The following is a 72,089-nucleotide window of genomic DNA, read 5'->3' as shown; positions in this document are numbered from 1 at the left end:
GAATTCCACATGAGGCAGGTGAGGTGAGAGGCTCGACTTCGAGACGCGGAGCGACAGGTGGCTCGCATTAAGGGAGCATCTACTTCCTCAGCACCACCCCCTCGTACATCCCACCATGACTAGGACCAACCGTATCTATCTTTAGTACTATGTCTATGTGATCTATGCTATGTACTATCGACTCTATGTTTAAGTGACCACACTACTCATAGGGTCGTTATGCTGCCGGATTTTATATTTCCCCCATGTACTGCATGACTTCTGGAAAATTTTCATGTATCAAAACTATTAATATTAATGAAAATGCTTTATGTTTTATCATGATGTTGTCTTCTGCTATGTGTTTTATTTTCCTTGTTTTATGTTAATGCATGAAACTACTTAAATACACACACTATACGCCTAGTCTATGGGATCCCAAACTCGCAAAACAATAGGCACTCAACATCTTTCCATTCCATGGCAGAAAGATGCCTCAAAGAGCCAATCGTGGAAACAACGTAACGCCGACCCCACCTGAGATAAACTCGGTTGCATTCCAGGCAGCAGTGTCCGCTGCGGTCACTGCAGCACTTGCGCAGATTCGCAATGGAAACAACGAAGAAGGCAATGGGCAGGGAGTCGGAAGCACAAATCAAGGGATGATCAACGGAGCCGCTCGAACATGCACCTACAAGGACTTTACCAATGGCAAACCTCGGACCTTTAATGGGACAGGAGGCATAATAGCCCTTAAGCGATAGGTCGAGAAAGTAGAATCCGTTTTCGAAATCTGCGGGTGTCCGGATGAGTGTAAGGTCAAGTTCGCAGCCTGCACTTTCATTGACCAAGCCCTCTCCTGGTGGAATGGCCACATAGACGCCATGACGCTCCCGGTGGCGAACGCGATGCCCTGGGAAGAACTTACGAAAATGATGCTGGCTGAATACTGTCCAAGAGGCGAAATCCAGAAGATGGAACAAGAGTTGTGGAACCTCACGGTTTAAAACTCTGACATCGACGCATACACATCCAGGTTTAGTGAGCTATCTTTTCTGTGTCCTGGAATGATCACCTCAAAAGGGAAAAAGGTTGAGAGGTTTATCTGGGGATTGACTACACCTATACAAGGGAATGTCATTGAGGCAAGCCCTGAGACGTTTAACAGCGCCAAGAAACTGGCCAAGAAATTGTATGATCATGGCAACAAGAAGGGTGCCAAAACAGCAGAAGCGGAGGTCAAGAAAGAAGGTGACAACAAGAAGGGGAAAAACAACAAGCGAAAGGGAAAGAAAAACTAGGAATCGTCTAAGAAGCAACAAACGGTGTCCGTCCATGCTGCAACACAAGCTACCACCACACCACATGCTCCAGCCTCATCCACGCCAAGTACTCCAAAGCAGTATTCAGGAAATCTTCCCAAGTGTAACAAATGCAACTTCCACCATCATGGGGAGTGCAGAGAGATGAATTGCACAAGGTGCAACCAGAAGGGCCATACAGAAAAGTATTGTAGGGCTCAACTTCAACAGAACCAGATGACAAACAACAACAACAACAACAAAAACAACAACAATAACAACAACACCAATGCTGGAGCCAGTTATACCTGTTACGGATGTGGGAAAACCGGGCATTTCAGGCGAAACTGACCCAACGTGAACAATCAGGGGGCAGGAGCAGCAGGGAGAGTGCTGACAATGGGTCAGGATGAAGCAGTGCAGGACCCAGCCGTTGTCACTGGTACGTTCCTACTTAACAACTCGTATGCATGCATCTTATTTGATAGTGGGGTGGAACGAAGTTTTGTTAGTAATAAATTCAAACACTTGCTAAATCAACAACCCCAGAAGCTCAACGAAGCCTTTAAGGTGGAAATGGCTAATAGGAAAATGGAAACAACCAAAGATATCTATACAGGATGTACGTTAACACTAAACAACCACTCCTTCCAAATAAATTTGATGCCAATAAATATTAGGAGTTTTGATGCGATCATCGACATGGATTGGTTAAGCCCCCATTATGCCGATATTATGTGTCACGAGAAGGCCGTTCGCCTTCATCTTCCTAATCATGAAACCCTAATAATCTACGGAGATAAACCCGGCGCAAACCTTCGCCTTATCTCAAGTATCAAGGCACAAAAGTGTCTACAAAAGAAGAACTACGCATTCCTTGCTCATGTGGTGGATAAAACCAAAGAGGAAGCGAGCATTCACAACATCCCAGTGGCGTGTGACTTCCCGGATGTGTTTCCAGAAGATCTTCCGGGAATACCCCGAGAACGACAAATCAAATTCCGAATCGACCTAGTGCTTGGAGCCACTCCAATCGCCAAATCACCCTATAGGTTGGCTCCTGCTGAAATGAAAGAATTATCAAGCCAACTAAGCGAACTCCTGAATAAAGGATTCATCAGACCCAACTTCTCGCCATGGGGAGCTCCGGTTCTTTTCGTTAAAAAGAAAGATGGATCCTTCAGGATGTGCATCGACTATAGGGAATTAAACAAACTCACCATCAAAAACCGGTATCCACTCCCACGAATCGATGATCTATTTGACTAGCTTCAAGGAGCTAGTTACTTTTCAAAGATAGATCTGAGATCCGGTTATCATCAAATCAAAGTACGAGATGAGGACATTCCTAAGACTGCTTTCCGAACTCGTTATGGTCATTACGAATTCTTCGTAATGCCCTTCGGTCTAACAAATGCCCCCGCTGCATTTATGGACCTCATGAATCGAGTCTGCCACCCATTCCTTGATAAATTCATAATTGTTTTCATCGATGATATTCTCATGTACTATCGAAGCGAAGAAGATTATAGCCAACACCTCCAACATATTTTAGAAACCCTGCGGATTGAAAAGTTGTATGCGAAACTCTCCAAGTGCGAGTTCTGGCTCCGCAGTGTAAACTTTCTGGGCCATGTAGTCAGTCAGAAAGGAATACATGTGGACCGCTCTAAGATCAAAGCAATCGAAAACTGGGCAATTCCGGCACCGCCAACAGAAATTCGCCAATTCTTAGGTCTTGTAGGCTACTACCAAAGATTCATTCAGAACTTCTCCAAGATAGCCAAACCCCTCACCACATTGACGCAGAAAGGCGTACCCTTCAACTGGACCGAGGAGCAAGAGCTTGCCTTCCAAGCCTTGAAGCAAGCCCTCTGTAGAGCTCCAGTGCTATCTTTACCGGAGGGAACTGAAGAGTTCATAGTTTACGGTGATGCTTCAAATCAAGGTTTAGGTTGTGTCCTCATTCAACGAGAGAAGATAATTGCTTATGCATCCAGACAACTGAAAACTCATGAAGTAAATTACACCACGCATGATCTCAAACTGGGGGCAGTGGTCTTCGCCTTGAAAATTTGGAGGCACTACCTATATGGTACCAAGTGCACCATCTTTACGGACCACAAGAGCCTCCAGCACATTCTAAATCAGAAGGAACTAAACATGAGGCAGCGAAGATGGGTTGAGCTGTTAAATGATTATGAGTGTGAGATCAGATATCATCCAGGCAAGGCTAATGTGGTAGCCGATGCCCTGAGCCGAAAGGAGTATTCAAGTCGTCGTGTGAAGACTCTGTCAATCACCATTCAATCTCATCTAGCCTCACAAATCAAAGAAGCCCAACTGGACTCTTTGAAGCCGGAGAATGTCGCTAGTGAATCACTGCGAGGAATGGAGAAGGAGCTCGAACTTAAGGACGACGAAACCCACTACTTCATGAATAGAATCTGGGTTCCCAAATTGGGGGATTCAGAGAGAAAGTCATGCATGAAGCCCACAAGACGCGATATTCTATTCATCCGGGGTCAGATAAAATGTATTTGGATATCAAGCAGCAATATTGGTGGCCTAATATGAAGGCAAAGATAGCCACTTTCGTGGGCAAGTGTCTTACTTGCGCCAAAGTGAAAGTGGAATACCAAAAGCCCTCGGGACTATTGCAGCAACCAGTGATACCCGAGTGGAAATGGGAAAGGATTACTATGGACTTTGTGACCAAATTGCCAAAGACAGCAGACAGATTGGATGCTATCTGGGTAATCGTCGATAAAATAACAAAATCTGCTCATTTCCTGCCAATAAAAGAATCCTACAAGATGGAAAAGCTGACTCGAATCTACCTCAAGGAGGTTGTGAGACTCCATGGAGTGCCAGTATCCATTATCTCGGATCGAGATAACAGGTTCACTTCAAGATTATGGCAATCTCTTTAGAAGGCAATGGGAACGCAGCTAGATATGAGCACTGCCTACCACCCACAGACGGATGGTCAGAGTGAGCATACTATCCAGACACTCGACGATATGCTCCGAGCTTGCGTGATTGACTTCGGCAAGTCATGGGATACCTATTTGCCTCTGATCGAGTTCTCCTATAACCACAGTTATCACACAAGCATCAAGGTTGCTCCCTTCGAGGCTCTTTATGGTCGTAAGTGCAGATCGCGCCTATGTTGGGCTGAGGTGGGTGACACTCAACTAGCAAAAGGGAAATCGCCAGCCAGTGCTCTTACAAGACCCGAAATCATCCGTGAAACGACAGAAAGGATAGTCCAAATCAAAGCTCGACTACAAGCATCGCAAGACCGACAGAAGAGCTATGCTGACAAGCAGCGAAATCCATTAGAATTTAAAGTCGGGGATCGCGTGCTGTTAATGGTCTCTCCTAGGAAGGGAATGATTCGGTTTGGGAAATGAGGAAAACTGAACCTGCGATACATTGGACCGTTCGAGATTCTTGCCCGGATAGGTCCTGTGGCTTACAAGCTGCAGCTACCTGCTGAGCTCAGCAACGTACACCTAGTGTTCCACGTCTCAAATCTGAAAAAATGTCTATCAGATGAAACCCTTGTCGTTCCTTTGGAAGAGATTGAAGTAAAAGAGAATCGCCTGTTCGTCGAAGAACTAGTCGAGATTATGGATAGGGAGGAGAAGCGTACAAAGCAAAGTCGCATTCCGATTGTGAGGGTTCGATGGAGCGCTAAACGTGGACTTGAATTCACGTGGGAACGTGAAGACCAAATGAAGCAAAAGTACCCTCACTTATTCCCTCCTTCGTAAACCTAGTTTTCAAAAGAATTTCAGGACGAAATTCCCTCTAACGGGGGGATTATGTCACAACTAGCATTTTAGCTAGGAAATTCTATTCTCGGGTAATCATTCAACTATTGTAAGACATATACTCTAAGTAAATATCATCAAGTGGTCATTTGAATTCATCTCTCATGTTCAACAAAGAGTCTGAAAACCCTAAGAATCCCGGTTTAAGTCCATATTGGACTAGGATTTCCTTATTGGGCCTAATGGACCAATAAGCATTCAATTCAACTATTTTGGGCTTGGAAACCCTAATTGGATTCTAAATGGACCCAATTCACAAAATCTATAACATTTTGGACCATTTGGGCCTAGAATGATTCATTCTAACCCTAAAAGGCCTTATTGGGCCATAGCTAACCCAATTAACCTTAGTGAGCCATAAACCCATTCTTTTATCCTATTTGGGCTGTGAACTATCTAATGAGCCCATTGGGCCGAAAGGTAATCATTGGGCCTCATAATTTTGAGTAAAGGCAAGTCAAGGCCCAAACTACTCCACCCTTTCTCCTAGCCCAAAACTCTCGGCCCAACACATTAACAAAAAAAACAATGAAAAATGAAATGGAGGGGGGTTGACTTTGGAGGTGCCACCTCCATCTTGTTCACCATGTAACAATGTATAGCCTCCCATATTTCCATGCAAAGTCACCTCACCTTTCTCTCCCCTCTCTTCTTGATATCTCGGCCGAGAGCAAAGACACACACACACATACTTCATTTTCAAGACACTCTCCAAACACTCTCAAAGATTATCCTCCTTCCTCCAAGATCTCAAAAATTGCTAGAGTTCTAAGGATCTTTATCAAGTCATTCTAATCTTTGGTAAGTTTTTGCCAAACACAAGTATCTTCTTCCATCTTAACATGAAAAACTCCTTCTTACATAGTTTTATTCCATGATCACACCTTAGAAGCTTCATAATCTCGAGATCCACTTCAAGGTGTTGCTAGGACCAAAAATCCTTTCCATTATTTCTTCAAAAACCGAAACATCAAAGCAAAGGTGAGTTCATACCCCCTTGTTTTCGGTTTTACATGATTTTTGGGGGAGAATGCAAGTAAAATGTGTAGATCTATGTGTTATATGCATGTCTTGTGTGATTTCTTAGTTTATTTTGTAAAAATATGTTAGATCTTAGCAAATCACGACATCTTGAATAATATTGAGTCAAGATCCATGAACTAAGACACCTTATACATCATATTATCAAGTTAAAAGTGTTATATGCTCAAGATATAAAAATCTAAGGCAAAAACTTTGTTAAAGGTCAAAAATTGTCAAGAGAACAAAAGATAAGGGTAAAAAGCGACATTTATGTTTTTATAAGGATGAAACAGGTTCTACTTGTATAAAAATGGATTTTTATGAAAAACATGCTTTTCAAAGGGGCAAAAATGTAAATTTTAGCTTAATGGGGCAAACTTTTGGGCCTCACGGGTTTGGGTCCAAATTTGCGAAAAAGGGAAGGTTTTGGGACTAAAAATGTTATTTGAGCAAAATTTGAGTTATAAATGTAAATAAACCAAATTTAGGGCTGAAAATAACATTTATTTCCAAATTGGACGAAAAATGTAACTTTTAATAAAATTGGGCCGAAAGTGTAAATTTTTACAAACAATGGGCTGAAAATGCACTTTTCTGCAAAACTGGATCTTAAATGTCAAAATATATATTTTTGGACTAAAACCGTGAATTTCTAGACATTTGGGACAAAATTACAAAATTTTTATAAATTATGGACTAAAGTGTCATTTTACAAAACTTTGGGCCTTAATTGAAAATTTGAGGCTTATTGGCCAAGATCGTCGTTTTTACAAAAGAGAACTTTTATATTCAATTCGGTAAACCTCGAACTAAAATAATAAACGAAATAATAACAAATGGACGAAATACATCGATAACAATTTTATTGGGCCTAATATTCACGTTACATGGCCAATGGGCCTTAAGGGCCCATCCAAGTGTACATTGAGCCCAATATTTTTCATGACATGTTTATTGGGCCTTGCGACCCATTTACATGTTAATTTGGGCCTGAGTCATGGGTCACATGTTTGTTGGGCCTTTGTGGTTCATTTACATGTCTATTGGGCCGAAATTATCCACTTACATGCTATTGGGCCTTTGTGATCCACTTACATGCTAATTGGGCTTGGACTGAAATTCACATGCTTGGTAGATTGTAACTATACCTTTTCATAACTATTGAACTTCATATACCTATACATGTACCTTTGGATTAATAACCTACAACATGCACCTAAACATTAAACATAGTACGAAAGGTTGAGAATCTAGTGAGACGTGTCGGTTGGCACCTTTGAGTGTACAATCCTAGCTTGTAGTTATAATCAGAGTCTCCTGGAGGGAGAGCGAGAGTTTGTGTATAGATCTATACGGGGTGCCCCCCACGCCTTAGCTGTTCGCTACATCTAGACTAGGCCAGTCTAGGACGACAAAACCTTGAGCAAATACCGGCATTTGGAAAAATGCCAAGACAGGCAACCTAGTCATTATCATGCATGGTTATAACGGCTCATATAGAGATTCTAATACCAATTTAACATTTCGAAGATTAACCCTTCGATTGTGTCAATACAAAACAACTTAGTTAACGATACAAGAACCTCGACATTATAACAAATCAGAAAATATCGGATTTTCTGGGGAAATACTAATATTCAATTCTCACTTACTTACAATACAAAGAAATCTAAACTACATTCATATATGTTACTACTACGAAATTCACACATGCATTTATACTTGATTTTCACATCATTTTCAGTCACTTTACAGAAAATATCGGATTTTCTGGGTTTTTACAAAGGATACAAAGACTTTTATTCAAACATACTTATGAACTCACCAACATTATATATGTTGACCGTTTTCAAAATAACTTGTATTCTCAGGTAATCGTTAAGCACGAAGATTTTCAAGTATGCATGGTTTTATTTTATGTAACATCGCTCCTCGTACTATTAATACTTTGAACTTATGTAATTTATAACAATGTACTTGATGTGAACAATGTTGGTTGTAATATGAAATGTTGGTGATGAATGTGTTATGTTTCATGTGTATTCATTGTGATGATAATTCAATTGTTAGTCACACAGCCCCCAGACGTTTCCGCCGTCTGGTTCGGGGGTGTGACACATGTAGTCGAAAGTGTTGAGCCCTAGGATGTTGAAACTTAAATTCCTATTTCTTTTTAGGGTGGTCCAAAGAAGGTTGGAAAAGCATAATTTACCAGGAAGGGTGTTCTATTTCATGAAGTATCGGTTCCTGGATCACCGGTCTCCATGAAGCGTCGAGCAATTGATATGGCACAAAAGATAAACAAGAAGAAACATGAAGTTCAAGTACCACTTGAGAATCTGAAAGTCGAAAATGAGCATGACAGTAACAGTGAAAGCAAGACATTCGAGTCGAGGATTTTTATATTGGTTCTCCTCGAAGGGAATCTCCTATCAAGTCGAATTTTTAGTAGACATGGAATCCTTTTGTCAATGTAAACATATCTAATATAGATACAAACATAAATTCGAGTGATCAACAAAACACCAATATCCCTGAGAAGGCAATTGTCAAACCATCCTGCGTTTCGAATACCGATTCCGATCAGGAGGGGTCGAAACTCCATACATCACTCCAGACTTATCTAATAAGAGCAAAAATGTCAAAATGGATGAATGGATGCACAACATTGTATCAACTGTCACATCTACAGTCACAACTTCAACAACTATACCACCATATTCATCACCTATTCCCACTTCCGTTCCAGTTTTGATTATATCACCAACATTTTCTGGTATCATGCAAGAACCTATTTCCACTCTCTTTTCATCTCAATCCACTCAAAAGTCACAACACAAAAATGAAGATGATGATGAAGATGTCATGGTGTCTTTTGCTGATCTTCAGTTTGATCCAGAGGACGAGAATATTCCTGATGAAATGATCATGTCAGGAAAACAATTCAAAATATTATATTCCAAAATTAATTCGACATTACAGTTCTTGGCTGATACAGATAGCAAGTATTCTCTGAGTAGCGTCGAAGTCAAACATCATCTCAAAGCTCAAGAGTCTAGACTGATAGATCTAATCGATGATGTTGACAAACGAAATGATAAACGAGTTCTCAATCACTCTTGAAATCTTAATGGTGAAGTTTCTAAGCTTCATGATGTTTCAAAAGAATGTCATGAGCTTTTTGCAAAACAGCTTGAGGTAACAAAAGTCTGTTTATAGACTCAGATATCTGATATTTGAATGATGTTGGAATCTGAAGTTAAATTTTTTGCTGAAAGTTCTTCGACACTACATAAGAAGATGGATACGGTAGCTGAAGGGTCAACCCACTTTATTGAAGACATCACTTCTTTCAACAAAGATTACACGGTTGGTCTTCAAGACAATATGAAAGGGGATGCTCAATTATTTGCTAAAGTTGAAGAGTTATTAACTGAAATGAAAACCTTTCTTTGGGCACAATGGACGATTTCTCCAGAATACATTTCTCAAATAGTTTCTAATATCGAGACAATCATTAAGGGTGAACTGGATCCGATCAAGAGGTTAGTTCTTCGACTTCCAATAAATGCTCCCCATGCTATGCAAGTGTTAGAATGGGAAGAAAAAGGGGAAGGAGGTGTTAGTTCGTCAAAAAATACAGGTGATAATTCTGTAGTTGTGGTGGGAAAGGTGATAAGTACTCAAATCCCAACAACTATTTCAACGAAGCCCACAACTTCAACATCTACAACAACGACGATGATAACTTTAGCAAATGGAATCTCGATAAATGAAGGATCAGGAGGTTCGAGTTCAATCCCTAACAAATCAAATTCGAATTTTGATCCAAATGATAAAGGGAAATCAATCTCAATTATTCTATCAAAAGAAGAGAAGAAAAAGCAACAAGCCATCGATATCGAAATTCAGAGGCAGATAAATTGCATACTAAGGCGAAGAGCAACTGACCCACATGGCTTGAACAAGGGTGATCCCAACAAGAAGTGGTCTTATGAAACAATAGAAGATATTGTTGCTATTGGATTGAATGACGATTTTTGAAAAGTGCTAAAGAACAGCTACGACACAGAAAAATCTGATTTTAATCAGCTTGACTTTCCGATCAATCATATGTTGTTCACTTCTTCACAATTCAAGATTGTAGACAACTTCAAAGATAAGGAAGAATTTAGAAAATTGAAGATTCCCTTTTATGTAGTCTTGGGGAAGAATGAAGAAGAGGTGTGGTCTCTAGTGAAGATAAAAAAAGTGATGACCATTATTCGTGATAGCATATTTGAAGGTCTGCTAAAAAACTTTCGTTATATTGTTGTAAGAGAAAATAACATTGTTTTGAGTTCACAAAAGAAGATTTTCCATTGATTAACTTGAATGTTTGATTAGGGTCACAAAGATTTTGACAACTGTTGATGTGTTGAAGATAACAGAGACCAACAAGGATGATTTTGTTATTAGGTTTGCTCATATCAAAATCTTTCTTGATAACTACTATGACTATATGGCGATCACAGATATTGATCTTTCCATGGCTATTAAAAAGCCATCAAAAGTTCCTCAGACGCTTTTAAGGGGAAAGCTAAATATTGATGATTATGAAGATGGTGAAATTATTCATCAACCTCTTGGTGATGTGTTTCTTGGAAAGAACAAGAAAGCATGAATGACAAAGTTTTTGTTTCAAATTAGTAATAATGAGAGATACATAAAATCTCAGTATATTGATCTCCTTATTCGAATCACCAATTATAGGAAGAATGACAGTGAAGACAAAGCTAAGATTCGAAAAACCATTATATAGTATATGGATATTCGAAGAGAACTTCTACAGACTTTAAAGCTAATTGCTTAACTTTCGACTACTCGCACTAAGGGGGAGATTGTTGGGGTCCAATGTTTATAGCGAAGAGTCGAATATACTTTGAGTCTATAATGTGTCGAATGATGTATGACTTCAATGCTCTATCTATTTTAAAAGTCATAGTTGTTTCAATACTTTGATGTTTAGTCCTTGTAACTTTTTGTGTATATGATGTACCCTATAAAAAGGGTAGGTGCATAGAGTAGAGTAATGTGCGAACGCTAGCTGAATTCTCTCCTGTACTCTTGTACTCATTCAGACTAAATCAAGCGAAACAAATATTATTTACATATTTTGTTCGTTTACAGCTTTGATTGTCTTAATCGATCTATAACTCACTATAGTTATTTATATCCATGCATAGCTATCGAGGAGATCCACAAGTTTTGTTTAAACTATGTTGGCTAATTCTCATTTTATTTTCAAAGTTATATTTTTAACATGCTTAGATTGTTAAAGTCCGTGTAAACTCATAACTCTTCCGTATGGCATCCGTTCTCGACTGTCTTTAAATCAACGAAACTGTATCTACGAGATCTTCAACTCTCGCTTAGATTGTTTTGGCTAACAATCAACCGATTTCTATATTGGTTTCCATGTCATGCATTTTTGTGTTGGAACTTAGAAAAATCATAACTTCCTTATATGTAGTTAGATTTGGACGTTCTCTATATGCACACTCTCTGTTTAACGACTACTATGACTTTCATTTAGATTCTTTTCCCTAAATAATCTTCTATCAAATATTTATGTTTATCACCATCATGAATAATTATCCTATTATTCTTTAATCATCAAGCCCTATCTTGCGGGCGTTACAGTCTTGTGATAAATTTTGATAAACGTCTGCACCTTTGATCATATGTTTAAAAATATAGTTTGTACATATTTTTTAGTTTGATACTCTCCAATATATAACTCACAGTGAAACATATTTTTCAAACGTACCTAACGTGATTTGTATATGAGAAGTGGCCGACCGATGACAACTATATCAACCTCAATGATTATCTAAGGCTGAACGAGCGTGATCTCTTCTTCTGTAGTCCATAATTGGGGTTGAGTCAAATCAATAATTCATGTCAAGTCATATCCATCTTTCTTGTCATAGATTCCTGACATTTCAGACTCACAGACACATATTTCGGATACATAGTAGCACATATAAATTCTAGAGATATATTTCGGACAAAATGTGTAATGTCCCAAAAATTAAGACTAAAAGTTTCGATTTTTAAATTAATAAAACCATTATCCAAAACAATATCATAAAAACCATAGTGAATTAGAGTGTATCATACAAGTATATAAGAGTTTTATAAAATGTTGAACAATGTGGAGTGTGCACTGTAGTCATCCCGAGCTCTTCCCTTTCGAATAGAAGTACCTGAAACATAAACTGTAACTGTAATCACAAGCTTAGTGAGTTCCCTAAAAATATCACATACCATACGTATCGAACAAGTAATGGGCCGCACCCATCATCGGCCCCCATCCGGTATCGAGCCCCACTCGGTAAACAAATCTGTCAGTCATCAGGCCCCGCCTGGCATCGGGCCTTGCCCGGTATACATATAAACAAATAAACATATAATCGTATAAACACATGCAATAATCACAAAGATAAATATCATACATGATAGTCATCGGCCCCCGCCCGACATCGAGCCCCGCCCGGTAAACATATAACCATATATCACATGCAAGAGTCACGCATACAACTTGCATCTTATAAATAACAAACCATGGGCCGACATTGGTGCCTTAGACCCGCTAAACGCAGTGAGTAAAGTCACCTCACAGTCTGAAAGAATAGCTGCACCAATCACTACTCTAAAAGTTGTCTCTACCAGTCACCTATACAATTAATAGGAACCCAAGTCTCAGACTATAAATTAAATTACACAAAATGCCCTTAGGTCAAACTTGGTCAACCCTGGTTAAAGTCAAAATCAACAGTCAAGGTCCAAAAGTCAATATTTCTTCCCAGCGGAGTACGCCCTGCTTACCAATAGAGTACGCCCGACTTACACCGATGTTGACCAAAAGCGGGGTGCTGACCGCATACACACAGCGTACCCCCAGGTACGCCCAACGTATGCAGCCCATTCCCAAAACTCCATTAAGAGCTTATTTGATTAAGCCCTTACATCCAAAACTCAGATCTAAGCCCAAAATGACGTCATAAGTCATAAAGTTTCCAACTTTATAACTTTGCATGACTATAAAGTTTAATGTCCAAAACCCTAAGTTCTTAATCGAATAAGACATCACAACTCTTGTATAGAAGGGGTACAAGGGCCAAGATCACATTTATATTATTCATAATAGCTCCATAATGGATAAAGTTTCCAACTTTATCCATTCGAAAGTTCCCAACAAACAATATCTAAACTTTATGCACTTAAAGTGACCAAAAGCTCATAACACCCAAAACTAGCTAGATCTAACAATTCCACCATCAAGATTCAAACTTTATACCTCTAGAAGAAAGATCAAGGTGAACAAAGTCTGGATCTACAAGCTCCAATGTAACCAATACTTCTTCAATGGATTCCTTCTTCTCCAAGGTGCACCAAGAACACTCCAAATAACTTAAAACATCTTCTTTTTGCTCATAAGGCTCAATCTAGGGTTAGGGTTTCAAGAGAGGGTGTTGGAGAGGTGGAGGCTGAGAATAGAATGGGTTTGGGGAGTTAAGGAGCTTAAATAGGGCTCAAAACACGAAAATATGGTTTGAACACTGATCGCGTATGCCCAACGTACTCAATTTATGCCCATCGTACTAGGGATTCCCTAGTACGCCCAACGTACACGTTGAGTACGCCCAGCATACGCGGCTCAGCCCAAAACCGCCCTAACTTCAAACAGTCTTAATTTCTTTATTTCAACTCCGTTTTCGATGATCTTTATATCCACATAAAGGTATTGAGAAGCACTACAACTCTATCAACTCTACTTTGCCTTAAAATTCACATAACTTAAATCCAATATTCATAAAAGACTCGAACTATCACTTTACGGTTATACCCTTAGGCTCCAAAGCACCAACCGAATTCTGAGATCACCTAATCTAAATTACCCATACTCAAAGGGGGATCTAGGTCTCTTTCCCAAAGGCCCTAAGCCTTATGATAACCGGCCCTCGGGTCACAGACCCGAATTATGAAACAATTCGAAATAGGGTGTTATAACTCTCCCCTACTTACATTAGATTTCTTCCTTGAAATGATTCCTTACTACTTCCTTAGTCGCTAGGCGATCCTGTAAACTTCCTGAATTCTGATTAAGACAAAAAAAATCACCCCATACCGACGACTGCCTCCCATACCTGCCATCCATGCTTCATCTTGGCAGAAATTATGTAAACCTCCGGGTGAATGAACCTTAACATTCTGCCCTCATCCCAAAAGAAAGAAGCCCAACTGCCATGCCTGAGAGTTGAAACAACTACGTTACTCTTGTCAACTAGAAGACATCATAACACCGCGATAACCACTCAAAGCAGGAACTTCGTGAATACATGAACCCATCAATTTAAACCCCAAAAGATTATTCCCTAGGACTACTGACCATTCATTCGTGACACCCACCCCCTAGTCCTTGCCTAGGAATACCAGTCTACTATGCAGAAAGAATGCTCAAAATATACCGATAGTGAATTACACCAAATCCCCAATTTGGAGTTTACGCCTAACAACTTCAAATACGCGCTTGACTTCCTGACAAGTCATCACCAACCTGCTGATACCATGAGTATAAGGACTGTCAATCCAAAAATTCTCATGCTACATCCAGATCCCATGACAGCTCAGGTGTACCCCCACATGACGAATAGTTCGAGATATTCATATTGGACTTCATGGTTCGAGGTTCCATAACGGATGCCCAACATTGGTAACCGAACTTCTAATAGACATCCCTCAAGCAACCAAATTTCATAATGCAAACACTCTGCTAGCGGCTAATGGGGCACCGCTATCATTCCTAACAACCTTTAACTGCCCACATGATCCAAACCAGCTGGTCACCGAATCTCCCGACTCTCACAATGCACTAACACCCAAATAAGCCAAGAAAGCTAACGATCCTAGCAATCAATTCGCATCACTAAGAGTCCCACAAAGCACAAATCAAGCAACATTCAGACAATGAAAAATCTACCCAACATACACTAATCAAGCCATTCTATCCACTTATCAAATATACATACTAGCATGTGATACTAAAGCTCATACAATCAGGCATATAAAGGCATCTCTCTTATTATGAAATACTGAGCAGATCCTTAGCCCTAATCTAGCATGCAATTATCATAATCATAGCATATATCATAATAAACATGTATTGGTATTTTGGGAATCACTTACTTGAGCTCGGCTGATTGCACGCATCACACCCCTTCTTTGATTAGAAATTCCTTTTTAATTAAATGTTTATTTTATAAATTTTTTTACCAACCCTTAGTTTGAGTTCAGGCACAACCGAGAGCATGCCCGAATCCCTCAAATCAAGGCTCTGATACAAACTTGTAACATCCCAAAATCAAGGGTAAAAAATTCATTTTTATTATAATCAAAACACATATGTAACTTGATCCAAACAGTTAAAAGCATTTCTAAATAAAGTAATTATCAGAGTTAAATCCCAAAATCTCATAATGCGGAAAAACACGGGTGTGTGTGCTGCGATCAAGCCGAGCCCTTCCCTTTCGAACCGAAAGTACCTGAAACCAAAAACCACAAACTGTAAGCACAAAGCTTAGTGAGTTCCCCAAATATCACATACCGTACATAACATGCAATAATGAGATAAGGGCCCCGCCCACAATCAGATAACAGTAAGATACGGGCCCCGCCCAATAAGATACGGTCCCCGCCTACACTCGAATAATAATAAGATACAGGCCCCCCCACACTTAGATAATAATGAGATACGGGCCCCGCCCACACTCAGATAATAATGAGATACGTGCCCCGCCCACACTCGAATAATGGGGCTCGCCCAATGAGATACGTATACAAGTACATACAAGTATCACACAGACAACAAGTATAACAACATAACCATATAAGGGTCAGCCTTGGTGGCTTAGACCCGCTAAACCAATGCGGAAACTCACCTCGAATGCTGAAGCTCACTGAAAGAAATCCCTAGCTGTTGCCCTGACGACTCCCCGAGCTATCAATACCGAAATAGCACCCAATTAGCAATTAGGTTCCGACTATGATCCATAATCGATAATCGGGGGTAAAATGACCATTTTACCCCTGACCCAACATGAATCAAAACTGAGGCCCAAACCCAAAACATAAAAGGCCCATACCAAAAGATCCACAAAGGCCCACTAATGGTCTAATTTTCGAAATTAGACCTAACCCCATATGGGCCTTATCCTAAGCCTATAATTTCCTTAGTACAATTCAGATTACCTCAAGTACCCCTTGGGACAAACTTGGTCAAAGACAAAAGTTAAAAAGTCACGATCAACAATCCATGTTGATCCAACATGTCGTGTTGTCCCTTCAACACGCCGTGTTTCTCCATTAACTTTGAAAGGAGAAAAACCAACCCAACACGATGAATTGGCCTACAAACTCGTCGAGCTCGCCCAAGACCCAACAACTTAATACATTAAGCTGCCTTCGTCGAATCCAAGAGCTCAAAAGCTTAGATCTCGACCAAAATGAGATCTAGAAGGGTAAAGTTTCCAACTTTACCCCTAGAAACTACCGAAATGGATCCAAACCTAAACCCTAGACTTAAGAGATTGAGGGCTTAACCATTAAGCACTTAATCTTCAAAGACAAAGCCCCAAATTGTAGATCTGACACCCTAGAGCTGGAAGACCATGTAAAGTTGCCAACCTTACATTCATGCATGCCTAGGAGAAGCTCAAATGCTCAAGAAGGGCTTAATTAGGGACTTAATGAATGCATGAAGCCCTTAAATCCATAAAGTTGGCACCTTTATGCCAAAAGAGTCCATGAGAACCCCAAATCTAGAAGAACAAGGCTTTGGGACGTCCTAATCCCAACATCCATCCAATTCATGGCTAAAACATAACAATTTAACCCAAAAGAGAGATCTAAGCATCTAGCCATCAAGATAAGAACTTGATAACTCAAACTCCTTGCAAAATGGGTAGAGGTTCTAGATCCAAGACATCCTTCTCCAAGCTTAGAAACTTCAAGATCTCCTAACTCCTTCAAAATGCACAAAATAAACACCAAACTTTCTTCCAAGGCTCAAATGCGTGACAATGGAGGCTACAACTCGATTTAGGGTGTTGAAAACAATGGAGGCTGATAAGGAGGCCAAAAAGGGACTTAAGGCCTTTAAATAGGGTGCAACACCCTAAAAATTAGGGTTTCCTTCCCAGCTACCAACACGCTGAGTTGAGGTGTCACATCCCCAAACCAGAACGACAAAAATGTTCGGGGGTGGAGGACGTCATGTACAGTATCACAACAATTGTATAATAGTAATCAAAGCAAACATAACCATTACATTGATTGATTATAGTGTTTACATCTGTTCAATAGATGGTTTTTATGACATAAAAAATGTATAACAAAAGTATAAAAGACGCGACTCTAAAAGCTCCGTCTTCTCAAAACCTGCGGGTGTACCTGTCTACCGGTTCCCTGAGAATACAAGTGGTTTTGAAAGTGTATCAACATTTAAGTTAGTGAATTCATAAGTATGGTTTTGTAATGAAATCTTGTCTTTGAATCTGTGAAAATGTTTGTATGTTTCTCAAGAAAATCCAATATTTTCTTTAGTAGTGAAAAGTAGCGTTAGACCTTAAGACCAAAATGTATGTTTTTTACTGTATTATGTAATTGTATATGGATATATTTGTATGTATGCCTGGTTACCACCAGCTGTTTTGTATTGTTTTGTATGAAAACTCTTGTATGAAATCCCTGGATACCGCCAATAGTTATGTAAATTAAGGTACTGTATGAAAACCTTTGTATGAAATCCCTGGATACCACCAATAATGTATATTATTGTTCTGTATGAAAACCTGGATATCACCAGTAATGTATAGTAATGTTCTGTATGAAAATCCTGGATACCACCAGTAATGTATAGTAATGTTCTGTACGAAAACCCTGGATACCGCCAGTAATGTATAGTAATGTTTTGTATGAAAACCCTGGCTACCATGAGTAATGTATAATAGTTTTATTACTTAAATAAAACCAGGTGTTTGTATTCCCTGTAATCCTCCAGTTGTAGTGTATAGTAGTTCTATTACTTAAAATAAAACTAATTGAAGAGTTGAGTTCCCGTAAACTTATGGTTAGTTTATATTGTTGTGAGTTTCGTATAACCATGCTTGATATGACCTAGTGACCTGTACGACGTTCTTCAGGCGTCAGAAACGTTATCACATTTGTCACCCCATGCCTGCCGGCCTAACTGTAGCTAACAGTTCAGGTGTGGGATTGTTAGTCCCGTATAGATCTATACACAAATCTCACGCTCTCTCTATAGGAGACTCTGGTTATATTGTATAGGATTTAGTTCCATACCCTGATGGGTACAACTAATGTAGTAACCTCACAACCCTGTATTAACTAGTTTACGTGTAGTGTTGTAGTGTTCTCTTGTACTTGAAACTGTATGTATAATTTGTAGAGTAAAAATATTTATACTTAAATAATTATTTAGTATTGTACCCTTGTATTCGGAAAATAGTATTTTATACCATAAACTATATCTACCACAGTTTATATGTTCGTTTCTGTAGTATCAAAATAATTATACTTAAATAACCAGACGGCGGAAACGTTCAGGGGCTTGGTGTGACTTCATTTTTGTAGTATCATCACATAGTATAAAATTGAAACATAACATCATCATCATCACACATGTAATATTACAAATGTCATTGGTTTACATCAAGTATTGTATTTCAATATTACATGCCAAAATATGATGAAACAAAACATAACCAAATATCCATGAATTCTTTCTGCCCAACCTTCTCAACGGTTTCCTGAGAATACGAGTTAATTTAAAAAGGGCAACATAAAAATGTTGGTGAGTTCATAAGCATGTTTGAGAAAATGATTAGTATAACTTTATAACCACCAGAAAATCCTATATTTTCTGAAAACAGTTTAGTAAGTTTGCGTCCGATCTTGTATTAATGCCTGTGTGTTAATGTTTACTATAATGCAAAAAGAGAATGGTGAGAATGACGAAGAGAATGTAAAGAGAATGCCCCCAGACAACCCGATGTTGTCTGCGAAAGAGAATGCTGGTATTATCAACCCCCGAGGTTGAATACCAGCGTGAGTATGTTACCGAGTAATCCAAAGAGAAAAGAGAATGGTTTCCCGTAAATTTTATAATGTTAATTCCTCTAAGTGCGTTATAACTATACTAGATAATGACAATTTCGCCTGTCATGGCGTTGTTAGACGCCGACGGAATAGAATAAGGTTTTTGTCAGCCTAGACTGGTCTAGTCTAACTGTAGCGAACAGCTCAGGTGTGGGGTGTCACCCCCGTATAGATCTATATAGAAACCCCCGCTCTCCTTCCAAGAGACTCTGGTTATAAATACAGGCTACGATCGTACACTCAATAGGTGTCAACCGACACGTCTCACTAGATCCTTAATCAAAATTTACGCGAAGAGAAACATATAAGGTACATTCCAGGCCCAATGAACATGTAAGTGGAAAACTAAGGCCCACTATGCATGTAAATCATTTCTAGGATCGAAAGGAATGAGATTATATATATGCACGGGGCCCAATATATATGTAAAAGGACAACTAAGGCCCATTTAACATGTATATTATTTACAGGCCCAATATGCACGTAAAGAGAATCCAAGGTCCGTTGAGCATGTAAATGGGTTAACAAAGCCCAATAAACATGTAAAGAGTATACAAGACCTATCAAGCATATAAATGAGTCACTAAGGCCCAATAAACATGAGAATGACGTAATTAGCCCGTTTGTTATTATATTGCTTGTTTTAGCTCAATTATTTACCAAAATGACATAAAAGACCACTTTTTGTAATCATATATATTGATATATATATGAATGAACATAAGTTAACATGTCTAGATGTTTTAAAAGTATGCACAAGTCATATAAACTTGCATCTAACAAAAGTATAAGCACCTTTAGCATGATAAAAATAATTTCCTTGTTTTTGACCTTTCTGTCCATATTTTTAGAAAAATTATAGAAAAATCACCGTAAGTTAAAATTCGGATCCGTAAAATCTGAGAGTTTGGAAAATGAGTCTACTTTATTCATAATTTTTATTAAGATTTGTAATGGCATCAAACCAGTGTGGAAATGTTCATCTTCACAGACGGGTCCGAAATCATTACTGAAATGATAGGCAGTTTTATAAAAATCGCCACAAATTGTATTAAAATCGTATGAACGCGTGCGAGTAGTCATTTTAAAGGTATAAACCTAATCTTTTTGTATGTAAAACAGTTTTGAAAAATATGATAATTAAGGTGGTCAAAACAGCCCGTAATTAGTCCAAAACGTTTCTGTTAAAAGCTGATTTTTGAGTTTAGGTTATAGATGTTTGAACACAACACTTGTTTTTGCTATTTTGAGTGTAAAATCTCAGATCTACAAGTTTTCATGTAATATATAGGACAACACATGCTTTTCTGATGGTTTTTATGAAGATCTAAGTGATAAACTTCATGTTCAAGTAAAGATCGAAAAGTTAAACACATAACACAACATATAACATGAACACACATAATCATGCATATACACATAGATCTACACAAAACAACTTGTATTCTCCCCCAAAACATAGTAAAAACCGAAAATAGGGGGTATGAACTCACATTGCTTTGGATATTTCGGTTTTTGAAGAATATTTAAGTGGTTTTCGGCTTTAACAAGCTTCCTTGAGGAGTTTTTCGAGATCTATGAAGTTCTAAAAGCATAGATCATGACATGATGTGGGTTAAGAAGAGATTTCTATAGTAACTTAAATCAAAAGTTTTTGAGTTTCACAAGCACTTACCAAGGATGTATGAGCTTTGATAGAGAGTCCTTGATGTACTCTTGAATCTCACGAGAATTTGGAGGATGGAGAAGAGGGTTTCTTGTGCTAGAGAGAGTTTGAAGTAAGTGGAAGTGAAGAGAGGTGGGGAAAATGCTTCTTGGCCGTGAACAAGAAGAAGAGTTAGAGAAGAGAGTGAGAAGTAGGATGTGATGTGTATATAGATATGTGATTTCATGGATATTTGTTGTGTAATTTGCATGGATAACCACCATGAAAACTTAGGTGACACTTCTAATATCCCATTGTTTTTTTTTTTTTTTTTATATGTGTGGGCCGTGAATGAGGAGGAAAAGAAAAGAGAAGGAGAAGTTTGGGCTCTCATTGAACATTTTCGAGGTCATAGGCCCAATCATGAAGATTTTCGGCCCATTGGGCCCTTCTTTTGGGTTCACGGCCCAAAGGTATGAAAGGATGGGGTTTATGACCCAATCACCATGAGAAGATAGGTTTACAACCCATCATAGTTCAATAGGGTGGTTCATGGCCCATAAAGGCCCATGAGAATAAGTGAGTTATTTTAGGCCCAACATGGCCTAATTGCTATGGTTTGACGAATGTGGGTCCAACTAGAGCCCAAATGGCTTTCAATTTCCCAAAATCAGCAAATAGAAGGTTTACTGGCCCATTTGGCCCAATAAGAGGATCCTAGTCGATACTAGATTCGAACCGGGATATGTAGGGTTTCAGACCCATACCTAAGTATATGAGATGCATTGTATTAGGTTTTGAACTTCAGTCAGGAGTTTTGATTCAAATGGATGATTTTGATTGAGCATAGAGTATGATATCCACTTAGAGTACAAGTGTTCCAATAGTTGTTGTTTACATGAGGACACAATTTCCTAGCTAAAAATGTTAGTTGTGACATCATCCCCTCGTTAGAGGGAATTTCGTCCCGAAATTCTTTTGAAAGGTAGGATCATGAACTAGAGAATAAGTGAGGGTACTTCTGCTTTATCTGGTCCTCGCGTTCCCATGTTAATTCCGGTCCATGCTTAGCGTTTCATCGAACCTTCACAATTAGAATTGGACTCTGCTTCGTACGCTTCACTTCCCTATCCATTATCTCGACCGGTTCTTCGACGAATTGGAGATTCTCGTTTATTTTGATCTCTTCCAGAGGAATGACAAGGGTTTCATCTTTTAAGCACTTTTTCAAGTTCGAGACGTGGAACACAGGATGTATGTTGCTGAGCCCCGTAGGTAGCTGCAACTTATATGCCACCGGGCCAATTCGGGAATGAATCTCGAACGACCCGATGTATCGCGGATTTAGTTTTCCCCATTTCCCAAAACGGATAATCCCTTTGCAGGGAGAGACCTTTAATAGTACCCGATCTCCGACTTGGAATTCCATAGGGTTTCGTCGTTTGTCAGCGTAACTCTTTTGTCGGTCACGTGATGCTTGGAGTCGGGCCTTGATTTGAATTACCTTCTCTGTAGTTTCTCGAATGATTTCTGGTCCTGTAAGAGTACTGCTTAGTGATTGCCCTTTTGCCAGCTGGGTGTCACCCACCTCAGCCCAGCAGAGAGGCGATCTGCATTTGCGACCATATAAGGCCTCAAAAGGAGCAACCCTTATACTCGTGTGATAGCTGTTGTTGTACGAGAATTCAATCAAGGTAAAGTGGGTATCCCATGACTTGCCGAAATCGGTCACACAGGCTTGGAGAATGTCTTCGAGTGTTTGGATGGTTCGTGCGATCTTCCCATCGGTTATAGGGTGGTAAGAAGTGCTCATGTTTAGTCGTGTTCCCATTGCCTTCTAGAGTGACTGCCAAAATCGTGAAGTAAATCTACTATCACGATCCGAGCTAATTGATATTGGCACTCCATGAAGTCTCACGATCTCTTTTATATAGATTTGTGTTAATCTTTCCATCTCGTATGATTCTTTTATTGGCAGGAAATGGGCGGATTGGTCAATCTATCGACAATTCCCTAGATAGCATCCAATCCATCCGCTGTCTTAGGTAATTTGGTTACGAAGTCCATAGTAATCCTTCCCATTTCCATTTGGGTATCACTGGCTGTTGTAATAATCCCGAGGGATTTAGATACTCCACTTTCACTTTGGCACAAGTGACACACTTGCCCACGTAAGTGGGTATATCTGCCTTCATATTCGGCCACCAATAATGTTGCTTAATCTCCAGGAACATCTTATCCGAACCTGGATGAACGGAATATCATGTTCTATGAGCCCCGTTCATGAATATCTCTCTAAATCCCCCAAGTTTAGGAACCCAAATTCTATTTATGAAGTAGTAAGTTCTGTCCTCCTTGGCTTCAAGTTTTTTATCCATCCCACGCAGTGTCTCATTTGTGGCGTTCTCCGGCTTCAATGCATCTGATTGGGCTTCCTTGATCTGTGAGGTTAGGAGGGAGTGGATGGTTATCGATAGTGTCTTCACCCGGCGACCTGAGTATTATTTCCTACTCAGGGCATCGTCTACCACGTTAGTCTTTCCAGGGTGGTACTTGATCTCACATTCGTAATCATTCAGCAGCTCAACCCACCTTCACTGCCTCATGTTCAGCTCCTTTTGGTTTAGAATATGCTGGAGGCTTTTGTGATCAGTGAAGATGGTGCACTTCGTACCATAGAGGTAGTGCCTCCAAATCTTTAGGGCGAAGACCACAAATCACAGCTCGAGATCATGGGTGGTGTAATTTACTTCATGCGTCTTCAATTGCATGGATGCGTAAGCTATCACCTTTCTACGCTGCATAAGGACACAGCCTAAACCTTGGTTTGAAGCATCGCAGTAGACTACAAGGTCTTTGGTTCCCTCCGGTAAGGATAGCACTGGTGCACTATAGAGGGCTCGCTTCAAGGTTTGGAAGGCAGCTTCTTGGTTTTCCGTCTAGTTGAAAGATACACCTTTTTGTGTCAAGGTGGTGAGGGGTTTGGCTATCTTGGAAAAATTCTGGATAAACCTTCGGTAGTAGCCCGCGAGACCCAAGAATTGTTGAATTTCTGTGGGTGTCCTCGGAATCGCTCAGCCTTCAATGGCCTTGATTTTGGAAGGATCTACGTGAATCCCTCCCTCACTGACTACGTGACCCAAAAAGTTTACACTGCGAATCTAGAACTCGCATTTGGAGAGTTTTGCATATAATTGGTCAGCCCTTAGGGTTTCCAAGATTTGACGGAGATGTTGACCATGTTCCTTTTTGCTTCGGGAGTATATAAGGATATCGTCGATGAAGACGATCACGAAATTATCAAGAAAGGGGCGGCAGACTCGATTCATGAGGTCCATAAATGCTGCAGGGGCATTTGTTAGACCGAAGGGCATTACAACAAATTCGTAATGACCGTATCGAGTTTGGAAAGCAGTTTTTGGGATATCCTCTTCTCAGACTCGAAGTTGAGGATAACCGAATCTTAGATCTATTTTGGAGAAATAACTACCTCCTTGAAGCTGATCGAATAGATCGTCAATCCGAGGGAGTGGGTATCGGTTTTTGACAGTGAGCTTATTTAGTTCCCTATAATCGATGCACATCCTGAAGGATCCGTCCTTTTTCTTGACAAACAATACCGGAGCTCCCCAGGGTGAGAAGCTTGGTCTGATGAATCCTTTGCTCAATAATTGGCTTAGTTGACTGGATAACTCTTACATTTCGGCGGGAACTAACCTGTATGGTGATTTGGAAATTGATGTGGCTTCTGGTATGAGGTCGATTCAAAATTCAACCTGTCTTTCTGAGGGTATTCCTGGAAGGTCTTCTGGAAATACATCCGGGAAGTCGCATGCCACTGGGATGTCTTTAATGTTTACTTCTTCTTTGGCTTTATCCATAACGTGAGCGAGGAATGCGTAGTTTTTCTTGTGCAGGCACTTTTGTGCCTTGACGCACGAGATGAGATGAAGATTAGGGCCAGGTTTATCACCATAGATTATTAGGGTTTCATGATTGGGAAGGTGAAGGCGAACGACCTTCTTGTGGCACATAAAGTCAGCATGGTGGGGCTTAACCAATCCATGCCAATAAGCACATAAAAGCTCCTAATATCTACTGGCGTCAAATTGATTGAGGATGAATGATTATTTAACGTGAGAGTGCACCATATGTATATACCTCTTCTGTGGTTTTGGCTTTTCCATCATTATCGTGGGGGTAGGCAGGAGTGTAGTGTCTTTCGCCTAAATGTTAGCGTGCCTAGTTGTTAAAGAGTGTTCGAGGATTTATTGTTATGGTTGAAAGAGTTTTTATTCAGTTGAGATAACAATTTGGTGATTCTTAATTGATCTGGTAAGGTTTGATGCTTAACTATTGTTGTTCGAGAACGTACCAAAAATTTAGGTATGATTCCTTTTTGTTTCTTCACGTCCAATTGCTAAACTCCTCCTATTTCCATGTCATTACTCTTTGTTGGATACTGGCTTTATTCCAGATACAAAGGTTGGAGTGGTGCGCTGGGCTAGAGTCTTGCAGTAACGGGCGTTGTGTACTTTCTTGTTGCATCTATTGCAATACAGCTTCCAGCAGGCTCCTTTAGGATGGAAACTGCACTTGTTGCATTTCGAAAGGCTTCTGGCATATGGTCTTGCTGGTGTTGATGTAGTAGGTGTCATGGCCGCATGGACAACATCAACATATTATTTCTTCGAGGACCCTTGAGCTGGATTTCCCTGTATCTCACTTCCAGACTCTCTCTTCCTGCTTTTATATTTGGGGTTTGGAGTGCCTTGATAAGTTGTCACTCGTTGGTTTCCGTGGTTGTTACTTCGGTTGGAGTTGTCGCCGCCATTTCCACCTCTGTTGTTGTTGTTTGCGTTGAGTTGTGTCATAGCAGCGGTTACGACAGCTGTTACAACAGCTTGGAATGTAGCAGAGTCCATCTGCAGGATTGGTGTCTCACGGGTATGCTTGTTATCTCTGTGGGATGACATTTTCGGCTGCATGACGACAAGCAAGATCGTAAGTAACGATGGTCATTTCTGGTTGTACTCTATAAATTTCGCGTTTTGTTGTATGATTCACAATGTTTCAACCTACATCTCTTTCATGTATTTATGGTGGTAAGTAATCTTAGATTTTGCACGAATATTAAGTCTATCCATAGAGTACATAAATTATTTTGGTTTCGAGATCCTTGAGTATCTAGCAATTTCGGGGGTTCGGTTGTGCATATAAGTGAACTCATGCAATAACATGAAATAGGGAAAACACATAATTGTTTGTTCAGTAATTACCATCTTAGCACACGAAAGAGAATCATAACGAATAGTAGTGGGGGGGGGGGGGGGTGGAGCTGATCCTAATCGTAGGTGGATGCATTTGGTGGTGGTGCTCAGATGCTAAAATATTGCGTCACAAGGTCAGCCAATTCACTCATCTCTCGAGTGATCTCTTTATTCCTTTTCTCTACTTGCACTGCTCCACAAAGAGTGGCTACCTCTTCCTCTAAGAGGCGTAGTCGGTCGGTGAAATCCTCTGGTGCTGCGGGATGGTCCTGTATCATCTCTGAAGAGTGAGGCTCGCTAGGGACTTCCTCAATGTTCCCTTCTTCTTCTATCTCCTCATCGGATTTCTCGTACTCATAGTCTGTCTCCACATACTCCTCAGGTCCTAAACCTGGATCTGCCCCTTGAACCAAAACAGGTTCTCCTTCGATTAGCCTATTGGCTACCAGGGTCTGATAGTAAAGGACACCTTGTTAGAATTCTTCCATGATGATTTTCGCGAGAAACGGAGGGGTGAGAAGTGTGTGAGGAGAATGTATGTAGATAACATTCCAAATATTCCTATAGTATTTTAACTGTTTATGTTTGAGTTCCTTAAAGCTTCTTGGATACCAGGTAAGTTTCTAAATTCATTGACCACCATGATCACTCCCAAACATATGTTGGCCGTATTTTGAATAAATATAGTTGATCAGGCTCTATTTATCCCCAATACAACCACATAACTGTCCGGGTTTAACCACGATGTTCAATTTCCTCCAGAGACTTTTAGTGTTATTGTATTGATGTACACCTAGGTATGTATTTTATTTAGAGTGTTTTAGTCCCATTGTATTTATAGTTGCATATCTTGTATGATTAGATATGCCAGTTCACTATAAACAATGCTCTGATACCAATCTGTCACACCCCCGAACCAGACGGCGGAAACGTCCAGGGGCTTGGTGTGACTTCATTTTTGTAGTATCATCACATAGTATATAATTGAAACATAACATCATCATCATCACACATGTAATATCACAACTGTCATTGGTTTACATCAAGTATGGTATTTCAATATTACATGCCAAAATATGATGAAACAAAACATAACAAAATATCCATGAATTCTTTCTGCCCAACCTGCTCAACGGTTTCCTGAGAATACAAGTTAATTTAAGAAGGTCAACATAAAAATGTTGGTGAGTTCATAAGCATGTTTGAGAAAATGATTAGTATAACTTTGTAACCACCAAAAAATCCTATATTTTCTGAAAATAGTTTAGTATGTTTTTGTCCAATATTGTATTAATTCATGTGTGTTAATGTTTAATAGAATGCAAAAAGAGAATGGTGAGAATGACGAAGAGAATGTAAAGAGAATATAAAGAGAATGCCCCAAGACAACCCGATGTTGTCTGCGAAAGAGAATGCTGGTATTATCAACCCCCGAGGTTGAGTACCAGCGCGAGTATGTTACCGAGTAATCCAAAGAGAAAAGAGAATCGTTTCCCGTAAATTTTATAATGTTAATTCCTCTAAGTGCGTTATAACCATACTAGATAATGACAATTTCGCCTGTCATGGCGTTGTTAGACGCCGAAGGAATAGAATAAGGTTTTTGTCACCCTAGAATTGTCTAATCTAACTGTAGCGAACAGCTCAGGTGTGGGGCGTCACCCCCGTATAGATCTATACACAAACCCCCACTCTCCCTCCAAGAGACTATGGTTATAACTACAGGCTACGATCGTACGCTCAATAGGTGTCAACCGACACGTCTGACTAGATCCTTAATCAAAATTTACACGAAGAGAAACATATAAGGTACATTACAGGCCCAATGAACACGTAAGTGGACAAATAAGGCCCACTAAGCATGTAAATCATTTCTAGGCTCAAAAGGAGTGAGATTATATACATGCCCCGGACCCAATATATATGTAAAAGGACAACTAAGGCCCATTTAACATGGATATTATTTACAGGCCCAATAAGCACGTAAAGAGAAACCAAGGTACGTCGAACATGTAAACGGGTCAACAAAGCCCAATAAACATGTAAAGAGTAGACATGACCTATCAAGCATATAAATGGGTCACTAAGGCCCAATAAACATGAGAATGACGTAATTAGCCCGTTTGTTATTATATTGCTTGTTTTAGCTCATTTATTTATCAAAATGACATAAAAGACCACTTTTTGTAATCATATATATATTTATATATATATGAATACACATAAGTTAACATGTCTAGACATTTTAAAAGTATGCATAAGTCATATAAACTTGCTTCTAACAAAAGTATAAGCACCTTTAGCATGATGAAAATAATTTCCTTGTTTTTGACCTTTCTGTCCCTGTTTTTAGAAAAATTATAGAAAAATCGTCGTAGTTTGAAATTTGGATCCGTAAACTCTGAGAGTTTGAAAAGTGAGTCTAACTTATTCATAATTTTTATTAAGATTTGTAGTGGCCGCAAACCAGTGTGAAAATGTTCATCTTCACAGACTGGTCCGAAATCATTCCTGAAATGATAGGCAGTTTTGTAAAAATCGCAAAAAATTGTAGAAAAATCGTATGAACACGTACGAGTAGTCATTTTAAAGGTATTAACCTGAAATTGTTTCATGTAAAACAATTTTGAAAACTATTATAATTAAGGTGGTCAAAACAGTCCGTAATTAGTCCAAAACGTTTCTGTTAAAAGCTGATTTTTGAGTTTAGGTATTATAGATGTTTGAACACAACACTTGTTTTTGCTATTTTGAGTGTAAAATCTCAGATCTACAAGTTTAAATGAAATATATAAGACAACACATGCTTTTCTAATGGTTTTTATGAAGATCTAAGTGATAAACTTCATGTTCAAGTAAAGATCCAAAAGTTAAACACATAACACACCATATAACATGAAAAACACACATAATCATGCATATACATGAAGATCTGCACAAAACAACTTGTATTCTCCCCCAAAACATAGTAAAAACCGAAAATAGGGGGTATGAACGCACATTGCTTTGGAGATTTCGGTTTTTGATGAAGATTGAAGAGGTTTTCGGCTTTAACAAGCTTCTTTGAGGAGTTTTTCGAGATCTATGGAGTTCTAAGAGCATGGATCATGAAATGATGTGGGTTAAGAAGATATTTATGGAGTAACTTAAATCAAAAGTTTTTGACTTTCACAAGCACTTACCAAGGATATATGAGCTTTGATGGAGAGTCCTTGATGTACTCTTGAATCTCACGAGAATTTGGAGGATGGAAAAGAGGGTTCTTGTGCTAGAGAGTGTTTGAAGTAATTGGAAGTGAAGAGAGGTGGAGAAAATGCTTCTTGGCCGTGAATAAGAAGAAGAGGGAGAAAAGAGAGAGAGAAGTAGGATGTGATGTGTATAGAGATATGTGATTTCATGGATATTTGTTGTGTAATTTGCATGGATAACCACCATGCAAAACATAGGTGGCACTTCTAATATCCCATTGTTTTTTTATATATGTGGGCCGTGAATGAGGAGGAAAAGAAAAGAGAAAGAGAAGTTTGGGCCCTCATTGAACATTTTCGAGGTTATAGGCCCAATCATGAAGATTCTCGGCCCATTGGGCCCTTCTTATGGGTTCACGCCCCAAAGGTGGTGAAAGGATGGGGTTTACGGCCCAATCACCATGAGAAGATGGGTTTACGGCCCATCATAATTCAATAGGGTGGTTCACGGCCCATAAAGGCCCATGAGAATAAGTGAGTTATTTTAGGCCCAACATGGCCCAATTGCTATGGTTTGACGAACCTGGGTCCAACTAGAGCCCAAATGGGTTTCATTGGCCCAAAATCAGCAAATAGAAGGTTTACTGGCCCATTAGGTCCAATAAGAGGATCCTAGTCCATACTAGATTCGAACCAGGATATTTAGGGTTTCAGACCCATAGCTAAGTATATGAGATGCATTGTATTAGGTTTTGAACTTCACTCAGGAGTTTTGATTCAAATGGATGATTTCGATTGAGCATTGAGTATGATATCCACTTACAGTACAAGTCTTACAATAGTTGATGTTTACATGAGGACATAATTTCCTAGCTAAAAATACTAGTTGTGACATATGTTATGTATTGTACTGAAAACTTTGCAATTATGGTTGTATGTTGAAAATACCCTTATGCTCAGCATGCTACAAATGGGATAAAAATATCTGAATATTTTTATAAAATGTAGTGATTTCTCGGTTTGTATCAATTGCAATAGTTTTTAATCTGTTTGAAATCCTTTGTATAAAAACACAAAAATCCTTGTGTTTTACTTGAATTCCCCCCTGAAAACATTAAAAACAGTGAAAATGTAGGGGTATTAACTCACAGTTGTTTATGTGTACGTGCTGGACAGCGAGACTGGAAAGATGACCATCGAGTTGACGTACACGGAACTAACGGTATCCTAATAATATTTAAACATATAATTTTATTTAAATTAGCGAAACTATTATTTAAAGTGTTAGAAAACACTTGTTTTTGTTTTAGGATATTTACCGAAAATTGCACAAGTGTTGAAGGGTTTTCGGTTCCAAAGAGTTTTCGGCCGAAAACGGTTCTTGGCCGTAAACGGTTTGCGGTCCTGAGCTGTTTTCGGTCACTTGAAGACATGAAGGCTGTTCTTGGTGTTGTTGGTGAAAAATACAAAGATTCAAGGGATTGTTCTTGAATATGTGAACGTTCTTCGATGATACTTGAGAGCAAAATGAGAGTATTTTCGGGTGGAAATGTGAGAAAATGACTAAGTTTTCGAGTGAACAACTTATATACGGTTGGGTTTTCGGCCAGAAAAGGGGTTTTCGGCCGCAAAGAGAGTTTTGGGCCGCAAACAGGGTTTTCGGCCGCAAACAGTTTGCTGTCACGAGGCTTTGCGGTTTCAAGGGAAAAATCTAGGTTTTTCAAGTGTTTTTTATTCCGAAAACTTGTATAAACTTATATAAACTTTATTTATATAATTTAAATTATTTTCTAATCTTTATGAACTCAACGAAATATATAAAGACTCGAATTTTATTTATCGGATTTGACTTTTGTTGACTCGGAAAGTAACGGGTTGTTACATTATCCCCCCGTTAGAGGGAATTTCGTCCCGAAATTATTTCTATAGAGAGTACACTATGGACTAGGGAAAAAGATGTGGAGACTTTTGTTTCATTTGATTCTCTCGCTCCCAAGTGAATTCAGGTCCGCGCTTGGCATTCAGCGAACCTTCACTATTGGTATGCGACTTTGTTTCATTCGTTTGACTTCCCTATCCATGATTTCTACTGGTTGTTCCATGAAGTTAAGGCTCTCATTTATCTTGATTTCATCGAGTGGAATTACAAGAGTCTCGTCGGATATACAATTCTTTAAGTTTGACACGTGGAAGACGGAGTGCATGTTTTTAAGTTCTTGTGGTAGACGAAGTTTGTAAGCTACGAGGCCGATCCTAGCGAGGATCTCGAATGGCCCGATGTACCTTGGATTTAGCTTTCCACGCTTTCCGAAGGGTATCATGCCCTTCCAAGGTGAGACCTTCAACAGAACGCGGTCACCAACCTGGAATTCCGAAAGTTTTCGTCTCTGGTCTGCGTAGCTCTTTTGTCTATCTCTCGAGGCTTTAATTCGTTCTTGGATTTGTACAATCTTTTCTGTGGTTTCTCGAATGCTTTCCTGGCCAGTGAGAGTGCTATCAAGAACTTGCCCCTTAGCTAGCTACGTGTCACCCACGTCAGCCCAACATAGAGGTGATCTTCACTTACGGCTGTAGAGGGCTTCGAATGGAGTAGCCTTGATGCTAGTGTGATAGATGTTGTTATATGAAAAACTTGACTAGTGGAAAATGGGTGTCCCATGCTTTACCAAAGTCAATCACACATGCTCTCAGCATGTCCTCTAGGGTTTAAATGGTTCTCTTACTCTGCCCGTCAGTTTGAGGATGGTAAGCTGTGCTCATGTCCTACTTAGTTCCAAGAGCCTTCTGAATTGACTGCCAAAATCGTGAGGTGAATCTACTATCCCTATCCGAGATAATAGATATGGGCACACCGTGCAGTCGTAGTATCTCTCGGATGTAAGTTCGGGTCAGCTTCTCCATCTTGTCTGTTTCCTTGATTGGCAGGAAGTGGGAAGATTTGGTTAATCTATCGACGATTACCCAAATGGTATCATGACCACCTGACGTCTTGGGCAATTTGGTTATGAAGTCCATCATAATCCGCTCCCACTAACACTCATGTATTTCTGGATATTGAAGTAAACCTCAGGGCTTTTGGTATTCTACCTTAACTTTGGCATAAGTTAGACACTTGCCCACATAGGTAGCAATCTCTGCTTTCATGTTTGGCCACCAATACAGTTTCTTGAGATCCAGATACATCATATATGAACCTGGGTGAACGGAATATCGAGTCTTATGGGCTTCATTCATGACAACGTCTGTATAGCCACCAAATTTTGGTGTCCAGATCCGATTCATGAAGTAACGAACTCCGTCACCCTTGATTTTTAAGTTCTTCTCCATTCCTCTCAAGGCTTCGTATGCCACATTATTCAGTTTCAAGGCTTCTAACGGGGCCTCCTTGATCTGTGTGGACAGATGGGAATGGATTGTCATGGTTAGTGCCTTCACCCGACGACCTGAATACTCCTTTCGACTAAGGGCATCTGCTACTACATTGGCTTTACCGGGATGATAGCTAATTTTTCATTCGTAATCATTGAGTAGCTCTACCCATCGTCGTTGTCTCATGTTAAGTTCTTTCTGGTCAAAGATATGCTGAAGGCTTTTGTGGTCGGTGAAGATAGTGCACTTGGTACCATAAAGGTAATGTCTCCAGATTTTTAGTGCGAAGACCACTGCTCCCAACTCAAGATCGTGAGTAGTGTAGTTGACTTCGTGTGTCTTTAGCTGTCTCGAGGCATAGGCAATAACTTTTCGTCGCTGCATAAGTACACAACCTAACCCCTGATTGGATGCATCGCAGTAAACTACGAAGTCTTCTGTCCCTTCTGGAAGAGACAAGATAGGTGCGCTGCACAGGGCTTGCTTCAGAGTCTGGATCGCAGTGTCTTCTTGTTCTCCCCAACTAATGGTTACACCCTTCTAAGTCAGGGTAGTAAGAGGTTTAGAAATTTTGGAGAAATTCCGTATAAATCGGCGATAGTAGCCAACAAGACCAAGAATTGACGGATTTCTGTGGGTGTTCTCGGTGCTGACCAATTCTCGATTGCCTTTATTTTGGAAGGGTCCACGTATATGCCTTCTTCGCTAACCACGTGACCAAGGAAATTTACTTTCCTAATCCAAAACTCGCACTTTGAGAATTTAGCGTAAAGCTTCTCTGTCCGTAAAGTCTCTAGAACTTGTCTCAAGTGCTGACTATGTTCTTCCTCACTTCGTGAATAGATGAGTATATCATCTATCAATACTATCACAGACTTGTGTAGGAAAGGTCGGCACACCCGATTCATTAGATCCATGAATACTGCGGGTGCGCCGGTTAGACCAAAGGGCATTACTACAAACTCGTAGTGACCATAACGAGTTCGAAATACTATTTTGGGAACATCATTCTCCTGGACTCGTAATTGGTGATACCCCGATCTCAGGTCTATCTTCGAAAAGTAGATGGCTCCTTGGAGTTGATCGAAGAGGTCATCAATATACGGAAGAGGGTATCGGTTTTTAATAGTGAGCTTGTTTAGTTCGCGATAACCTATGCACATTCGGAAAGATCCATCCTTCTTCTTAACGAACAGGACCGGTTCTCCCCAGGGTGAGAAGCTTGGTCTAATGAATCCCTTACCAAGCAATTCATTTAGTTGACTGGACAATTCATGCATCTCCGCTGGAGCTAGACGATTCGGGGATTTGTCTACGGGGGTAGTTCCAGGGACTAAGTCGATTCGGAACTTGACTTGGCATTTAGGAGGAACTCCTGGAAGATCTTCGGGGAAGATATCAGGAAAGTTACAGACTTTGGGGATGCTCTCTAGGTCTTTAACTTCTTGTTTTTCGTTGACAACATCGACTAGGAATGTGTGACACTCTTTTCGCAAGTATTTTTGGGCTTTGATGCAAGATATGATGCGAAGGTTCGAACTGAGTTTGTCGCCATAGATAACAAGGGCTTCGCCATTTAGTAGATTAAGGCGAATGACTTTTTCGTAACAAAGAATATCAGCACGATTGGGGCTCAACCAATCCATGACGATGATGACATCAAAGCTTTTTATGGAGACCGGCATAAGGTCAATGGAAAATGAGTGGTCGTTTAGAGTAAGGGTACAGAATATGAATATGTCGTTAGTGCTCTCTTTCTTCGCGTTAGCCATCTCGACGATGAACGTTTCGTTTAATGATTGTGGTTTGTGTTTGAGTAGGTGTTTGAATTTGTGGCTAATGAAACTCCTCTCCTCACCACTATCAAAGAGTATGCATGCATAAGAGTTATCGAGTAGGAACGTACCCGTAACTACGGTCGGATCAGCCACTGCTTCCTCCTGCCCCATTGTCAGGACTCTCCCTATGTTGCCATCATTTCTTGCCTTCGGGCAATCCCTCTTGTAGTGCCCAGTTTCACCACATCTATAGCATTCTTGGCCTACTCCAGCTTCGGGGGTTTGGTTGGTTGGTTGTGCTGGTGTCTTGCAAAAACAGGCTGTGTGCCCCTTTTTGTTGCAATTATTGCACTGCATCTCATGGCAAGGCTCTTGATGATGTAAATTGCATTTATCACACCTCGGCAGATTCCCAGTGTATCGACTGGGAGGTGTTTGAGTAGTAGGAACGACAGTAGGAACGGTAGCAGCGTGGAGTCTTGGCTATCTCCATGGGCTGTTCAGGAAATGTCCGTCACGGTGTCTTGGCTATCTCCATGATCTATCAGTGTCTATGCCAGACGCTTGGCACTGTCGAAGGTAAGCGGTTTAGCAGCTAGACCATTCCCTTGGGTTGGGGGAGTTAGTTCCTGATTGTATCTTTCCACTTTCTTGCTCTCCGGGGTGACCATCCCGGGACAAAGCAGATCCAAGTCACTAAACCTTGCAGTGTAAGCAGCGATGTCGGAACCCTTCATCTTCAGGTTCCAGAGTTCCTGCTCCAGTTTCTGCATCTCACCCCTCGGGCAGTATTCAGCGAACATCAGTTCTTTCAAATCGTCCCAACTCATAGCGTTGGCTATCGGGAGAGTTAAGGATTTGAATTGCTGTTCCACCACGTTAGAGCTCTATCGGTCAAGGTGCATGCTGCAAATTTTACTTTGCTAGACTCGGGGCACGCACAGATCTCGAATATTGATTCGGTCTTCTCGAACCAACGAGTTAAGGAAACGACACCTCCAGTTCCATCGAATGCTTTGGGTTTAGCTGTTGTAAAATCCTTGTAGGAACACTCCTTCGTAAGTCCTTGACTACCTACGAGGTTAAGGGGATGGGTACCATGTCACACCCCCGAACCAGACGGCGGAAACGTCCGGGGGCTCGTGTGACTTAAATTGAAATATCATCACAATGCATATACATGAAACATAACATAAACATCGCCATGCATTAATACATTACAACTGACCTTGTTCACATCAAGTACATTATTTACATTACAACATCACAGAACATAAGTTGTTTAACGATTGACATTGCACAAAAGAGATGTTGAGAGAAAAACTTTGAGACACACTTGAACAAACGTTAGAACAAGTATATTGCGGAATAGTTAATCTCGAAGGATCTAAAAGCTCAACAATAATATTAATAAGTTAGAGTTAGATAGTTAGAGAGTTAGTTGCGGAAATGTAGAGAAATGGAAATGACAACAATTGCTATATCAAAAATACACATAAGTTGATTCATAACGAGGAATACACTCAAGCCAAGTTAATAAGTGAGATGAAACTTAGTGATTAAGTCACAAGAGACTTGCTTCGAAGAGAGATTGTAATCAGTTATATTCTAGTAAGATTTGAGAGTAAGAAGTGATGCGTAGATGGAGAGATAGAAAAAATAGCTTCAGAGATGTGTATTCAGATTACTTGATAATAAGTGAGAATGAGCTCTATTTATAGAGACTCAAGAAGTTACATTTGATTCACTCTCTAAGAGTAGCCATGCAAGGCATACTGGACAATAGAGAGTATTACAGAAAGACAAATAGACTAAGTAAACTAAGAATGGCTGCGGTTGACTAAATGACTTCGGATGCGGTTGCTGAAGAGGGAGCTTGACTGCGGTAGCTGAAGTTCAAGAGGGTCACTTTTCATGATTCAACAACTTCCCCCTAAGTGACCTCTTTAACTTTTGTTCAGCTATCAAGTTTAAGAAACCTGATCAGGATCCACCAAAACTTCCTGACGTTTTCCAACCAAATGATCCTCCTTAAAATCTCGAACTTGAATTTGGCAGTTGTGTGCTTTGATCTCTCAACTGCGGTTCGACAGATTTCAAGTTGCTTCCTGGTGAGGCGATTCATGGCAGTCATAGGAATAAAGTATTTGACTTTATCGGTCTTCCTTTTGAAAATGACTCCGAGTTCAGGGAAGTTGGTTGAACCTAAGGATCTTTCTTGATAGCCTTTGGTAGGCATTGGTGCAGGATCAAGTGGAGGTAGATTGATCTTCTTGGCAATGGTGGGGTAGATGTCTGCGTCGATTTTAGAAAAATCACAAATAGTCTCCTTCAAAAACGTACTAGCTCTTTCAAGCGCTATCTTCATCTTTGGGTGCTTCTCCGAATTGTTCTGGAACACCTTTTCTATGAGAAAGACTTCTTCAGGATTCATGCAGGGGAAGTCAGCTTGGGTGCGGACATAGTCGTGTTCCCTTCTAGTGAGAGTGTATTGGATGAAGTCTGCCTTCATGAACTTCCGGAGCTTGTAGTTTTTGACTGCGAATGATCTATCGTTAGACCATATTTTCTCAATGGGAGAGGCATGCTTTGCATAAAAAAGGTTAAGTCTCTCGAATTCCATTGGCAGTCTTTTGTGATCTGGAAGGCTGCGGTCGAACTGCTCAAACACTGTGAAGTATTTAGCGTCTGGGGAGATTGGAACATCACAGTAGCCATCCGAAGGGGGTTCAACATATGTGAGATATGGTTGGTAGTCGTCATCCAGCAGTCTACGGTTGGGATTGATCCAAGAGTTTATCAATGATTCATCCATGACTGTGTCAAAACCGCATTCTCTCCATATAAGCTCAGCAAGTTTAGCTGCTTTCCAGTCTTTTTTCTTTTGTGTGGTGGCAGGGGAGTCATTAGAGCTTGGAGAGGACATGTGATCCACCAGATTTTTGAAGTGAGGGGGAGTCTTTGGTTTCTCAGGAGTGATCTCCTTTTGTGGTGGAGTATGATGAGATGGTTGCGGTGTAGGAATTCTTTCTGTAATGATGGGGGGAGTCTGATGAGATGGTGGTGGTGAGGGTTGCGGTGTAGGAATTTTTTCTATAGTGATGGGGGGAGTCTGATGTTGTGAGATGGAGTGATTGGAGTGATGGACTTCTTCTTCACTACTTCCCCCTCTTGAGGAATGCAACACAGGAGCTTCCTCAAGCCATTTTCTGAGTCCATCAACTTTGGCAAAAACTTCCTGAAACTGGGCTTTAAGGGCATCTGCCAGTTGTTGATTGTTGGGGATGGTGGAGTTGAATAGTAGCCTGTGAATTTCCTTTGTGAGTTGAAGGATTTCAGGGCCATGGAAGTTGGTTGACAGAGATCGTTGCAGGTGGTTGATAGTAGCTTGAAGGACTGAGATAGTGGACTCATATGCAATGTGAGTCTCAACTATCAGCTTTTGAGATTGGGAGGATTGGTCCGCAATGGCTGCTTGTAGATCTTTCTTGATTGCGGTCACCTCAGAGATGAGGCGTTCTGCAGCAGCCATGAATTCCTTGTGATCTGCTTGACGATTGTTATCCAGGGACCGAATTCCCATTTCGACCTTGAGAGAAATTCTTTCAGCAGCCAATATCTCACGAGTTTCCAAGCGCTTTATTCTTTCGATCAATGACTGCGGTCCGGGTGTGTCTTCCGGTTGCGGTTGAGTTGGCTTGACCGCAGCAAGAATTTGATCGACCTTTGCTTGCAGGCTCAAAAATTCTTTCCTTGTTACAACATTCTTCTTCTTCTTCTTCTTCTCTTTGGGCTTGGAAGTTGAATGGTGAGAGCCACTGGATTCTTCTTCTTCATCAAACATCATAAGATCATCATCATAGGGAGAGGGTTGATTTACCTCCTGAAGATCAACATCATCAAAACCGAAGGTGGGAGCAGAGTTGACTTCTATTGCGGTTCCTTCGTCTTGTGAGTCTTGAACAGGTTGAGTTGGAGGGATTTTGGAAGCACTGGCACCGTTATGAGTGGACTGGGCCTTTGCGGATCGTCACAGCCATCTCAGACATCGAATCTTGGACCTTTAGTATGGTGGTTACGGTATTGGCATTGTTAATCGCGTCTGCCCAATACTTAGCCACAGATTGGATTTCCTGTTCCTTTTGTTGCTGTTGCTTGATTTGTTAATCTTTGCGTGCTTGGAATGCCCTACGGAAAGCGACATATTTTTTGATGTCGGCCTCAGACACGGGAGTGTAGTGCAACCATGAGTCATTAGATTCTTCTCCGTCAAATCCTTGAAATCACACCGAAGTGTCCTTCGGGTCCACGGATCCTTACACATTTGTGCTCACCGTGCCTAAACCACCTGTTACTGATGTAAGCAGAGTAGGATTTCCTGAGCTTCCTCGGTCTCCTTGACCCGTAGTCAAGTTTGGCCTCAGCTCAGTTTCGGCAAGGGCGGAAGAAATGCCCTGCAGTTGGTAAGGTGTTTGTAGTGTTTGGGTTACGTTCAAGAGGATGGATTTCAACTCCTCGGGAGAAAAGAAATGAAGTCGGGAAGCCCTGGAGACCTTAGGGCAAGAACCAGTGTTATCCTCTTGGGATTGAACTGGTGGGGAGTCTCCACGTTGCGGTGAAACAGACTCATTTTCTGAGCCTGAGTGGTATTCGATTGTGGTGTTGAATGGGTCTGCGGCCGCCCCAAGGACTACCGGAGCCTTTTGAGAGGCTAGGGTATCAGTCCGGTCGCGTATTTGGTCAGTGGGATTGGTTTTTCTTTTCTTAAGGATGGCAATTGGTTGCGCATCCTCATCAGAGTCACTATCATTTGTGGGTGCGGTTGGTTTGGTTTTGCATTTCTTTGAGGGTGCGGTTGGTTTGGGAGCATCTTTCTTTGGGGTTCTTTGTTTCTTGGAGACATTGCGGGGGCCTTGATGAGTTGAGGCCAATTTCTTTCTTCTTTGAGAAAGATTGGAGAGAGTAGTGGAAGATGGGATTGCGGTACTTCCAGGGGTAATGATTGCGGATGGGGTTGGAAGAGGCGGGGTAGGAGGGTATGGGGCAATACCTTCCGTAGCCTCAATATGATCTGAGACATCAGTAGTCTCAAGATCAAGAGTGGTGAGAATGTGGGTTGGAAGTCTTCTAATTGGTCCAAAAATAGATTGATCAGATGAGGGATTGTACCTTTTGAGATCCTTGGTGACAAAGTAGTTGATGTCGTTGCCCATGCTGATTCCTGCGTCCGCATGGAAATTTGAAATGCAGAGGGACCAGAACCTTGCAAAAGTAAGTTCGGTAGGGTTATCCCTTGGGCTCTCCTTGGGAATGTATTGCAGAAAATCATCCCATAGAATCTGACCGTAGTTCACGTCATGGCCTGTGAAGATACTCCATACCAACTCTAGGAGTTTGAGTCCCATATTATCCGTGCCTCCGGTTCTGTCGGATAGACTGCGGATGACAAAATGGCAAACGAATTGCCAGACCACAGGCAATTGGTTTTTCTTGAATTCTCCAATGCCTTTGATTTTCTTCTGATATCCCATTTGGTAAAGTGCAGAAGTGATGTCCGCTATGGATGGAGTAAAAATCTTGATGGAAGGATGAATAAGAAGGTTAATGGCAGAAAGAAACTTTTCTTTAGACAGGATGACCAAAGAATAGTTTACTAGGTTAACATGCACTTCTTGTGGGTTCTCGAGTGGTCGATAGGCTGAAAAGGCACATTTGAATAGGGTTGAAAGTGGAACAATGTCTGTAAACGAATCGAAGGGGCCAAACAGGGGGTGATTGTTCAAGAACTTGATCATCAGCTTGATTGAAGCATTGTAAGATGAATGATCTTCGAATACCACTCTGAAATTGCTTGATGCAATCGTGGGAGTGGGATGTCTTGAAGCAGAGTCTGAACCAGTAGGGTTCATTGATCCAGAAGCTTTGGATTGTTTCTTAGATACACCCGATTTCACCATTGTAGCAGTTTGAGAGAAAGTGAAGAAACAGAGTACGAAAATGGAGAGAGGATTCAAAGTTCAGAGAGCGTAAACTGTTCTTGGGGAAGAAGAAAGGTTTTTATAGGGGCTTATGGAAGCGGGAAACGTTTTTTTTACCCTAGGTGAAAAAGGATAACGTAAAAAAAATTGGGGGTTCTTTTGATTTTGGAAGGTGAAATCTCAGCCACAAAATATGAAAAGGTTTAAATTTTTTTGAGATTTTACCAAAAAGGGGTTTTCATTTAATGAAATGTCAGACGTACAACATCACGTCTGGTGATCGTGTGGTGAGGGTTTGTTTGATCTGTTGTGCAAAAAGAAGTTGTAACGAATTGGACGTGCTGGGTAAGATGAAAAGACAGATTAAGGATTTGTTTATGGAAAAACGTTCTTTTTGTCATCATACCTAAAATAGGTCTGACACAAGGTTTATTCAAAAAAGGGAGGGGAGAGTTTCTCAAGGAATGTTTTTTATTTAATGTATTATTTAGTGAAGGATCATTAAATAGCACACCATGATTCAAAGATTAATGAAATAGTTGAGAAGTTATTAATGTGATTGCGGATGGAAACTTCATTGCGGATGGATCCTTTGCTATTGCGGATGGATCATTCATTGCGAATGGATAGATGTATGACTGCAGTAGAAGAACTGAGGAGAGCACTTGTACAAGAAGTTAGTAACAACAAACAATAAGGACCAGTGAAAGATAAATATGATATATGGTTGCGGTACATAGACTGCGGTACACAGGATATACCAAAACCATCTATCATAAGTAACTTCAGTTAGGACCGCAACTGAGACCAAGGATGGTCTGCGGTACCTATCAATTCAAGAAGAACTGTGGGTCCGGATTCATCATTCCTAACATTTGTAAGAAAGTGTTGAGCTTTATAAAGTCAATTTCCTTTGTGAACACATCAATAATCTCCTCATGAGTATGGACAAATATGAGTTCAATGTTACCTTTCAGGATGTGGTCTTTGATGAAGTGATACCGTAGTTCAATACGCTTGGTCTTGGAGTGCTGAATAGGATTGTGAGAAATTGCTATAGCACTTTCAGAGTCACAGTAAATTGGTATCCGTAGCATTTTGTATCCATAGTCCATAAGTTGTGTCTTCATCCATAGAACTTGTGAACAACAGCTGGCTGCGGCCACATATTCAGCTTCTGCGGTACACAAAGATACACAACTTTGTTTCCTTGATGACCAGCTGACGAGTCTTCCACCCAGAAATTGACATCCACCTGAGGTGCTTTTTCGATCTAGTCTGCATCCGGCATGATCCGCATCTGTGAATGCTTGAAGGCTGAAGTCATTGCCTGCAGGGTACCATAATCCAAGCGACTTGCTTCCTTTCAGGTACCGTAGTATTTTTTTGGCTGTGGTCATATGTGACACTTTTGGGTCAGCCTGATACCTTGCGTATACACCTGTAGCAAAGACAATGTATGGCCTGCTTGCAGTGAGGTACATCAAAGAGCCTATGGTACCTCTATAAGTCTTGTAATCCACAGATTCGCCTGAGGGATCAGCAGAGATCTTATATCCGAAGGCCATGGGGACCTTAGCCGAAGAACAGTTGTCCATAGAATATTTCTTTAACAGTTCAGTGGTGTATTTCTCCTAATGAATGAATATCCCTTGCGGAACTTGTTTCACTTGAAGTCCTAGAAAGAAGTTAATCTCTCTATTCATGCTCATTTGGAATTTGTTGGTCATGAGCTTAGCAAATTCTTCCACCATTCCTTGATCAGTTGATCTGAAGATGATATCATCCACATATATTTGTACAAGCATGAGGTGATCACCATTTGCTTTTCTAAATAAAGTGGGATCAATCACTCCTCTTTTGTATCCGGATGAGACAAGAAATTCAGAGAGAGTCTCGTACCACGCTCTTGGGGCTTGCTTCAGACCATATACTGCTTTTTCAAGTTTGTAGCAGTAGTCTGGGAATTCAATACTTTCAAAACCTGGAGGTTGCTGAAGATAAACCTCTTCTTTTAATTCCCCATTGAGAAAGACACCTTTTACATCCATTTGATGAACCTTGATATTCTTGTGGGCTGCGTATGCTAGGAAGATTCGAATAGCTTCCATGCTTGCTACCGGAGCATACGTTTCATCGTAGTCAATGCCTTCAAGTTGACTATATCCCTTTGTAACTAACCTTGCCTTGTTTCTGACTACCGCACCAGATTCATCCAGCTTGTTTTTGAATACCCATCTAGTACCAACAATGGTGTGACCATGTGGCTTCGGGATGAACTGCCACACTTTGTTTCTTTTGAATTCTTCTAGCTCTTCTTGCATTGCGGATATCCAATCAGGTTCTAGTAATGCTTCTTTGATCGTTCGGGGCTCGACCGAGGACATAAATGCTGTGTAGTGACAATGATCATATAAGTCCTTGGAAGATCGAGTCTGGATACATGCGGATGGGTTGCCAATCATTAGACCTGGTGGGTGGTCGTTCGTCCATACGTGTAGACAGGGTTGCAGATGATCAGCAGCTGCGGTAGAGGGAATGTCTTCGATATCAGAAGACTCTGCGGTTGGAGATGGCAGTTCCCCTGGACTTGAGAACATCCTGCGGAATCATCTTGGATTGTTGGAGCGAGAATGGAATTTTCTTGAGCAGTTGGAAGAGGTTCCCCCTGGATTGCTGATGGGAGTTCCTCTGGAACCTGAGAAGGTTTCCCCTGGACTGCGGATGGAAGAGTGATAATCCTAGAGTCTGTTCTTGTGTCAATGTTCTCTATGTTATCATCATCCGAGTTGGAAGAAACGTTGGATGGTAATGATTCTCTACGGATGGGAACTTGAGCTACATCAAGTACTGGAACCTCGATTGTTGTTGCTTGATCCGGAGTAGAGCTTTCCCCCTCAACCGGCAAGGTGGAAGTATTGATAGATACTACTTCGGATAGTGATGGACCAGATACATCAGCGTGCTACTGTTGAGCTTCTTGAGACACAAGAACTTCGGATAATTTGGCTGTTTCTACAGGGTCGAAGAGATCGTTATAGTTGACTTCAACTAAGTTTAATGGACCCGAAGAGACAGGAATATCACTTTCCAGGATTACTGTGGTTTCAGTGGATGGAGGGGTGTTGCGGGTGTGATAATCATCAAATTTCACATCGAAGCTTTCAATGATCAACCTTGTGCGTCTAATGAGAACTCGATAAGCAACCTTGTTAGTGGAGTAGCCAAGGAAGATGCTTTCATCAGACTGCGGTGCAAACTTGTTAAGATGATCTCTATTGTTGATCACAAAACATCTACACCTAAAGATATAAAAGAAGCGAACATTTGGCTTGCGGTTGTTAAGGCCCTCATACGGTGTTTTATTGAGGCGTTTGCACACAATGCTTCGGTTTTGAACAAAGCATGCGGTGGCTACTGCTTCAGCCAAGAAGTAGAGAGGAAGGTGTGCGAAGTTGAGCATGGATCTGGCTGCTTCTACTAGAGTGCGGTTCCTTCTCTCTACTACCCCATTTTGTTGAGGTGTGTAGGGAGCTGAGAAGTTGTGAGTGATGCCCTTGGACACCAAGAAACTGTTGAGGAGATGATTAGTAAACTCGGTTCCATTATCACTGCGGATCCGTCGTACCGGCAGCTTGATCTGAAGTTCTATTTCCTTGATGAATTTGATGAGAATCTGCGGTGTTTCTGACTTGAGTCTGAGAAAGAAAACCCATGTGAAGCGTGTGAAGTTATCTACTATAACCAGTATGTACTTCTTGTGATGGAGACTGGCTATGGTGGATGGACCGTAGAGATCAATGTGCAGGAGCTCTAGTGGTTCAGAAATTGAAGAGTCAATCACCATGGGGTGACTTGCTTTGGATTGCTTTCCATATTCACATGCAGGACAGAGAGTATCATTGCTGAACTTGAGAATAGGGAGTCCTCTGACTAGTTCTCTAGTGGCCAAATTGTTGATATATCTGAAGTTGAGATGAGCTAGTTTACGGTGCCATAGCCAACTGACTTCAGATACGGCTTTGAATAGGAAACATAACTGCGGTTTGCCTATGATCAGCGAGACATCCAGATGATACATAGTACCTTCAGATCAAGATTTGATCAAACATGTGTTCCTATCACTTGTCATTACATAGCAAAATTGATCATCAAATTCAACTCGATGGACTGCCTTACATAGTTGGCCAACACTGATGAGATTGTGTTTAAGGCTTTCTACGTAAGCAACCTTTTGAATAGAAAAGTTCCCCGTAGTGAGAACACCATAACCTCGGATGACCCCATTCGCATTGTTGCCGAATGTGACATTTCCACCGTTGCAAATTGGCCTGAAATCCCGAAGGTATTCTAACCTTCCGGACATGTGCAAGGAGCAGACACTGTCGATTAACCATTCTTCTTCTTGTTCCTCCTTGCACAAAGCCTGAGAATTACACGGTTAGTTTAGGCATCCAAACTAGTTTGGAGCCTGGGACAACAGATGAGTTTCTGAATGATGCATGGGCCGAGATTGCAGGGACTGGTTTCTTGTCAACTTTTAATCCTAGTCCTAGGTGTTTGTGTAGTTTTGGAGTGTTGTGTGTTTTTGAAAAAGTACGATGTTTCTGACTCCAACTAGATTTGACATAGGATGAATCTTTTTGGCAGCTACATTGACATTGACAGGTTGAGATTTTGTCTTTTGTTCTGACACCTGATTTGGTCAGCGGTCTAAAGGATGAGTTGGGCTTGTGACCGGTCCGAGGTTGGTAATATCTAACATGAGTGTTGTTGGACTTTGAAAAAGTTTGTTTTGAAAAAGGTTTAGAACGTGTAGATCTTTGGGTCCTTTTCGTTGGATTTAGTAGAATACCCTTCCACTTGTTAAAATTTTGATGTGACTTTAAAAGTGTTGGAGTGGGTAAGATACCCTTCCATTTTGGGTCATCTGAGGAGTAGATTTGAAAACAATTGTTTCGAAAGGACTTTACACTCTTTTGGGTTGTGTCAGATGAATTAGGAATGACTGTTGAAACTGTACATTCCTTTTTGTATGTTTTCTTGATGGGAGAGTTTTTCGAAAAATAGTGTGAGAAAACAAATTTTTCTAGAATTTTGGACTTCGGAAATCTGATATGCTTCTTGTTTTTCGAAAAAATTTGTCTATTTGTGCCTCGGGATCGAATTTCATCTTTGAAAGCCTTTTTTGCTAAAGTTTTCGGGGAACTGCAGTCTTTGATGTTCAACTGCGGTTTCCTGGAATTCTTAGACAAATTTTGAAAACGTGGGCTTGAGTCGTCCGAACTTGAAGATTCAGGGGTTTGAGAGCATTGACCCACTTCAAAATTTTCTATGGGTAATTCATGATGAATTGGCTGAAGAGTCACAGTTCCTTTTACTGATGACTGCGGTAGTGATGATCTGACGACCGCAAAATAAGTCTGAGTTGGGACTTCAGTGGGACTTTTGTGGGACTTTTGACTCCAGTGTGAGACACTCCGGTCTGAGGGAAAAGATGGGAAGTCTTTCGAGACTTCGGGGCCCTCAATGACAATTTCTTCATCAACTATAGATGAGGTTTGAGAATTTGGGTAAATGGTGCCACAGATAGGAATTTGATCATTTGTGTGACCCGAAACCTCAGGCACAATTTCCTCAATGACACAATTATTGCTTAGATTATGCAGTCTACCGAAGTGAGTTTTGATGTCTTCGGGAAAGGTCTTGTCATTGACTGGGAAATGAAATTCTCGGTCTGGAGGGACGTACAGTCTGTCTTTGTTGAACCGGGGTGAGGAATCCATTGCGGTAGGATATCCATTTGACCAACCCCAATTGTATGTATTGTCCATGGTTCCATTATTTACCAAATTTTCAATAGCTTCACTTTCATTGAACAATTTTTCGATTAAAAGATTTAAGCAGACAATTTCACTCTGAGCTAAATCTCTCTGGTTCAAAGCTATCTCTAATTGTGTTTCACTCAACATTCTTGCATCTTTTTCTAACTCTAAGTCCTTTTCTAACATAGCCATTTTGAGTCTTTTGTTATCCAGTCGTCCTCTCACATGGAACATCTCTTGGAACGCAATGTTCTTCTTATCTAAGGCTTTGTTATAGTCTGTAAGGACGGCAACACACGTGTCATTAAGATCATTTATGAAAGGTTGACAGTCATGCATGCTATAGTTTAGAGTTTGGATCATGAGTTTTACCTGTTCGATGATCCTTAGGGTTCCATCCTTTGCCATGTAGCAATAGTTCTTTTCCAGCTTTGTAGACCCATCATCATCCGCAGTTGCCAGCATGCAGATTTTCCCTTTTCCTTTGACACTGCTGATGGCTTCATCTTCTTCTCCGGATGACCAAACTTGATGGTCTCTTTTGACATGGGCTACGTATGCCCTTGCTTTTTCCTTATCTTCCAAATCTTGAGCCATTCTAAGGTAGAATGCTCCGTCTTTTACTACATTGGCCTTACAATCTCTTGCAAAATGGTTCTCTTTGTTGCATTTGTGGCAAATCACAACATCAGTCTTGTCTTCTGAGGGAGTACCAGAGTCAGTGGTTTGAGTAGACTGCGGTGCCTCCTTTGGTTGAGTATTTTGAGATTGCGGTGGTGGATGAGAACTTTTGGGACATCGAGGATGGTTATTCTGCGGGTTGAAGTTACGATTGAATGGAGGTTTGTTGAACTGTTGATTCTTGCGGAAGGATGGAGGTGGTAGACGGTTGAACTGTTGGCTAACTAGGGCAATAGCCTTCTGAAATTCTTCTTCATCATCATACTCTGAGTCAGCTTCGTATGACTGCTGTGGAGTGTCATACGAGGGAGAGTAAGATTGATTATGTGGAGCTTGTGCTATGAGAGCAAGTGGTCCTCCGAAGTCAGCACAGTCTTTGAGTACGGTGGATTCTTGTGCTTGCAGTTCTCCATAGAGCTTGTAGAGTGACAAAGAATGAATCTTTCTATCGCCTTGGACTATCATCTTAGCCGTAGTCCAATGTCTTCCCAAACCATTAAGAAACTGAAGATTTGTTTCATGGTTACTGCGGATGGTGCCCGCATTGGATAACTTCGTGACTATCAGGTTGAACCTTTTGAAGGAGTCTTCTAAACTTTCGCCAGTATGAGCTTTGAAGTTGTTGAACTCATTGAGTGCGATTGTAAGCTTCTTGTCTTGTGCTTGTTCTGAGCCTTCGTACATATTCTTGAGAACTTCCCAGATCTCTTTTTCTGATTTGCAGTTTATGATAATATCGAAGTTGTCAGGAGCAACTCCACAAGAAATTTCATAAAAAGCAACAACATCATTTTCCATTTTATCGAGATCATCCTTGGTGGGACGGTTCATGACTGGTTGAGTTCCTCCTAGTCTGGTTGTAGTGCCGTCAGTTTGGACTGGTGTAAGAACTGTGATATGAGGTCCTTCTTCTACGGATCGCCATACATCTCTACCAAGTCTCCTTAAGTATCTTTCCATTCTTTGGACCAGTGATGATATTCATTTGCTACCAGTATTGGGGCTCGATTAGAACCACCAACACTGTTGGAAACATTCAGAGATAAAGATTGTGCCATTTTTCCTTGTTTTTTTTGAAGTTTTTTTTAAGAGATGAGTTTCAGTGGTATAGAAGGCCCTTTGAAAATTAGAGTTCCGTTTTCAAAAAGCAACCATTATGGCTCTGATACCAATTGTTGAGAGAAAAACTTTGAGACACACTTGAACAAACGTTAGAACTAGTATATTGCGGAATAGTTAATATCGAAGGATCTAAAAGCTCAACAATAATATTAATAAGTTAGAGTTAGATAGTTAGAGAGTTAGTTGCGGAAGTGTAGAGAAATGGAAATGACAACAATTGCTATATCAAGAATACACATAAGTTGATTCATAACGAGGAATGCACTCAAGCCAAGTTAATAAGTGAGATCAAACTTAGTGATTAAGTCACAAGAGACTTGCTCCGAAGAGAGATTGTAATCAATTATATTCTAGTAAGATTTGAAAGTAAGAAGTGATGCGTAGATGGAGAGATAGAAAAGATAGCTTTAGAGATGTGTATTCAAATTACTTGATAATAAGTGAGAATGAGCTCTATTTATAGAGACTCAAGAAGTTACATTTGATTCACTCTCTAAGAGTAGCCATGCAAGGCATACTAGACAATAGAGAGTATTACAGAAAGACAAATAGACTAAGTAAACTAAGAATGGCTGCGGTTGAGTAAGTGACTTCGGATGCGGTTGCTGAAGAGGGAGCTTGACTGTGGTAGCTTGTTGGCTGCGGTAGCTGAAGTTCAAGAGGGTCAGTTTTCATGATTCAACAAGAGATTTCAGAAACACGCTTGATGATTCTTCATTCTAACGGTTACCTGAGAATACAAGTTATTTTGAAAACGGTCAACATATATAATGTTGGTGAGTTCATAAGCATGTTTGATATGAAAATAGTTTGTATTGTTTGTAAAACCCAGAAAATCCGATATTTTCTGTAACAAAAACTGTTTACGAAAAAGATGTGATGATCCCATAAGTGTATATGTATGTGATTTCAAAACATGTAAAAATGAATGCCTTTCATAATTGTTCCTTGCATTGTAGTTGTTGTAGGTAGAAGTGAATAATGTCGTTCCCCGGAAAACCCGATGTTTTCCAATTTAAATAGTATGATAGTTTTGTATTATTGTACGAATCACTTTTCATTGTCACAGTGTATGAATATGATTACCCATGAATACTTAGATGGTAATGGATCTCTATGTGAGTCGTTATAACCATGCATAATAATGACTAATTCTCCTGTCTTGGCATTTTTCCAAACGCCGGTTTTGATCAAGATTTTGTCACCCTAGACTGGCCGAGTCTAACTGTAGCGAACAGCTCAGGTGTGGGGGAGTCACCCCCGTATAGATCTATACACAAACTCTCGCTCTCCCTCCAGGAGACTCTGATTATAACGACAGGCTACGGCCGACATTTAGTGGTGCCACCCGTTATTTCTCACTAAATCCTAATGAAATTGAATAACCTTGTTTTACAACCCGAATGATGTTTACGTGAATATGAAGTAAGCCTAACAGACATGAAAGGGGACAACGGTGGTCCACTAATTATGTATGTTATTATAGACTGTCGAGTATGCTACGGACACGCTATAGCCCATTAAGCATATTATGAATGTTTAGGGTCTTATTAGCAATGCAAATGGGCCACTAAGGCCCAATAACATGTTAAAGCTGCTAAAGGCCCATTGGGCATGTAATTGGATCACCAAGACCCAATAAACATGTTTGAATATATTGGGCCCAATAATCATGATATTGGGCCACAAAGACCCAATAGCACGAACAGAAGATTTTGGGCCCAATCATTGAATCATTTATAGTTTATCGATTTTAAGTTTGTAATGTAGGTATTTGTTGTATGCTAAATGTTTATTCTCAATGTTAAAAATACTTTGACGTTTGATTTATAACGAATCTTTGGTTATATATATATATATATATATATATATATATATATATATATATATATATATATATATATATATATATATATATATAAATATATAAACATTTTTAAAACCATGCGTTATAAACTTAATATTTTTAACTCAATTAATTAATATTAGCCTATTTGGCCCAAAAATATTTATTTTGACCATTCCAGCCCCTTTATCTATAAAAATGGCACTTTTAGTCCATTTTTATGAAAATTGACATTTTTGGTCCTTAAACCATTTTTCTTGACATTTTCGACGCAAACTTTATTTAAATAATAATTTCAGCCCAAAACTATTGTATTTGCCATTTCCAGCCCTTATTTGTAACAAGTTTATACTTTTGGCTCAAATTTCGTAAGTTTTACAATTTTGACCCCAAAATCAAAAACTTTGCATTTTTAGTCAAATTTTTGCATCAAAGTCATTTTCAGCCCCTGAAATAGTTTATTTACGTTTTAGACTCATATATTGATAAATTTACAACTTCAGCCCCCAAAACTCTTCATTTTTCGCAAATTTTAGGCCCAAAAACCCATGAGGCCCAAATGTAAGCCCAATAAGCTATAATTTATGTTTTTGACCCCTTGAAAAGTGTTATTTTCATCAAAGTCATATTTTTATGTAAATAATACTATTTTATCCTTATAAAACCGAAAATATCATATTTTATCCAAATCTTTGTTATTTTTGCAAAAAATGACACTTATAAAGATTTTTGGCTTTGTTTTCACTTCTTAAGCCTAAAGACTCTTAGATCTTTGAAGTATGTTGTTTATTATGTTATTTGTTTATGTATCCTTCACACTTTAGCCATAAATCTCGAGATATAACAAATAATATCACATTTTCACAACACAAACCAAAGAAATCACATATAACATGCACACACACATAGATCAACATATTTACTTGTATTCTCCCCCCAAAAACAAGTAAAAACCAAAAACAGGGGGGTATGAACTCACCTTGCTTAGTTTTTCTCGGTTTTGAAGAAGAAATGGAAGAAGTTTTGAACTTTAGCAAGCTTTCTTGAGTGATTTTCGGACTTAGAAGGTTTCTAAGAGTTAGTTCATGAAGTAAAGTTATGTAAGAAGGAGTTCTTAACATTAAGATGGAAAATAGATGTTTGTGTTTAATAACAACTTACCAAAGGTTGCAAAACTTGTGAAGATCCTTGAGAACAAGCAAATTTTGAGATTTTGATGAAAGAAAGAAGGTGTTCTTGAGAGAATTTGGAAGTGTTTGAAAAATGAATTATGTGTGTGGGTGTGTTGATGCTCTCGGCCGAGAGTTAAAGAGGGAGAGGGGAGGATTTCCAAGTGGGTTATTGCATGATGGATTAGGTGTAACGCCCCGGTTTTTCTCGGTACGTTTGGTTATTTTAATTTAATTATTCTTGTAACCTCGGGTTAATTTATTCAACCAAGGTCTGATTTGTTATGTTATTGGACTCTTTTGATCATCTTGTAAACTCCTTTTATTGAAGTCCATGGGCTATGGGCCTATTTGCAAAGTCCATCTAGTAAAGAGTACTTAATGTGTTAATTGAGTCATTTGGAACACACACAAGAAAAACACTCTAAACCCTACTCTCTCTCTCTCTCACATCGTCCTTCTCTCTCTCTTTGGGATCAAGAGCAGCCAAGGGGGTGTTGTTTGGAGCTTAATTCTTGTTCATTTCCAGCCTTGATTCATATTGGTATGAAAGTCCTTATCATTTCTTACAACTTGATTCATAACCTTGTTCTAGTTTTATGATTTCATATTCACTTCTTCTCCTTCTTATTTGATTTGTATCTCTTTTGTTATTTGCAAAGAATTGTATGTTATACATCATCTCAAGATCCTATCTTCACCCCATATATGGTGGATGATGGATCTAGGGGATTACATGTTGCAAAAGATCATGGAAACCCTAAAAGGGAGAATGGTGATTTTATGTGCTTTATGTTCATTTTCATGTTGATTATTATTACAATCTTGTGGCAAAATGAAATCCTAATGATACCTAACCCTTTTTAGTACCACCATGATCATGGGGACTAAATTGGGATGATGAACACATCTTAAAATGTGTTTCAAAGGGGGAAGGATGGATAAGCCAAAAAGGAATCACGGGTGGCTACGATTCTGTTTTCCATCAGATCTATGGTCGTTTTGTAAAACTCATATCTTGAGCTATAGAACTCAAAAGGACCCCACACCAGTTCCCAAAGTTCACAAATTGAGTTGGCTAACTTTCTTAAGCAGGCCAACCTCACTGATAAGGAGTTTATCTATGGGAAAGAATGACATCTTTGCTGTTAGGTCTGATACGGGTCTGTTCTGATATGTCATTTTGTTTTCATCATTTCTAAGGGTTGGAAAAGGATCAAGAGTGATTCCAAGTTTCTATATGTTCCTGATATTATGAATTTAAAATCTGGAGCAGATGGGGTGTTATTTCAAATTATAAATTGGTTAGAATGGATCCACACTCCAGATCAGTGGGCAGTCACCAGATATTGCTAGTGTTGTGATTGTCCACAATGTGAATTTTATATCTGGAGTTTGGGAGATGATTTTGATTCAATTCCAACTATGAGACTTTCATTTGTTTGTCCTTTACTTCTCTGAATTTTGGTTTGGAGGAATTCTACTCACAATATGGGTAGAATTGGCCAACATCACTTTACTGTATTGTTGGAGACAGAAGTGATACACCATTTTGTAAAATTCATATTTAATTCATCTTTTGGAGTTAGAAGGAGTTCTTTATAGTTCTGGAATCCTGAGCAATCATAGTTTCCTACAAAATTTAGTTAAAGCTATGTTTCTGTTTTAGATTTTGGAGTAAATCCGTTTTGAACAGCAGGTCTGTTTTAGAGACCTTGCTGTGATTACTCTTTTCTCAACTCATAGCTTCATTACTTCTCCTTTCTAACCTTTAGTTCTTCTTAGGTGAGGTTTTGAAGTTTGCTCAAGCTTGGTAGCATTATTTGATTGTTAGCTATCCTTACTACTCACTCAAGGTGATTTCTCTCACACCGTTGTATTGATGTTTGCGTTTGCTAGTTAGCTCGTGTGTGATTATTTGAATTTATTATAAAGGCATGCTATATAACCATTGTTTTAATTCGTACATGTGCACTGTATGTAACTAATTATGGATATGGGGACACACCCAAAGGATACGGATTTACCGGTGCGGTGGGTAGGTAAGATCACCAACGTTATACTCATCGTGAGGTGCGGTGATTAGGGCCAAATGATACGGGTTCCTCCCGGTGCGGTTCAAACCTACAAGTCCTTCCTGTATTATAGGCATTGATTCGTTCTTTACCCTTATCATATAATTATAATTGGAAAATGGATTAGGGTTAGTAAATATGAATGTTAGTACAATGTCTGTGTTTGAATTCACTAAGCTTTGTGCTTACGGTTTCCCTTATAACTTTTCAGGTGTTAAGATTAAAGAGGCTAAGGCTTGACATGGAGCACCGGGACATCGCTACTAGTTATTTTTGTTGGGACCTTATTATTATTATTACTTCCGCACTTATTTTATATGATTATTAAGTTGATAGATTATGTTATGACTATTTCAGTTGTTTTAATTTAATTTAAGATGCGTTTTAAAAGTTTAAAATTTTTGCAATAATTTGGGTGTCACAAGTTGGTATCAGAGCCACAGTTTGAGGGAACTAGGCATTCTTGTGGATGTTCTAGACTCAAATTTGAGGCTCTATAAGAGTTTATTTTCTTTTTAAAATATTTTTCAAACTTTCTGAAGACTAGTAGTGGAAGATGCCGCGGTGTGCCAGTCGGCCAGCCAAGTAAGCCTTATTTCTTATGTTAAATGTTTATGTTAAATTGTTGACTATGAATTGGATTCTACTAGTCTTAAAATGTTAGATTACACACTTATTTAGTGTTAACATGTGAGAGAGTTGTAAAATTAACGGCTAGAGCGAGCTGGAAATTTTGAAACTAGACGCGAATGCGAAATTGGAACTTGTGTGGAAGGTAGTAGAAGGCCCCCTACTATTTGAAACATCGGTGCCGGTTTCGGGTCGGGGCAAGGTTGAGAAATTTTCGGCAAGATGAGTGTTTCTTCTTCCTAGAAATATCTAGGCTGAATTATTTCTAAATATTTTCCTCCTTCTACGGATACAGATGGCTCCGCCTGCTCGACTTAATCAGCTCCAAATGGAGCAAGTTAGGGGGATTGTCGCTGAGGAATTCAATAACGCTTTCAACGAACTAATCCTGGGTGTGACCAATGACATAATCAACCAAGTCAGTGCTCTTCTGGATGAGCACCTCGCAGCTATTCCCAGGGGAGCGTTACCGGCTCCGCCCGTTCGGGATTCGACATACTACTTCGAGAAGTTCAGCAAGTGTAGCCCTCCTCTTTGGAACGGTGAATCCGACCCAGTTGCTGCTAAGCACTGGGTGTCAGATGTTGAGGGCGCCTTCATGACTGTTGGGTGTCCGGACTAGTAAAAAGTTGTGATCGCCATGAATCAGCTGCGAAAAAGGGGAAAGACATGGTGGAACACCATCACCGCTCTATTAAACGAAGAAGAAGTGAGGGCCATGTCTTGGGCCTAATTTGTGGAGAGGTTCGAGGCACAATATGTGCCTAAGGTGGAGCAGCAGCGGATGCAGCAAGAGTTCATGGCGTTACAGCAGACTACCGAGTCCGTTAGCGACCTGAACGCCAAGTTCTTGGAGATGCTATCTTTTTGTCCCTCGTTTGCTGGGAACGAGGCCTGGTTGGTCAGCCGATACACTGCCATTCTACGTACCGAGATTCGGGAATTCGTTAGCATGCAGGAGTTCCCGACTTTATCCGCGATCATGGATGCAGCGAGGAGGAGGGAAATCAAGTTGCAGACCCAGTCCAAGAGTAAGGCCAATGACACCTCTTCCAAGACATCCGGAGATGACCAGAAAAAGCAAAAGCAGGGTGGTAAGTCAAGGTATGAGTACAGGCCGTCTTCAGGTCAGGGCGAGAAAAATCCGTTGATATGCTACAACTGCAAAAAGCCAGGGCATCATTGGAAGAATTATAGGGCTCCCCCTGCGAGTGCAGTTCCTCAGATTACTTCTGCTGCTCCCGTCTGCTATCACTGTAACGAGACGGGACACAAGAAGCCCGAATGCCCGAAGTTGAAGGCTGGTAAAGGAGACGGGGGTACAAATCCTGCAATTGCATCGTCTTCTAAGGGACCCACTATGGTGACACGAGGTCGTGCTCACCAGATGACTGCGGATGAGCCGATGATTACCGCGACAGTGGCAGGTAAATTTCTTTTTTTTTTCCTTTCTCTCCACCCTTGCATTATTTAATAAATGGTAGTTAGAATTGTTTACATGATTGTATGTGGTGAATCAGGCACTTACTTGCTACATTCCGAGCCTGCTGTTGTTATGTTTGATAGCGGTGCTACCCATTCTTTTGTATCTCTCACGTTTATTAATCGTTTGGGGCGTAGTATCGGAAAATTGGCTCGCCCAATGGTTGTCGAAGTTGCCGACAACCGCACTATTTATGTCACCGATGTTTATCGGGGTTGCACTCTCGAGTTTTCTGGAGTTGAATTCCCCATTGATCTTATCCCTATTGCGATGCGAGAGCTCTGCGTTATCGTAGGCATGGATTGGCTTGATGCGTTTGATGCGGAAATCCACTGTCGTAAGAAGCAAGTTCGTGTTCGAAACCCTAGAGGTGGAGAACTTATTATTTAGGGGGACATTCCCCGCCTGGCCATGGCTTCTTGCTCTTCTGCTATAGCACTAGACGACGTTCCTATCGTTTCCGACTTCAGCGATGTCTTTCTGGAGGAACTCACTGTTGGATACGGTGTATAAGTCCATAACTATTTCTGGTATGTACTTGACCCGACCCGACATGGTCCATTTGGGTTGCATGGCACCATGCAATTGGATAAACTAAAATGAGAGAAATAACACTTATGGTTTATTAATATATTATAAGTTCTAGTATATTAATAATATTATTTAATTAGTTTGATCAAGAATTAATTTAGAATTAATTAAGTGATCAAAAGATAACTAATTAAATATATTGGTAGATTATGTAAATCTTCCATATCTTATATAGTGGGCTAAGAGGCTCCATGGATTATCAAGTTGGGTTCCACCCATAGGATGCTCCATGGATGCTCCATGGGAGTTACAAACCCATGGGTCATGGAAATGAAGAGTCATGACACATTAGGGTTTACATGGTGTAACCCTAGATGTGTCAACACTATATAAGAAACCCATTCTCCACCAAAATTGGCTACACATAAGAAACAAGAGGGCTAGGCCGATTTTAGAAGTGTGTATTCTCTCTAAAGTCATTCCAAAAGCATTTGGTGTTGTGTGAAGCATTTGAGGCATCACACTTGGGGTGCTAGGCTCACAAGGTTTCAAGGATCATAAGCAACAACAAGGTAAGTTATTCTATCTTTCATTCAAGTTAAAATTTGTTCCCCATGTATGCTAGATAGGAATATAACCTTGGAATTCAACTTTGCATGATAATTAGACAAACATAGATCCAAGGTTATTAGGGTTGCATGTACACTTAGGAAGTGTTAGAATGCTCAAAACCCATCACTCCCTGGCTTGCCACCTATTCGGCAAGCGGAGTTTCGTATTGATTTGGTGCCAGCTGCGACTCCGGTAGCGAAATCTCCTTACTGCTTGGCACCACCTGAAATGAAAGAGCTCCAAGATCAACTTCAAGAACTAAGTGATAAAGGGTTTATACGGCCAAGTTGCTCGCCTTGGGGTGCTCCTATTCTCTTTGTGAAGAAGAAAGACGGATCCCATCGAATGTATATTGATTATAGGGTGCTAAACAAGCGCACGATAAAGAATAGGTACCCGTTGCCACGTATTGACGATCTTTTCGATCAGCTTCAGGGAGCATCTTGGTTTTCCAAGATTGATTTACGTTCTGGTTACCATCAGATGCGGGTTCGTGAAGAAGACATTGAGAAAACAACATTCCGTACTCGTTATGGGTACTTTGAGTTCGTGGTGATGCCTTTTGGGCTCACCAATGCACCTGCAGCGTTTATGGATCTCATGAACCGGGTATGTAGCCCGATGCTTGACCGTTCGGTCATAGTGTTCATAGATGATATCTTGGTCTATTCTAAGAGCAAAGAGGAGCATTAGCAACACCTTCGGGAGATTCTGGAAACTCTGGCAAGAGAAAGGCTTTATGCTAAATTCTCAAAATGTGAATTTTGGTTGGAAGAAGTTCAGTTCTTGGGGCATGTGGTAAAGAAACACGGTATTAAGGTCGATCAAGCGAAGGTTGATGCGGTTAAGCAATGGAATATTCCAAAAACACCTTCTGAAATTCACAGTTTCTTGGGTTTAGCCGGTTATTACCGGAGGTTCATTGAAAAATTTCTCTAAAATCGCCTTGCCACTCACCCGATTGACCAAGAAATCAGTGAAATTCGTTTGGGGCCCGGAGCAGCAGTTGGCGTTTGATGAGTTGAGGAAACGATTGTGTGATGCTCCGATTTTGGCCTTACCTGATGGGGTTGAGGATATGGTGGTTTACTGTGATGCATCGCTTCAGGGTCTTGGTGCCGTGTTAATGCAACGAGATAGGGTGATAGCCTATGCCTCCCGACAGCTGAAACCCCACGAACGAAACTACCCCACTCATGATTTGGAGCTTGGGGCTGTTGTTTTCGCTCTTAAGATTTGGAGACACTATCTCTATGGAGTGAAGTTTATCATATAAACTGACCATAAGAGTCTGAAATATTTCTTCGAGCAGCGGGATTTGAACATGAGGCAGATCAGATGGTTGGATGTGGTAAAAGATTATGATTGTGAAATTCACTACCGCCCCGGTAAAGTTAATGTGGTAGCTGATGCTCTCAGTCGTAAACAATCTGCCGAACCAATTCGAGCTAAGTGTCTCCGGATCATGATGGTGTCGTCTTTGTTAGATCTGATCCGGGACGCCCAAAAGACGGCAATACTGGAGGAAAACATCAGGCGTGAGAATATTGGGAAAGAGTTGCCTAAGATGGAACGAGACGGGCGGGGTTTGCTGACTCGCTACGGTAGGGTTTGGGTTCCATATACCGGGGGAAATCGGAAAACCCTAATGGATGAGTCTCATAAGTCAAAATTTTCTATCCATTCTGGTGCTACTAAAATGTACCGGGACCTTCAGGAGGCTTACTGGTGGCATGGAATGAAGAATGATGTGGCTCGATTTGTGGAAGAATGTATGACCTGTCGGAAGGTCAAGGCGGAACACCAGAAACCACATGGGAAGTTGCAACCATTGGAGATTCCTGAATGGAAATGGGAGCATCTAACCATGGACTTCATTACAAAACTTCCTAGAACTGCCCGAGGAGCCGATACGATATGGGTGATTGTTGATCGTTTGACTAAGAGTGCTCACTTTCTGGCTACAAAGGAGAGCTCATCGGCAGAGAAATTAGCCGAGATCTTTGTTCGGGAGATTGTCTCATTACATGGGGTGCCCGTTTCTATCGTCTCCGATCGGGACACCCGATTTACTTCTCGGTTCTGGAGGAAGTTTCAAGAGAAGTTGGGCACACGATTACATTTTAGCACCGCCTTCCATCCGTAGACAGACGGGCAGAGTGAGCGGACGATTCAGGCCTTGGAGGACATGCTTAGGGCATGTGCGATTGATTTTGGGGGTAGTTGGGATGACCATCTACATCTAGCTGAGTTTTCTTATAACAACAACTATCACTCGAGCATTAAAATGCCTCCGTATGAAGCCTTGTACGGGAGGAAGTGCAGAACGCCCGTTTGTTGGGGCGAGGTTGGGCAGAGGGTACTTGGGAGTACCGATATCGTGCTACGGACTACGGAGAAAATCCAAGTGATTCGGGATCATTTGGTCACAACGAGGAATCGTCAGAAAAGTTATGCCGACAAAAGACGCTCCAATCTTGAGTTCCAGGTGGGAGATTATGTGTTGCTCAAAGTCTCCCCCTGGAAAGGTGTGATTCGATTTCAATAGCGGGGAAAGCTCGGACCCCGATTCATTGGACCCTACAAGGTCATAGCCTGTGTGGGAAAGGTGGCTTACCGTTTAGAGCTGCCTGACGAGCTTAGTCTAATTCATAATACGTTCCACGTATCTCAGTTACGAAAATGCGTTGTTGACGAGACCGCTGTGATACCACTGGAGGACATACAGATTGACGAGCGTCTCAATTATGTTGAGAAACCAATCGCTATTTTAGAACGAAAGACGAAAGCTCTCCGCAACAAGACTATAAACATGGTTAAGGTGCAGTGGCAACATAGGAAGGGTTCGGAATGGACTTGGGAATCGGAATGCAAGATGCGGGCTCATTATCCGGATCTGTTTCTAGGCGTTGACTTCGAGGACGAAGTCTATTCTTAGTGGGGGAGAGTTGTAACGCCCCGGTTTTTCTCGGTACGTTTGGTTATTTTAATTTAATTATTCTTGTAACCTCGGGTTAATTTATTCAACCTAGGTCTGATTTCTAATGTTATTGGACTCTTTTGATCATCTTGTAAACTCCTTTTATTGAAGTCCATGGGCTATGGGCCTATTTGCAAAGTCCATCTAGTAAATAGGACTTAATGTGTTAATTGAGTCATTTGGAACACACACAAAAAAAACACTCTAAACCCTACTCTCTCTCTCTCTATCACATCGTCCTTCTCTCTCTCTTTGGGATCAAGAGCAGCCAAGGGGGTGTTGTTTCGAGCTTAATTCTTGTTCATTTCCAGCCTTGATTCATATTGGTATGAACCTCCTTATCATTTCTTACAACTTGATTCATAACCTTGTTCTAGTTTTATGATTTCATCTTCACTTCTTCTCCTTCTTATTTGATTTGTATCTCTTTTGTTATTTGCAAAGAATTGTGTGTTATACATCATCTCAAGATCCTATCTTCACCCGATATATGGTGGATGATGGATCTAGGGGATTACATGTTGCAAAAGATCATGGAAACCCTAAAAGGGAGAATGGTGATTTTATGTGCTTTATATTCATTTTCATGTTGATTATTATTACAATCTTGTGGCAAAATGAAATCCTAATGATACCTAACCCTTTTTAGTACCACCATGATCATGGGGACTAAATTGGGACGATGAACACATCTTAAAATGTGTTTCAAAGGGGGAAGGATGGATAAGCCAAAAAGGAATCACGGGTGGCTACGATTCTGTTTTCCATCAGATCTATGGTCGTTTTGTAAAACTCATATCTTGAGCTCTAGAACTCAAAAGGACCCCAAACCAGTTCCCAAAGTTCACAAATTGAGTTGGCTAACTTTCTTAAGCGGGTCAACCTCACTGATAAGGAGTTTATCTATGGGAAAGAATGGCATCTTTGCTGTTAGGTCTGATCCGGGTCTGTTCTGATATGTCATTTTGTTTTCATCATTTCTAAGGCTTAGAAAAGGATCAAGAGTGATTCCAAGTTTCTATATGTTCCTGATATTATGAATTTAAGATCTGGAGCATATGGGGTGTTATTTCAAATTATAAATTGGTTAGAAGGGATCCACACTCCAGATCAGTGGGCAGTCACCAGCTTTTGCTAGTGCTGTGATTGTCCACAATGTGAATTTTATATCTGGAGTTTGGGAGATGCTTTTGATTCAATTCCAACTCTGAGACTTTCATTTGTATGTCCTTTACTTCTCTGAATTTTGGTTTGGACGAATTCTACTCACAATATGGGTAGAATTGGCCAACATCACTTTACTGTATTGTTGGAGACAGAAGTGATACACCATTTTGTAAAATTCATATTTAATTCATCTTTTGGAGTTAGAAGGAGTTCTTTATAGGTCTGGAATCCTGAGCAATCATAGTTTCCTATAAAATTTAGTTAAAGCTATGTTTCTGTTTTAGATTTTGGATTAAATCCGTTTTGAACAGCAGGTCTGTTTTAGAGACCTTGCTGTGATTACTCTTTTCTCAACTCATAGCTTCATTACTTCTCCTTTCTAACCTTTAGTCCTTCTTAGGTGAGGTTTTGAAGTTTGCTTAAGCTTGGTAGCATTATTTGATTGTTAGCTATCCTTACTACTCACTCAAGGTGAGTTCTCTCACACCGTTGTATTGATGTTTGCGTTTGCTAGTTAGCTCGTGTGTGATTATTTGATTTTATTATAAAGGCATGCTATATAACCATTGTTTTAATTCGTAAATGTGCACTGTATGTAACTAATTATGGATATGGGGACACCACCAAAGGATACGGATTTACCGGTGCGGTGGGTAGGTAAGATCACCAACGTTATACTCATCGTGAGGTGCGGTGATTAGGGCCAAATGATACGGGTTCCTCCCGGTGCGGTTCAAACCTACAAGTCCTTCCTGTATTATAGGCATTGATTCGTTCTTTGCCCTTATCATATAATTATAATTGGAAAATGGATTAGGGTTAGTAAATATGAATGTTAGTACAATGTCTGTGTTTGAATTCACTAAGCTTTGTGCTTACGGTTTCCCTTATAACTTTTCAGGTGTTAAGATTAAAGAGGCTAAGGCTTGACATGGAGCACCGGGACATCGCTACTAGTTATTTTTGTTGGGACCTTATTATTATTATTACTTCTACACTTAATTTATATGATTATTAAGTTGATGGATTATGTTATGACTATTTCAGTTGTTTTAATTTAATTTAAGATGCGTTTTAAAAGTTTAAAATTTTTGCAAAAATTTGGGTGTCACATTAGGATCATAATCTAGATACATGAGGTATAATTAGTATGGAAATCCCATATGTAAAAATGAGGTGTCAACCTCTTTCCCATGCAAATTTCTCTTTTTTTTTGTTAAGTGATGTTGGGCCGAGAGTTTGGGCTAGAAGAAAGAGTTGAATAGTTTTGGGCCATTAATTGTTTTAGTTTGAAATTACTAAGCCAAAATTATTACTTTTCGGCCCATTGGGCCCAATCTAGGTAAAACAATCCATTTTAGGCCCACTTGGCCCAAAATGCTAAGTTTAATGAATGTGGGTCCATTTAGAGCCCATCAAGGGTTCTAATCCTAAAATAGTCAAATTGAAGGTTTATTGGTCCATTAGGATCAATAAGAAAATCATAGTCCATAATGGACTTAAACCGAGATTGTTAGTGTTTCCAATCTGTAGTTGACTATTTGAAGTGTTTGTATAGAGTTTTTGGGCTTTTCAATTGTATTTTGATGGAAGTTTGTTGTCATTGAATAAACATCATGCATGCTTCCAGATTTTGTTTACAATTTTGTCTTTGTTAATGTTTACAAAAACATAGAATTTCCTGGTTGGGACATACCACTACTCGACCCGCTAGTGCCGCTGTTATTCATCTGCGAAATGGCGGCAGCCACAACGGCGGTTACTGCTGCTTGGAAGACATCAGGGTCAAATTGGGGTGGTAGTGGCGGTGGTGGATTTGTCGAAGTGCTGCTTTTCTTTTTGTTGGAATTCTTTGGAGCCATCTTTCTCAAAAATAATTAAAGAGAAAGTAACGATAAGTCCTCTATAGGGGTCATGAGTCCGGTGATAATGAACGAGGAATATCTTATCCTGACAGTTATAGTGTTCTATTAAGCGATTTACAGTGGAGGTCCACTAATACAAGTAAACAATCACCATGAAATTAATAGCAACATTTGGAACGAATTTGTATAGTGTGGTTCGTGCTTGATCCCCCTATAATCACATAGTGTACACAATCTATATATAACTAAAATCAAATAGACCTTCGACTAAGTGATCATACTCTAAGTACACAACCAAACAAGGAACAAGAAGTAAAGTTAAACCACCTATTCCGAGTCTATGAAATCTTATTTATATATAACTTAGATGTATACACTTAGCAATTATAGATCTATTGGTATGAGTTCTTTCTTTTCACGTGTTTGGCTCTAGTGTTGTAGTCTATAAAATACTCCTATAGTATTTTAACTGTATGTTCTGTTCTATAGTTTCCTTTGTATAGACTTTGGTAAGTTTTAGACTTGTTGCAACACCACTATCACTCCCAAACATATGTTGGTCATATCTCAAATAAATATAGTTGATTAGGCTATATTTATCCCAGATATGGTTACATAACTATCCAGGTTTAACCGTAGTGTTCAACATCTAAATACTTTTGTTTTGTTCTTCTTGTGGTACTGCTTATGGTATGTATGTATACTTGTATACTTCTTACAAAATACTTAGATTTTAAGAGTATACTTTTAGTTCAGAGCGCTTCGGCCCTATAGTGTTTATAGTTGTATATCATGTAAGGTTTGATATATACTTAGTTCACTATAAACAATGCTCTGATACCAATCTGTCACACCCCCAAACCGGAACGGAGGAAAAGTTCGGGGGCGGAGGACGTGATGTAGAGTATCACAACAATTGTGATGAATTCTTCATCAATTGGTATCAGAGCAGGAATCATAATCTGCGATCTGATTTTCACTCTGTTTCAAAAGGTTTTTGAATAAAATTTATGGTTCAAAAAGTTCCGCACCTTTTTACATGAAAAAGCGTTCTAGATCTTCAGTTGTGATTTGATTCTGCAACTGATTTGTTGAATCGAGTGTTCTACTTGATATCTCTGATAAATTCAACAATTTGCTTTCATATTCTCTTTGATTTATCAAAAATTCTCAAAACTTTTCTTCCGTACATCAATGGCGAACTTCAATCTCAAGTCGATGACTTTATACTCTCACCTGCTAGGATCTTCAACTAAGATTCCTATGCTCATTCTGGAATACTATGATCAGTGGTCTGATCGTATGCAAGATTACTTGAATGGACTTGATGAAGAGCTTTGGTCTTCCATCTCAGGGAATGTTACTCCTCTGACGAATCTTCAACCTATCGGATCTTTGTCTGGTACTACAAGTGTTGATGCTCAAACTGATCGAATGAAGAAACTTGAAAAACGATGCATAAGGGAGTTACGTGGTGCATTGCCTCGAGTTGTGTATAACTATGTCAGAAGTTGTAAAACTGCAAAAGAAATCTGGAACAATCTTAAAGAAAAGTTTCAAGGTAGCGAGAAGACGAAAATCAATTCAGTTAAGCACTGTTTGATTGAGTTGAAGGATTTCAAGCAAAAAGATGGTGAAACGATTGAAAGTTACTATGATAGGATGAACGAGCTGATTTACAAATGCAATCGTTATGGAATCACGAGGTCTGCTATGGAATTAAATCTCATCTTCGTTATGGGACTCTGTAAAGAATGGAGGAGTGTTAGCATGATGGTGAAAAATCAATAGAGTTTCGACACATCTTCTTTGAATGATTTGTACAATCAACTGAAAACTCACGAAAGCAAAGTGAACAAAATGGCAGAAGAGTCGAAGCTTAGTCTGGGAGGTCCATTAGCACTTGTCTCTAAAGTGTCTGAAAAGGAAGCAGTCGAAAAAGGTGATTCTGATGATGAAGAGGGGTTTATCATGATTTCGGATGATGAGGCAATAGCTTTTTACTCAAACAACTGAGTCAAGAAGTTTTTCAAGAAACCGTTTAATCCAAAGGTGAAGGAAAAGGAGGTTTCGTGAACAAGGCTGCAGGAGAGGAGAAGAAGAAGTATGAGAAGAATAATGGGAAGGGTGATGAGGAGAAGAAACTGAAGAAACTGAAAGGAGATTCTGGTATGGATTGTCATTATTGCAACGGAGCAAATCAGCTAGCAAATGATTGCATGCTTCGTTAGAAGGATGAGAAAAAGAATAGAGTAAAGGACGAAGCGTATTATGTGGAGAGATTGGAAGAGGTGCGTACGAAGGCGAAAAATTTATCTTTGGTGGCTCAAGGTGAACAGGAGAATGATGGCACGTATCAAATTTGGTCTTCGGGCTCCGATGATGACGAAATGCGTAATCCTACGCATGGAGCCATGTATGCGAAGCTGGAGGAAGATTCAGACGAAGAGGTGACGGGCCGATGCTTTGTGTCAAAGTCTGCTGATAAATCTCCAATGACTACGAAGGTACATACTATTCTTCAGTCTTTCAATATTCCTTTAAGTGCATATGATTCTGATCTAATTGGTTTTGATGATATTGTTGCTTATTTCGATGCTTTGGTTGTATCTGCTAGCAATGAGGCTAAGAAATCAACTTCTCAGTTGATAGAAGTTCAGAAGAAGTTAGATGCCAAGAAAATAAAAATAGAGAGTTTAGAGTTGCAAATTATGAACATTATGTGTGATAGAGATTCGTTGTCTAGTGATGTAAAACTCTTATTAGCTCAACGAAACTTATATTGTAACTTTGCTAAATGACTCTATGGCAAATTAACTGCATAGCATCATTCGTGTAGAGTTAGCAAGGAGCAACATAGGAAATTATTACCTTTTCTAGCATATGAGAGAGCGAAGGTTGATAATATTTCGTATGATTGTGAGAAAAATATTGTTGAGTTTGACAAAATTCCTGATGATAGATATGCTTATGGAATTGTCAAGATTGACGAATGTCTTGATTCAAGTGAATTAGTTAACATTGTGAATGATACTTTGACAAAATCAGAACAAATCAAAATTTTGAAAAAGACTGAGAATTCAACATCTGATTCTCAATCTAATTTTGCCGATATTGAAGATAACTCTGACAATATTAGCGAAATTAGTGATATTGAGGATGTTGATTGTTCTCAGTTGTCTGTCATTAATGTTGCATCAAAATCTAAAGGAAAAGAAAAACTTAAGGATTTGGTGGATAAGATTGACACTGACAAACCTTCAGCTTCGAAAGTTGGTGTCCTGATTTTGTGGATATCCGAGATAGTCAAACGGATATCAGTGATGACGAAAATGATGAAGACGATTCGCTCAAACAGGTTTCATCAAACAAAGATTCGAAAGAAACTGAAATTCCACGTGTTGTTGTTGATCAAGTGTTTGGGGACACTGAAAATTTCGACAAAGTGTTGTCTGAAAAAGGAGCCTATTATTTGGAAACAAATCAAGTGGTGTATCCAAATTTCAAGTGTACTGATGATGTTGTATGTCCAAATCAAGTGTTTGTCACTACTGGAAATGTTGATAACATTAAACCAGAATTCACCAAAATGGTCAAAGATGACAACAAGAAAATAACAGACGGAGGATTCTTTTCAAATCAAAGCACTGTTGAAAATAATCTCACAAAGAATTCGTATGTTTTTCAAAGACAAAAACCACAACGCCAATGGGTTGAAAAATCGAAAGTTGTGAAAGAAGTTACAAAAGAGGTTGTTGTGGAAATGAAATTGTTGTCAAATTAAATTCCAAAGAATTTAAAGAACAAATTGACAAGTTTTCAAAAGAAAATGCAATTTCAAAAAGACAAGCTCGAAAAAAGATTTTTTGGCAAACCGTGGAGTCTCGAAAGAAACAAAGTGGTTTGACCTTGAAAACGACTGAAAACACAAAGACTAAATCTGTTCAGAACAAGTCTTCAAATTCAGCATTTTATTCAGATCAAAAGAAAAATCCCGCTCAAACAAATAAAACTAAATCTGAATTTTATCCAAAAACAAATTCTTCGAAAGTTCCAAAAACAACGTTTTTCAAAGATAACAAAAATACCTCAAAGGGTGTTCAAAATCAATCTTCAAAACAACGATTTTCTTCCAATTAACAAATAAGATATTCTCAAACACAAAAACGTCACAATCGTTTTTCTCAAAATACAAGTGTTGGAAACAATGATGGAAGTCGATATGCAATGACATTTCGTCCTCAATCAAATGTTGATTTCTTCCCACAAAAACCGAATATTTCAAATCCTTCAGGGAAACAAACCTTAAAAGTTTCGTACACAAAAGGTTTGTCTTGTGACAAAAACATCGATCATTGGCTTGAAGGAAAAGGACGAATGTATCAATCAAGGAAATTCTCTCAACAACAAATTCAAGAAGCTTATGAGAAGTATGTGAATAATTCGTCAACTGAAAGTTCATCTTCAACAGATTCGAATATTTCAGTAAAAACCTGGCAACCGGTTTTGAAAGAAAAGCATGTTCATACACAATCTAAAAAGACGAAGGCATGTGTCAATGACAATCCCAAACTACCAAAAACTTATGTTTCTGTTCCTTTACCTAGTGATGTGGACTTAATTGATAGTCTCAAAACTAAAGTTTGTGAATGGGTTAAAAGTTCTGCATTTCATTCTGTTTTCAAAACTAATTTCCAAGGACCCAAACTGCCTTGGGTACCTAAATTCTTTCATTGATCGCAGGTGCTATGTGACGAGCAATATGATGAGAAATGGTATATCGATAGTGGTTGCTCACGTCACATGACTGGACGAAAGGAAAATCTGAGAGATTTTCGAAGCTTGGAAAATGCAGGTGTTGTGAAGTTCGGAAACAATCACAAGTGCCAGGTAAAAGGATATGGAAAAGTCACGAATGGAAAGTTTACTGTTAATCGTGTGGCTTATGTAGAAGGTCTTCAACATAACTTGATAAGTGTTTCACAACTTGTTGTGGGCACTGGTCATCAAGTGGTGTTTAACGAAGAAGGCAGTATTATCTCAAAGGTTGAAACAAACGAAGTGTTACTAAAGTCAAAACGTTATGGCGATATGTTTACTCTTGATCTAAAACCAATCATCGGCAAACCCTCAGTGTGCTTACTTTGGAAAGCTTCCTTTGACATCAGCTGGCTATGGCATCGTCGTTTATCACATTTAAACTTTCGAAATTTGAATAAATTGGTTGTTGATGATCTTGTTCGAGGTTTACCTGTACTAAAGTTTGACAATGACACCTTATGTGCAACTTGTGAACAAGGGAAACAGCATAGGAAAGGACATCCAATTGTGATAGATTCGAAAATTGTGGAACCGTTGGAACTTCTTCATATTGACCTTTGTGGACCATCAACTGTTGAAACTCTCAACAAGAAACGGTACATTTTGGTTATTATTGATGATTTTTCTCGATTCACTTGGGTGTATTTTCTCAGGTTAAAATCTGAAGTCGCTCAAACAATGATTGATTTTATCAAGAAAATTGAGATGAGTCTGAAAAAGAATGTTTGAAAAATAAAAAGTGATAATGGCTCTGAGTTCAAAAACAATATGCTGGATTTGTACTTAATCGAGAAAGGGATTTCGCATAACTTTTCGTCACCATATACACCACAACAAAATGGTGTAGTTGAACGAAGAAACAGGTCACTTTGCGAAGCAGCCAGAATAATGTTAACATATGCGAATCTTCCGCAATATCTATGGGACAAAGCAGTGTCAACAACATGTTTTACTCAGAATTGTTCTTTTATTCATCGACGTTTTAATATCACACCGTATGAAGTTATCAATAACCGAAAACCAAATGTTAAAATTCTTTCATGTGTTTGGTTGTAGGTGCTTTATAATGAATCTCAAGGATAATCTTTCGAAATTTCAAGCGAAAGCTGACGAAGGAATATTTTTGGGATATTCGCACAACTCGGTGGCATACAGGGTGTTGAATAAGCGCACACGGAAAGTCGAAGAGACATTCAATCTTACTTTTGATGACTATGATGTCAAACAAGTTGAAAAGGATTTCGAACAAAAGCCAATTATTAATGAATCTGAAATTGTGAATTCATCTGATTTTGATTATGATTTAATTTTTGGTGTTCCTAATAGGGTTGTGGATGCTGAAGTTCATGCGAATGATAATCTTCACTCTGAATCTTCGAAGCATACTACTGACTTGGATATTCCTCAAACTCTTGCTGATAGGATTTCAACAACAAATTCTCTAGAAGTTGGCGAAAGTATGCATAATAATCCAGTGAAGGGGGAGCACTTGGATTCGAATACTCTGGTTGAGGGGGAGCATTCTTTCGAGGGGGAGAATGGGAGAATGGATGAAGTTGTTGAGGGGGAGCATCTGGTTGAGGGGGAGCATCAGAATGATAATTATGTCGAAAGTAGACATAATGATGATGAGACGATAAGTCTTGATCAAAATGATGAATTTCACGAAATACATGATAATCTTTCTGTTGAGGGATCAGAAAATGAAGAGATGTACGAAGATGCACCTTTGGAATTTGATCCGGAATATCCACCGTTAGAGAAATGGACAAGGATTCATCCGAAAGATCAAGTCATTGGGAATCCTCAAGATGGAGTATGAACAAGAGCTCAAATTCGTGCAAAGAATGAGGTATTAAATACTCATCAAGAATTTTGCATGTTCAATGTTTTCATCTCGAAGATAGAACCAAAGAGAGTTAAGGTTGAAATGGAACACTCAGATTGGGTTGTTGCAATGCAATCCGAACTGGCTGAATTCGATAGAAACAAGGTTTGGAGATTAATTCCTAAACCTGAAAATGTTTCGATTATCGGGTTAAAATGGATTTTGAAAAACAAAACCGACAAGGATGGAAATATTGTACGAAATAAAGCACGACTAGTTGTAAAAGGATATTTGCAACAAGAAGGGATTGATTATGAAGAAACCTTTGCCCCTGTCGCAAGACTCGAGGCTGTTCGAATATTTTTAGCTTATGCAGCTCACAAGGATTTCGATGTATATCAAATGGATGTGAAATGTGCTTTTCTCAATGGTGAACTTGAAGAAACTGTTTACGTTGAACAACCTCCAGGTTTCGTAAATGAAATGCATCCTGATCATGTGTACATTTTAGATAAGCTGTATATGGGTTAAAACAAGCACCAAGAGCATGGTATGCAACTCTTACCAATTTCTTAAAACAGTCGAAATTTAAACAAGGATCAGTTGACCCCACATTATTTCGAAAGAAAGTTGGGAATCATCTAATGCTTGTTCAAATTTATGTAGACGATATTATTTTTGGCTTAAATATTTATGCTTTGTCTAATGCTTTGTCTAGTGAATTCGAAAATTTGATGAAAAACCAATTTGAAATGAGCATGATGGGTAAAATCAATAATTTTCTTGGCTTAAATATTTATCAAAGCAGAGAAGGCATTTTCATCAATCAGGAAAAATATACCAGGAATTTGTTCGAAAAGTTTGGAATGACAAATAGCACGAAGCTAAGAGTACCAATGGCGGTTGGCACAAGGCTATCACCTTCATTAGAAACGCCTGCAGTTGATCTTACCTTATACAGGAGCATGATAGGTTCATTACTTTATCTTACTACACGTAGACCTGATATCATGTTTTCTATATGTAATTGTGCTAGGTCTCAAGCAAATCCACGAGAACCACATTTAACTGCTGTGAAGAATATCTTTCGTTTTCTCAAGGGAACAATTTCGTTAGGATTGTGGTATCATTCGAAATCAGGATTCTTCATTCAGGCATTTTCAGATGCAGATCTTGGAGGGTGTACTTTGGATCGAAAAAGTACAAGTGGTGGTTGTCAATTTATAGATGGAAAGTTGGTTAGTTGGCAGTCAAAGAAGTAGACGTGTGTTTCAATTTCTACTGCTGAAGCTGAATATGTTGCAGCTGCTGCTTGCACATCACAAATTATCTAGATCCAGAGATTGGGAATGATCGAAGCAAGTTCAGTTCCAGGAATGATTTTGAATGTATAAAAGTGAAGTGTTATACAAATGTGTCGATTCAGAGGCTATCATTATTCATTTAGAGGCTTATAGTATTAACCATTCAGAGATTACTGTTCATAGTCAACGCTTCGATACCCTTCGACTTCGTCACATTGCACATTTTGGTTTGGGGTAACACTTTTCATTAGTTTGTTAAATTTTCGTCTGTCTGTCAAAATTTTCGTTAGTTTACAAATTTTTGTTTGTGTGTAAAAACATTTTTGCTTAGCTAGTATCTTAGTTTTATTTTCGAAAAATCAAAAACTACAAAAAGATTTTATTTTGTTTTGTCATTTTATTTTTGAAAAATCAAAAATTCCAAAAAGATTTTCTTTTGTTAATTGTTCTGTTTTTCGAAAAACTTACAAAAACACAAAAATATTTTCGTTGTTTTCGAAAAATCAAAAATATCAAAAAGATTTTTCTTATTTTGTTCTTTGTCTTTTATGTGTGCATATTTCACGAAAGTTATACAAGGGTCATGCTTGTGTTTCTCTGGGAAGGTACACTTTCGACAACTTTGTATTAGTTAGACTGTCCCTAGAAGCATGCTGCAGCATGTCGACCCAAGCCTCCATAGACTCAATGTGTGTTTATGAAATCCTTAATGAAATCTTTCATACGAAAATTTCTTCCCAAGTCAGGGTTATATTCACATTAGTCAAATGAGCTACCTTACTCTTCTCAAATGAGTTATGAGTTGTCTGTTTGGTTCAATCATAACAGAGGTATCAATGTTTTCGTGAACCCATCTTTTTCATCACAAAATTCTAACACATTTCACACACAATGACATATGTCCGAGAGGTCATCGATCAAACCAATCATGAATTAGGCATATCAAACGTCTGTGTTCATGATCTAACATCATGAGACCGTGATGGAAGTGAAACCCAACCTTCCGAACCCTTATAAGGAATTGACGTGGAACCTTGTTCTAGTTTTGACGAAACATTTGTTTCTGTACCACTTTTCGAAACTCCAAATCATATTTATTTTTTTATGAGTGGTCTTGATCAAACTATCGAAGCCCACGATGTTTGTTACCCAACAGGATCCAGTATAATTTTTTTTTCATGAATATGATTTCCGTATGAGTTTCATTTGATTTCGAAGTCACTTTCAAAATAATTCAAGGCATACTTGTCACTGACTACACTGGTCAAACAGGTAATTTCGGTTACAATTACTCACCTTATGTTTAGGTTGATATATAACGAAATTGTAAACCACCCATGAAGCCTTTTAAAAGAAGCCCTTCGATACTTCTCTATAAGTATTCGATTGTAATTCACGGGAACATACACACGCAGTTGATTATCTCTCTTGATAATTAACGAAGTAACCTTTGCCCGGGGTTTATCTGCTTTTGTGTATAATTTTTTTTTTGAAATCACAGATCCAAATTTTCGTTAATTTGCTTCTTATCTTATCTTTGGCACACTGCACTCACGAAA

Source organism: Lactuca virosa, chromosome 3, assembly GCF_052849685.1.
Source record: "Lactuca virosa cultivar CGN04683 chromosome 3, Lactuca_virosa_CGN04683_v6, whole genome shotgun sequence".
In the NCBI taxonomy this organism is placed as follows: domain Eukaryota; kingdom Viridiplantae; phylum Streptophyta; class Magnoliopsida; order Asterales; family Asteraceae; genus Lactuca; species Lactuca virosa.
This window is presented reverse-complemented; position numbering follows the sequence as displayed.